Source organism: Thalassophryne amazonica, chromosome 6 (assembly GCF_902500255.1).
Source record: "Thalassophryne amazonica chromosome 6, fThaAma1.1, whole genome shotgun sequence".
NCBI lineage: Eukaryota > Metazoa > Chordata > Actinopteri > Batrachoidiformes > Batrachoididae > Thalassophryne > Thalassophryne amazonica.
In genome coordinates, this window is record NC_047108.1 from 19,022,506 (window position 1) to 19,086,771 (window position 64,266).

At 42.0% G+C, this 64,266-nt stretch overlaps 2 protein-coding genes across 3 annotated transcripts; both read left to right on the plus strand.

Annotated features, from left to right (window-relative positions):
- The first annotated feature begins 3,366 nt into the window (after positions 1 to 3,366).
- Positions 3,367 to 12,152, plus strand: uxt (ubiquitously-expressed, prefoldin-like chaperone). Its single transcript, XM_034171860.1, has 6 exons — positions 3,367 to 3,625; positions 9,836 to 9,917; positions 9,987 to 10,054; positions 10,267 to 10,374; positions 11,549 to 11,612; positions 11,978 to 12,152. The coding sequence occupies exons 1-6, from the start codon at positions 3,546 to 3,548 to the stop codon at positions 12,035 to 12,037; spliced, it is 462 nt and encodes a 153-aa protein (XP_034027751.1). The 5' UTR covers positions 3,367 to 3,545; the 3' UTR covers positions 12,038 to 12,152.
- A 1,824-nt stretch (positions 12,153 to 13,976) lies between these two features.
- On the plus strand, positions 13,977 to 35,095 carry elk1 (ETS transcription factor ELK1). 2 transcript variants are annotated; one of them, XM_034171861.1, is made up of 11 exons: positions 13,977 to 14,846; positions 17,952 to 18,160; positions 25,085 to 25,270; positions 25,459 to 25,635; positions 25,943 to 26,089; positions 26,238 to 26,693; positions 26,864 to 27,014; positions 29,870 to 30,006; positions 30,512 to 30,595; positions 30,681 to 30,782; positions 30,989 to 35,095. In XM_034171861.1, the coding sequence occupies exons 1-11, from the start codon at positions 14,822 to 14,824 to the stop codon at positions 31,085 to 31,087; spliced, it is 1,773 nt and encodes a 590-aa protein (XP_034027752.1). In that variant the 5' UTR covers positions 13,977 to 14,821; the 3' UTR covers positions 31,088 to 35,095. The 2 variants fall into 2 exon arrangements, with proteins under 2 accessions (XP_034027752.1, XP_034027753.1); XM_034171862.1 differs by having other exon boundaries at positions 25,462 to 25,635.
- Positions 35,096 to 64,266: the final 29,171 nt, after the last annotated feature.

Genomic DNA, 64,266 nt, shown 5'->3' on the forward strand with positions numbered 1-64,266 from the left:
TGTGTGGGTGTGCAGTTTATTGTAAGTGTGGCGCACAGCATTGTTCGCAAGCCCCGCCCTTCTTGTTTTTCTGCACCGGAGCAGTGTTGCCAGATATGAAATATGAAACTATCGTACCAAAACCTCACAATTATCGTATTTTGGGAGAAATTATCGTACACAAACAAAACGCATACAACGTAGCTATTTTAGCGTTTTTTTTTTTAATTTACAAAGAATTTGATGTCACATTTTTAAACAGTAATTATAGTAATGGGGAAACTATGGCACAAAAAGAACGCAAATGCACAACCAAATGCACTACCAGACTAGAAAGATTTTTTTTTTCTGTGAAGGGACACAAACGTGTTAATTACCAGACTAGAAAGAGTCGAATTCAACCTCGAGGTCGCTGTCGTCATCCGTTGCCATGGACACTTGTGCAGATTTTGTTGAACACAGAAAAAAATGTTGACACCTCCATAAGGAACTTTAACTTTTTTTATTTTTCTTGTATATCTCTTTGCTCTTGTGTTTTGTTCGTTTGTTATTGCATTTGTTGAAATAAAGTTTCGAAAAAAAAAAAGATGTTGGTTGGGGAATCTTCCTGTCACGGCACAGATTTTATGGGAACTCATTACTTTGTATAGAGAGGGGGCGGGCTTTCAAATGACTGTCCCGGTCGCCCAAAGCCAGCATTTGATGCCGCCTGAGTGCAACATCTGCAAAATGATTCTTGGGTGTCAGAGAGAGATGCGTGTTTGGGCAACCAACTGAAATTATCGTACATATTGGATTTTTCCCCATTATTGATCGTACATTTATTGATCGTACATCGTACAGAGGGCAAAACTATCGTACAAATACGATAATTATCGTACATCTGGCAACACTGCACCGGAGCCACCCATCCTCTGCGCTCCGGGACCTCCCACTTTACAAATGAAGCGCTGCCTGCCACGAGATGCGCTTTGTTTACGTCCATGTGAGAAGAACGTGAGCTAATGAAATTGCAACATGGGTAACCCTGTCACTCTGGCACGTCGAAAACACAAAACGTGACGACTAAAATTATAGTATCGAGTTCGCAAAAAAATAGTGAATGATTTTGTTATATAAACAAAATTCTAAATATTGGTAGGGACTATTTTGCCATCCCAAAATATTGGTTGTGACTTGTCCCTATGGTCCATATGCAAACCTACGCCCCTGCTTGTAATAAAACTTTCTGATGCAGGTATAAAAGGGAGGATGTTGAACTGGATTAAACACTTCTTGAGTGCTACAAGTGTTCAGGTTAAAGTGGTAAATGTTTTTCTGATGCATTTCTTGTTGATAATGGGACCCCTCAGGGCAGTGTTATCAGCCCTGTCCTCTTCAGTCTTATGGTTAATGATATCTTTGTTGCTGTTGATGGTAGTTTTGGCAGATCTTTATTTGTGGATGATGGAGCTCTTTGGAAAAGGAGCAGTAATGTTACACATCTATTCAGTCACATGCAGTGTGTGTTAGATAAGGTACAGGGCTGGGCTGACAGATGGGGATTTCGATTGTCTGTTTCCAAAACTAAGTTTGTGATTTTTGGGAGAAAGAAGAGTGTTGGTGTGCAAACTCTTACTCTGTACGGTGATCGCATTGAAATAATTAAATTGTTTAAGTTCCTTGGAGTTGTGCTGGATGAGCGACTTATATATAAAGATCATATACAGAAAATTGTGGATAAGAGTAATAAAGTGATTAACGTTATGAGGTGTCTGACTGGAACAACATGGGGAGCTGGACGTACTGTAATGTTAACTATTTATAAAGCTTTAATTAGGTCAGTTTGATTATGGCTGTGTGATATTGTGGGTCTGCAGCAAAGTCTTTATTGGGAAAACTTGACACTGTTCAGGCTAAAGTGTTGAGATTGTGTGTTGGAGCTTTTAAAACTACTCCACTTCCTGTACTTTTGGTTGAGTTGGGGGAAACCGCTTTAAGTCTGAGACGTATAAAACTGGGATTAAACTATATAGTGAAATTAAAGGGGGCTGTCGCAGTGCTTTTGTCATCTTCTGTGCTGGATGACAGTTGGGAGTTTGGAGAAGGCACAGATACACACAACGGATGCTGTTTTCTGTTTTCATTGAAAGGTCATTTACAGGGGCTTGATCTTGGAGATAGTAGTGTTGTTCCAACCAGTGGTCTGCCCAGTAATTCCACCTTGGCTGTGGCCTGTGCTGGATATTGATTTGTCATTGAGTGAGTTGAAAAAAGATTTTAACTTATGCAACTTAGATGACTTATACAAATGTCCATTTCAGGCCTGCGTGGAAAGACGTTACCCAGATTTTTACAGATGGTTCGAGAAATCCAGCAAATAGAAGGGTGGGTTTTGGTATTTATGTTCCTCAGTTTGGGTTCAGTCGGTGTCACAGTTTATCTGGTGGCATTTCTGTGTTTACAGCTGAGTTGATTGCGATCCTCTGGGCACTGTGGTGGGCAGAGGTAGCTGGACTTAAAAGTGTGGTACTTTGTTCGGATTCTCTGTCTTCGCTGCTGTCTTTAGTGGGTGGAGGGTGCAAGGCTAGAGCGGATGTAGTTAGTGAAATTTTGATGATGCTTTTTAAACTTGGGGAGTCTGGGTGCCGTGTTGGTTTTCTGTGGGTCCCAGCCCACGTGGGGATTCATGGGAATGAAATGGCTGATTCTGCTGCTAAGGCCGGCCTAAGGACGGACGCAATCATGTTTAATGTTCCTTTTGGTAGAATGGAGTGCCGTAGTTTTGTTAATGTTAGAATAAACCAGCAGTGGCAGCACATTTGGAATACTGAAAACAAGGGAAGACACCTTCACACTATTGTTTCAACAATAGAGCAGGGTAATATGTCACTGGGTGTCTCACGACATGATGATGTGAAGTTGGTAAGGCTTAGGCTGAGTCACTGTGGGTTAAACAGTTAAACAGTATGTGCTTGGCAAACATCCGGACGGTTGCTGTCATTTTTGCGGCGTCTCTGAATCGGTTCTTCATGTGTTATTTCAATGCCCTTTGTATGCAGAGAATAGAAAGGGTCATGTTTAGTGAATTGGCAGATTTGGGTTATAGTACCTTTTCCTTGAGGACAATACTAGGGCATGGAGCTTTCCCAAAGGAGAGAGTGAAGTTGGTGGCCTGTTGTTTAAAAAAATCGTGGATTATATTGGAAGATATAGGAGCGCTATCTCTATCTCATTAAAGTTGAATAGGTGTTATATGTCTTATGACCTGAGGGGGGCAGGAATGCACTGAACTTGCCTAGACTGTCGACAACGAAGAAGAAGAAGAAGAAGACGCCCCCCCCCCCCCCCCCCCCCCTTCAGCCCACCACGCCTGATCCAGTTCAATAGGTGGCGCTAATGCAACCGCCAAGAAGACGGACCAGGTTTTATTTTGAAAGTGCTTCTCGGACTTCTGCTATCGTAGGCTAACACAGTGTGCTATTTATTTATTTCGTTTAATCTTTTGACTCGCTGACGAACAGACGGATGATTGACGGCAGGCCGCCGCTTCATTACGTCATCACCGCAGACTGACGTCCGTCATCATGTCTGCTAATGCTAATTTACAGCAGAAAGTGGTGCAGTATGAAAACTTTATCAACGAAGTTCTCAAGAGAGATTTACAGTAAGACATAGTTAAGTTTTTTTTCTGCTCTCATTGCTTAGTTTGTGACTAAATAGATGTTTTCTGGGTTGTTTTCCCCCCTCTGTGACTTCTTCTTATATCGAGTTTATTGGCGGTTTGCAAACCGACACGGTGCATTACCGCCACCCACTGTTTGGGTGTGGAGCATTGATTAAATTAGATTAGATTAGCACTTTATTGATCTCTTGGGAAGGCTCCCTCTGGGAAATTGAGGTGGATGGAGTCTAACGTATGTTATATTAATAATGAAATGGAGCGATAAGGGAGAGGAGAAGAAAAAAAAGAACGGCCGTAGCTATTCGCATGGCAAGATTCTGGTACAGACCGTTGCCCAGTTCCGGATCACCTTCTTTAAAGTCCCGCTATACCAGGAGTGGGCAATGAGGGCAGAGACACTGCAGGTTTTCAGTCACCTCAGCGAGTGGGTTGCTGATGAGCTTCTCCCTTGAACATAAACACCTGATCATCAAGAAAATCACCTGCGAGACACCTGATCATTAATGAAATCACCTGCTGAGGTGATTGGTAGCAAGGAAAACCTCCAATGTCTCTGCCCTTCATGGCACATAATTGCCCACCCGTGCGCTATACGGAGCCATAATGTAACTGAATGTCCTTTATTGTGTATTGTTGTATTGGATATTTGGATGTCATCTAGCTGAAAAAGTCTGGGTGGAGTAGCCCTTCTACTTAAAGTGTGAAGCCACATTATGTGTGGTGCAAATATTTGCCAGAAATGGATCACTTTGCCCGGTTCTGGATCACAACACTCTGTGTCACTTTGGGGTCATTCCTGGCATCTGGCTGGAGCCCTTCTAATGCAGAATGATACACACTGTGCCCGAGAATGTGTTTTGAACACAAAATGTTCTAAATTATACTTATTAAATGAGAATTTACTTAGTTTCGCAAGGCACAGTTATACATTTTTACGAGCAAAAAAATGAAGTGTGGAGGTGAGATTTCTCCCGAATTAAAAAGTAAAAGCCCCCACATTCATGCCCATTTGTGATGAGATGACCCCCAAAGTACACATGGCTCACAAGCAGTGGTGGGCACACTTCCGATAATCCAGTAACAGATAATTATCAAAGATAATGTTTTCATTCACGGATTATCTTATTAGATAAATTTAAAAACCATCATCGGACTAATTATCTTCCGATGAATTGCCGTCCGATAACTTTTAGACCGATAACATAGTAAACTGAACGTGAAAAACATTTTTAAAACTATTAAAGCAGTTGAGACCTACCTGTTGAAAGTTTACTAATAGGTATGTTGTTTTACCCTCTATAAGCAAAGGAGAACTGAAGACCAACAAAAATCATTTTCTTTAACACCACACGGATATGATCGCAATATCACCAAGTCATCCAGAGACATACATTTTTAACTTGTGGTTCAAATTTTAACCTACTTATTTTGGACAAGTTATATAAAATTACTGTCATGTCTCAAGCTTTATAAAGTGAAAATATCAGATATGTTTTCGTTTTAAAGTAATGTGCTAATTTTTAAGGTTTTGTGAGCACATGCTGTGCCAGGCAGCAATGCATTATGGGTAGCATAGGGTAATCTCAGACGTTCACGACAGGACAAATGCATTTCAGACACTCTGTTCAGGCTCCACGGACAACAGCATTAAACTCTAGTGCATAAAACTCTCGTGAATATATTCTTTGGGTTTATAGACGTTAGTGTATTTGTGTTTGTTAAATTCCACGCATCTTAAAAGTTAAATGTAGCAGACACGGATTATCTGGATTTTGTTTGGCAAGTGTTCAAGGCCACTACTGCCATCTACTGGCCAGTAGTGTTCATGGCAGTATTTGCCCCAAGAAGTACTAAGCGTCTGGGTATCAGTAGATGGCAGTGTTCTATTTATTTTAACCTTGTTATATCAGATGGTGGTCAGATCAACTTTTTGGCTTTTTTTTTTTTTTTTTTTTTCTACAAATTAAGTTTAAAAACAAAACAACAACAAAAACATTACAAGACAGCTCTGCGGTTGGATGCTTTGTAGCTCTTCAGCAGCAGGAGGTGGTCGTGAGATGTTAAAGCTTGTTACTCCACTACACAATGCAGGACGCGCGATTAACCTGAAACCCGGTCCAAAAAATTCTTGCATGAATGAAAAATCATCTGAAAAATGGCCAAAACACGCACAGTGTAAAGCCAACATTTATGTTTTAAGATAAGGCTTTTCAGAACTGACCAATTGTTAACCTTGTCCTTGTCTGTTTTTATTATTTATTATTGCATTTTAATCTGTGAAGTGCTTTGTGACTTATGTCTGTGAAAGGCACTATATAAATAAATTTACTTATTTACTTACTAATACTGAGTGCACATTTTACAACATCATAAAAGTTTTAAAACATGCACACATCATCAAACGTGTGCACGGCATTAATAAAACATGCGCACATTCTCTCCACATGCAAAACATTTTGCGATGACACTTCCAGGGCTCCATAAAGATGCCTGTTTTTACAAATAAAAATGGAATATTTTACAAAAGCACATTTATCTTTAAACCAACACACGTCACATTAACGTGTTGGTTTGCATAATGAATGACTGAACCAATCAGTGTTTAGCAGAGGCACTTTTACCCAGAATGCTTTGCGGTCTGTGTTTGTTACAAAACCTCAGAATTAGTGCCTTATTCAACATTAAAATATATATGTTATATTTTAACTTTGTACAAATGACAGAATTGACATTAATGGAGTTATTCTATCAGTCTTTTCACAAAACCATAAGTTAGTATGACTTTATTTTTCAAGACCTCCGCCTGACCGGAGTGTTGTAATTGATAGAGAGCTGGCTTTATGGCTGCTCTCTGAGTGCTTCTGTGCTGGAAGCGCTGTAATAAACAAGCTTACAGCAGGGGCAGAATGTTGAAAGAAAAATGATGATTATGATTAGTAGAGAGCTGATTTTGTGGGTGCTCTCAGGATTTGTCTGTGTTGTGTTCTACAGGGGGCACCATAATCAAACATTCTGGCTCATTCTTTGGGTCTTCTGTTGCTTTTGATGCTTTCAAAAGCGATCGTGTTAAAATTAATTTCAGCTTCTTAGTAATCGCAAATGTATCAGAGACAACACCGGAATTTATCGGTTATTGATTATCTGGAACTTCCGATACATTTTTGGGTGGTTTATCGGTTTATCTTTATCAAAGATAACTTTTCAGTTATCTTATCTGTTATCGAAGTTAATTTTTTTGTTATCTGTGCTGCTCACAAGTACAGACACGAGGCTGTTGCTTCAGTGATCTGCAACTGGCAAATTTTCACGTCAGAGATAAATGCGTGCAGCAATTAAACGGCAATACATAACACACTGACATTTTCTACCCAAGAAAGTATTTATTTTCCCACTCCACAAACAATGACACTGAATGGCTAACTCACCTTTGCTACTTAATAGAGATCGTCACTCACAGTTGCAGGAATGAGTGAGTCAGAAAACGTGCGCACACCACCAACACCGGAATGTTTTGATTCCTCTGCTGATCACAAAGATGGCTGGATCCGGTCGAGCTTGTGGTCGTTTGTAGACAAAACATCAGTCTTTCCATTGGTACCAAGTATTAGCTTATTCTCGCTGATTACGAGAAACAGCGGCGCAAATACTACAGCAGTGATCCGGAACCGGCAATGATCCGGAACTGGGCAAGTGACTGTACGTATATTCGCACAGCAAGACTCTGGTGGTAAAACTTGGAACTACTTGTATAAACAAACATAACTGCATTCAAGATGTCTTAACTCCTTTAATATTTTTTGATTTTGATGATTTTTTTTTTTCCGGCCGTGTCCATAACTCTCATTTAATGTAGTATGTTTGTTTATACAAGTAGTTCCAAGTTTTACCACCAGAGTTTTGCCGCAAATAGCCAAATGAGAGTTCTGGACACAGTGGCCGTGCAAATAGCCACTTCCAAAACATTAGGTGTGTGTTTGGGGGAGGGGGGGAGGAAGCGGTGGTGATTACACTGTACTATATTCTATTGAACAACTCTGTTTCCTTTAAATATGCCAACACAAGCCTCCAGGATCTTGTGTTGGCACCACACAGCTGCTCACCTCAGGGGTTCCTGGGTTTGTTCAGGTTGGATGTGGGGAACACTGGCAGACATGCTGCTGCTCCCAACGTGTCTGTGTGGAAAATTAGTCATTTTTTGAGCTGGGCATTTTGCTAAACATTTGCTAAACACAACAGTGAAATGTATAAATCCAGACTTTTCTTCAGAAATATGAGCTAACATAGGGAGAAAAGTGTGCTAGCTTAGGGACAAAGGTAGGAACAGACAATAGGCTAACATTCCAGACCTTACCATCACAGGCCCACATTGCCTATGAAAGAACTGGGTGATATACTGTTGACCCTTTGTTTCTTTCTCCTAAGCTTTTTTCTTTTTCGCTCTCTGAGCTGTCCTGCCTCTCCTCCTGCACTCTTCTCTGTGAAAAGTGTCTGCAGCAGTCTGATGGAGCAGGTGGACTGAACCGTTTTACATAAATACGGGGGGTGGGGGTGGGTGGGCGAGCATTGAGAAATGTTTCCAAAACAAATTAACTTAGTGTTACAAATACATTGTAAATAAAATATATGTGTGCTTGTAAGTTTAGAACTGTCATATTATTTTGTCAGTATTATAATTGCATTTGGAGCCTCTCTGGGCCCCTGTCAAAGAATCCTAGAATCCTTCTCCTTATTCTCCCATTTTTGGTGCTCCTACATGCCTCAGAGCTGGTGGTGTAAGTGTAGAAAAATAAAGTAAATCCCTCGAATATTAAACTGTTCTGTCCTAGTGTTTTGACATTGCCTAATAGAATTCTTCTTTGTCTGTCGTATGTTTGTCTCTCCAGTAACAGGAGCTCCATTGTCTCCCTTCTGCTGCGTCTTAAACACTGACCGGTTTCATGTTTTCCATTGATGTTCAGAGTCTAATTTAAACCTGTGTGACCTATATGTAATCATGTGATTACTTCTTCTTCCCTGCATCTCATCCCTCCTGTCTCCTTGAAACCTACTCTTAGATTCCCTAACCCTTTGCTTTTTCCTTGTTTTGTTCATTTCTGTTTTGATGATTGTTTTGATTCAGACTTACTCAGTGGAATGTTGATCTGTGTTTCTGATTTCAGAGCTGCTTTTGCCAGCTGATCTACTGCTTCATTATGCTCAGTTCCAGAATGAGATGGAACCCACATGAGACATACTGCAAAATTCTGTTGTTGTAGTTTAAATAAGCTTTGAAGAATCTCAGTGATCAGGTTTGGCCTGCAAACAGATTTGCCATTTGAAATGCTGATTAATGCTGCCACTGAATCTGAACAGATGACCTGGTGACTGAATTTTACCACCTCTACCCACCACAGTGCAAAATCACTAGCAGCTCCACAGAAAAGACAGCTCAGTGACCTGACAGTGTTTTATGATTGACTTATGAAACAGGGTAATATAAACCACTGCTCTTGTCTTTCCTGTGACTGGATCTTTGGATCCATCTGAAAATATTTGTATCATGTCTGTATATTTCACATTAAGGTACCGCTGAACTAGGCTGTCCATCCTACAGTACTTATTACTTTCCTTCATCTCACAACCTACCTGTGGGGCATATGCACTGATGATATTCATCATCAATCCTTCAATTTCCAACTTCACACTTATTACCCTATCAGGCACTCACTTAACCTCCAACAAACTCTTGAACATACAGTATGTTGACCTTTTCTCCTCGTCGTCATTTACCTTTACCACTCATACTGCCAACATTCAAAGTCCTGACTCTCACCTTGACACTGAGAACTTTCCTCCTCTCCTGCTGCCTCAGGATATGTTCTCTTCTTCTTCTTCTTCTTCACCCAGCCTGTTGGGCAACAGGACCGGTGTCAGTTGTTGTTTAACCAGAGCCTTGACTGATCTGGCATGATTTCTGACCTGTTTGATTATTTTGGCTTTTTTATGCTGGATTCCCTTCCTGTTGCACCGACTTTGTTTCCTGGTTCAGAAAAATCTCTGCCTTATTTCACACCATAAGATGATAACAGACAGTCAGTGTCACTGTGTCATCTGTATGTTGACATGATGCCTTCAAAGACCAGGACTCGTTTCCATCTCTACACACGTCATCTGTCAGTACGTTTTCCTGTTACAACATGTGTTATTTTGCAGAAAGGTTTTGGAGCAGAGAGATGAAGTTTATGAGAAAATTGCTCAGTACCTTCAGCTGAAGAACACCATACAGAGTCTGCAGGTACACAACAGAACACTCACTCACTTCCTGTCAGCTGACTTGTTGTGACGTCGGCGTTCCCTGTGACAGGATTCCGGGTCGGAGCGTCTGAAGGCGGACGTGGATCTGGGCTGTAACTTCTACGTCCAAGCTGAGCTGTGAGCTGAACTCTGACTCTGACAGCAGAGTCTGTTGTTATTTCACTGATTTAGGATGCTTGACTTTGTTGTAGTTATTATGGTAATTTAACGGCTGAAGAATGCAAACATCTTCATAAGTCGGCAAACGCTGCCCTCCAAAATGTGCAGCTGATTCATTCTAAGAAAGACGCTGGCCTGACTCGCTCAGCTACTCGTGTGGTTTATTTCAGGGAGGACGTATCCCGGATTTTCGTGGCGGTGGGCTACGGTTTCTTCGTGGAGATGAACCATGATGAAGCTCTGCACTTCATTGAGAAGAAGACCAACCAGCTGACAGCGTGCGTGTCCAATCAGAACACAGACAGACGCTCACACAAACATCCTAATGACTCACTGCTTCAAAACCAAACAACGGGTGAACTTTAATCCTTTTCAGAGACTCAGGTCAGGGGTCATCCACTGAAATGCAACAGTCAGAATTACATAGAAATTAACAAGCTGCTCTGTGACAGAAATGACACCAGGGGGTGCACTTGAGTCATCGGTGTGAAAACAGAAACACGTTTCATTGACAGTCTGACAGGCCACTTAACCCCCGCCCCTCTGCTCATAGTGATGTAACTGGATGAGTCATCTTTAATCTGTGCAGCTTCACAAAGTGGGCAGGACTATAAGATTAACATGGTGACATAATGTGTGGCAGCTTCAGGCTCTGTGCACATGTTCTGCCCAGGACAGGGAGGTGGACGAAGTCAAGTGTGTCACAAACAGGTCACCACTTCCAGAATGGTACTGTGCACTTCTGGAATCACAGAGGCTCAAATTTGATGTTAGTGTAAATAATTTTTTCTACAAACATTTTGGGTTCTTCTTTAATGCATAATAATAATAATACTAATAATACTAATAATAATAATAATTTTTAATAAATGCTTTCAAAATTTTGCAAAAGCAATTCTGTAAGTCTTGCACAGCATTATAATTGTCTGGGTCTACTTCTGGAAGTGAACAATATTACAAGGAACACATGTATGTACTTCTTAAACTGCTGTTTTCTTTGATTCAGAAATCTGATGCACTTTATTAGCATTAACAGCGGCTTTATCACTGTTAGCATGCAGCGAGTGAGGGCAGTTGATAGCGGTGCTAACATGTTAACTTCTAGCTCGCTGTGACCGTTGGTAGCAGTGCTAATGTGCAGTTTATCGGTAGCAGCGCTAGCGTGCAGTTTGTAGCTAGTTGTGATTGTTGGTAGCAGCGCTAATGTGAAGTTTGTAGGTAGCAGCACCTGCATGCAGTTTGTAGCTAGCTGTGACTGTTGGTAGCAGCGCTAGTGTGTAGTTTGTTGCTGGCTGTGGTAAGGCAAAGTGTGTAGCTAGCTGTGCTAACATGTAGTTTGTAGCTAGCTGTGACTGTTGGTAGCTGTGCTAATGTGTACTTTGTTGCTAGCTGTGCTAATGTGTTGTTTGTAGCTAGCCGGGCTAACACGTAGTTTGTGTTGTTGTGTTTTAGGTTCACTGATCAGCTGACCAAAGACTCGGCTGAGATTAAAGCCAACATCCGCATGGTGCTCGAGGTCAGTGTCATTCTTCAAATGATCCTCGTATGTCAAATAAATAAATCTGAAATTACTGTCAGAAAACTTCACAACATTTCAGTTTAAAGAGATTTGTAACAGAGTCTTCCTGCTTCTTCCTCTGTACCTGATAAACTTGTACGGAGCCTCTCTCATGAAATCATTTTACTTTGTGGTCACATTTTATGAAATGATTCCATCAGTATGTCAGAGTTTTAAATCATTATATGATTTTGTGGTTGAACATTTTAGAGAAACTAGTTTTCAGTCTGACCTTTAATGTGACCTCGTTGCTGCTTTTTGTTGTTTTGTTTGTTTGTTGAGATCTGCGTGCTGATTGGCTGTGGTCTTCTGTCTGTGGTCAGGGTCTGAGGGAGCTGCAGACACTGACGGATGTTCCAGATGGCAGAAGAGACATTTTCTAGTCTGATCCACCATGTGGGATGTTATGAGGACATTCAGACATGACAAAGGTTTTTGTTGGTCTCAAATAATGAACTTTTAATAAATCCTTGTGTTTTGTCTTTGCCAGAGTCAGAAAAAAATATTTTTCTGTGTCTTTAAACCAAACTTGTTTGGGGTCAAAGGGTACAGTGTCCTCCATGATCAAGCCATTTCAGGATTCAGTCATTTGCTGAAGGGCTCAAGACTCAGATCCCAGTCTGAATTGCTGCTTCCCCATCAAAGCTGTTTAGCCTAGCTTAGCACAAAGACATTAAGGAATATATTGCACTAGTTTAGGGCAAAGACCCAAAGGAATCTGTTAGCCTGGTTTAGTGCAACAACTACTCACAAAGCGAAAACTGCTCATCTACTGTAATTAGGGTTGAAGACTTGAAATCGTGGAAAAGGCCTCCATTAGCTTAGTGTAAATGCCATGGATTGTGGTAGAATTATTAGTCTAGCTCATCAGAAAGACTTAGAATAGGGGACTTTTAGCTTAAATATGTCAGTTGAAAGAAAAAACAAACAACGAAATCCACCTCATGGCTAAAAGCTGCCTCGTTTAGAATGAACTGCTGTACTTTAACATTGATGTTTTCAGTGTTTTAGCTGTTAAAAGCATTTTCTCTGTGTTGTGGAAAGTGTGAATGGGATTCTGGACCCTAAATAGGACCCTCTCGCTCACAAAGTGCATGCTGGGAAAGTAAAGGAATGGATGAAAGGAAATGACCAAAAGTTACACCGACCTGACCACATGGGTGTAAATAAACTCACGAAAGTGAAATTCTAGAGATTTAAATTAAAATGCAGTATGATTTTAAAAATAAATAAATCTGAAGACCATCAGCTGCTCAGCCAACACAGCTAGTTGCCATGGAAACCAGGTGCAGTGGAGGTAAAGAAGCTGAGGGATGATTCTTGACATAATGCCACAGCAAGAACATGCAGGATGTTCTTCAGCCACACTGGATCCTATAAAGAGTTCACATTCATCTGACACGTTTAGCGTTCTGAGGAGAACACAAAAAGAACCAAAACTCCTAACAAGAACAGTTCAAATCTAACAAATTACAAACTAAAAAAAATATATCAAAGGCAAATATTTGATTTTGTTCAGGTAAGAGAATTTAAATCAGATTTAATTTAAAAATATAAGTAGTAATATGATGGATTGGGCCGGCGTCTGACATTTTACGGATGTTGTACTGACCCGTTGTGGTGAAGGCGAGACTCTCAATTTACACTCCTGTCCTCAGCTATGGGCACAATCTTTAGGTAATGCCTGAAAGAATAAGATCGCGGATACAAGCGGCAGAAACGAGATTATATTTCCCATCTGGCTTGGGAACGTCTCAGGATCTTTAAGGAAGAGTTACCCAAGGACAGAGAAGTGTGGGATGACCTGCAGCTCTACTGACCTGGTTAAGCATCTGAAAATGAAGTCGTAATATGGACAACCATAGGTAATACGTTTTTTAATCTTAAAGAATTTTCTCCCAGTGATCTTCTGTACAACAACGGCGATCTGACTTGATCTAATATCACTTTGGATGGATGATGAAATTACATACGCAGGTGCCTGAATAGCAGTTTAAACATGATTTAGTTTGAAATCGGTGACTTTTCTTGACTGGAAACTGGTTCCAAACACTTCATTCATTTTCTGCTACTTGTCCTGGTCACTCACCAACACTTAAGTGGTTTATAATTAACCTTTGTTTTAACTTATTTTATAAAAAAGTTTACATTGTGTGTATTTGGGTTCCACTATAAATCGCTTTAAAGTGTAATTATTCTGAAAGTGACATATAAATAATTTATTTTAGGTTATACGGTTTGCTTCAGACTTTTATTTTGAAAATCATTACCTGTAGCTGCTTGTTTTATTGCCGCTAACCTGACTGGTTCAAGTAGTGAGGAGGCGTTATCAAACCAGGAAGAAACAAGTGCGGAAAAACACGACAAAGTGGCGGAGTCCGCTAGATGCCAGGCTCTCTGTATAGTTAATGAAAGCCCAGACGGGTTTGACGGACTAGTTGAGTCCATGTAGCAGGACTTTGGAGGCTTTTGGGGAAGTCCGCAGTGAGCTGTTTGGCGCAGACGGCGGGCGGCTCGTCGACACTCAGCACCAGAGAGCTAGTTAGCACGCTAAACTACCCGATTAACCCCGGAAAATTCAAACATCTTGAATATTATCGGCCTCTGAAAGTGGCAGTTGTGGGTTGAAACAACCAAAAAGACTATCATAAGCGTTTAATTTGTCGCATTAGGCTGTGTTAGTATGGCGGCTAGCAGTGCTAGTTAGCGTCAAAATATTATGCTGAGATGAAGTAAAGAAAAATAAAATCGTATCTGCATAACTTGGATTTATTTGTCCAGACGCGTGTTTTAATGAGTAACATGCGTTTTTAATTTGTTGTGTGGCTGTGCTTCGGGTTTTGTCGCTTGACTCGGGTTTCGGGCTGTGCTTCGGATTTTGTCGCTTGATTCGGGTTTCGGGCTGTGCTTCGGGTTTTGTCGCTTGATTCGGGTTTTTGGCTGTGCTTCGGATTTTGTCGCTTGACTAGGGTTTCGGGCTGTGCTTCGGGTTTTGTCGGTTAACATGGAGGCAGCGCAGCCCGGCTTCGGCAGCTCGGATCGGTTACGTAAGAACGGAAGCGGCTCCACGCGCACTGACAGCCGCAAAGGCAAACAACAATAACAATAACAACAGCATGGAGGAGGTGTGACAGTGCCGAGAAGTCGTACAGAAAATCTAACGGAAGATGGATTCCAGCCCGCTCATTAACGGTAAGAGCTGGCAACAGGTGTGTTCTGAGGGTTCAAACTGAGGCAGGTTTGCAGCGCCTGTATTCAGCTGTCATCTTAAAACAACAAAAAAACGGAGTGAACACGAAGGTTAAAAATGTGCCTGAAAGTGTCTGAACACCAACAGAGATATTTAAAATCAGGCTTAAGTCATCAAACCGGGTGTCATCATCCTGCCTGATTGGAAGAAAGGAGTATTGTCCCTTATACTGATTGTCTGGATTAGGGACACCTACAGGTGTGTTGTCCTGCTGTCTACTGCGAAAGGTGCTTGTAAGGATCGGTAACAGGATTCAGTCAATCAATCAATCAATCAACTTTTTTCTTGTATAGCGCCAAATCACAACAAACAGTTGCCCCAAGGCGCTCCACATTGCAAGGCAAGGCCATACAATAATTATGAAACACAGTCTACGTCTAAAGCAACATAACCAAGGGATGGTCCAGGGTCACCCGATCCAGCCCTAACTATAAGCCTTAGCGAAAAGGAAAGTTTTAAGCCTAATCTTAAAAGTAGAGAGGGTATCTGTCTCCCTGATCTGAATTGGGAGCTGGTTCCACAGGAGAGGAGCCTGAAAGCTGAAGGCTCTGCCTCCCATTCCAGTCACGTGCACTCGATGGGTCTAATCTGTGGCCCTCTGGGACATCCTGAAAATTTGTGGGATGTAGCCAACTCTGGCGATCGTTAATTTAACTGTTGCTATGAGTGCTTTGTGGAGGAGAGGAAGAGTCCTTTTTCTTCCCCTCCTTTCCAGATGTTGGAAGATGGTCCACACTGACTTCTCATGGTCACTAGGACACTTTTTCGCAGTTATTGTCTCGTGCCTCCAGGAAGAAAAAAATTATGAATCAGGAAAAGAGTTGTAGGTGTACTGTTTTTTTTTTTTTTTTTTTTTGTCTATTTGAATAATTGGCCAGTCAAATCATGAAATCTTATTGGCTATATTTTGTGACATCATATTGCAGTGGTGTGGCCAGGTCAGAAGACATGAAGACACTCGACCACGTGGAGAAACTTTGTGAAGATCATCTTTGAGTGTCCGGTTCTCATACATATGTGTTTTTTTCAGTAAACACATCCCTGATGTGATGAGGACTATGCACTGGTTGTCATGACAACAGTGAGGCATTTTCATAAGTGTTAAAAATCTGTATGTGAGATATTACGTGGCTGCAGGTTTGAGTCACGGTGGACCCCGAAAACTGCTGAGAAGTATGAAGAGATGGTAGTACTGTGTAGTAGTACTACTGTTAGTACAAGCCTACAGAATAGTATATTTTACACAACTTACTGATATTTTTAAAAGTATATCTTGAATGTTATGACTCAAAATGACATGTCATCATGTCTGATTAGTGTTTGTGATGCTCTTACTGGCCATTTTCTTAGGTACCACAGGCTACAGACTGAGCAGGTAGATCAGTGGATGAGGATCTGGCCCACCAATATATAGATCTGGGTTTGAATCCTACTTATGCCACCTGTCTGTGTGCTTGGGTAAGACACTTAATCTGGATCGTCTCACTCCACCCAACTGGAAATGAGTACTGGCCTCGATTTGGGGAGTAACCTGTGTCTGACTGGTGTCCCGTCTGGGGGAGTTGTTGTGTTTCACCCTGCTTCATGTGACAGAATTTAAGGACCTGCCTATTATTTTGTTATTATCAAGCATTTATTAGTCAATTAGTTGTCCATAAAATGTAAAAAAAAAAAAGAAAGAAAGAAAAATGTTGATTAGTCTCAGCCTGTAAGGGCCCGTCCACATGGATACGGGTGTAGGTGTATCCACAAAACCTTTGCATTGAAAGAAAGAAAGAAAGAAAGAAAACTGTTTATTTCGAACATTTGATACAACAACAATTACAAGATAGATCAGTAAAGACAACAACAAAAAAGTTCCTACTGTGTACCCAACATGTCCGAAAAGGGGTAGGGTGAAGCATCAGCTTGCATTGTACCGGTGTTTGATAAATGGACTGCATTTATATTGTGCTTTTCTATCTGCATCAGATGCTCAAAGCGCTTTACAATAATGCCTCACATTAACCCCGATGTGAGGCTGCTGCCATGCAAGGTGCTCACTACACACTGTGAGTAACTAGGGGATTAAGGACCTTGCCCAAGGGCCCTTGGTGATTTTCTGGTCAGGCTGGGATTTGAACCAAGGATCCTCTGGTCTCAAGCCTAATGTTTAACCACTAGGCCATCACCTCTCCTGAATCCGCACAGAGCCTGTGTTTTCAGAGCCTGAAAAAACACTACTTTTTGAAAACGGTCCCAGAGTGGATGAATCTCAAAATGTCACCTTTGTGTTTTTGTGTGTGCAGCCACCAATATCAGCTTTTCCCCAAAAAAAGAGAACTGCATGTGATAGTTGTGTCTCTTATCAGTAGAAATAAAAGCTGAAGACGTGGTTCGAGATAAGCTGCTGCGTGTCCGTTATCACGCTGTGGTTGTGTGTTTGTTCCGGTCTGATTCACTGAGGCTCTCTGCCAACAGGAAACAAATACAACAAAACTTCAAACTGTGTTTATATTTTCTGAGTGGATCTGTTCTGAACAAACATCAAACACTGATATTTTCACACATTTAGTGACATTTGGAGTGATCATAAAACAGCATGAAAACCTGTTTTCTTATCAGCTGGTATTGCTGTCAACCTGCAGCGGTTCCTCTCCCCCAACACGCACACACACCTTGTTTTCTTAGGTTATAGGATTTTTTTTATTTTGACTGTCCTTCAGCAGACATCCGTCCCCATGAAGCGTCTTTCATTAAAACTCTGCTTCACCATCCTTTTTCAACTCACTTACAATTGATGAAAGGTCTCTCACCATGGCGATGGTTTCCAAGGTGTTTGATGCATTTATTATGTAACAGGTTGTTCAGTGATAATGAGGCTAATTTACATTCTGAGCTCCCGTTGATTTTTTTTGCATCCTGACCTTCTGCCGCTCGATGGTCGGGGTATCAGCATTGAAGTGTGTTCAGACTGGAAGTGCCACGTCTGTTTGTCCGACTGTTGTTGTTGTGCTTTCTTGGTTTCACACCGTTTGCCAACTTGAATTCTGTTTGTCGTCACCCAGCCATGGATCCGTCCATCACACTGTGGCAGTTCTTGCTCCACTTGTTGGAGGACCAGCGCCAGCGTCACCTGATCTCATGGACAGGTGAGGACGGCGAGTTCAAGCTGTTGGATGCCGAGGAGGTGGCGAGACTGTGGGGGCTCCGCAAGAACAAACACAACATGAATTATGACAAACTGAGCCGTGCACTCCGATACTACTATGACAAGGTACTATTTCATTTACTTCTACACACACACACACACACACACACACACCAAGCTCAAGTCTGATTATCTGAGCCACATGCTTTGATATTGCAAGCAGTGTTGGTGGCCAAGTGGTTAGTGAGCTTGGTTTCAGTATGTAAGTACATTTTGTGGGTTTATTGCCAACATCCATAACAGACGTGCACATAACTGGTGCTTGTGCATGCTAAAAATAAATGTTGTGCTTCAGAAAACACAAGAAGTGACTTCCTCCATGTTTTCTGCTGCACAATATTTATTTTTAGCTCACACAAGCGCCAATTATGTGCACAGCTGCTAATTAACACTGATTACATGCAGAAAACAAATTTTGTTGTATGTAATGTACAATGACAGTTTTTCTGTTCTCCAGTGGTGCTATGACAAGTACTGGAGCTACAGTGATACTTTCTTTGCTGCTTTCAATACAGTAATGTGGTAGTACTGCTAGTGCTGATACTGCCAAGAGTACTGCTGATACTACGGAAGAACATACAACAGCACCATTTACTGAGCAAAGGTCTTTGATCATGTGCCAAAATACCATTTAATAATAGTACAGTTGGTAACTCTACTGCAAATACCAGGACTTTACTATAGTACAAAATAAATGTAAATGTGGTCTGATTCTTCTCTGTAATGGTGCTTCTGCTACCTGTGCTCCTTCCTTTTCTCATAATCATACGAACACAGAGGCGTTACTAAGAGCTACGTTATTAGAACTGGTTTCCAGTAATTTGTCTTGTAATCTTGTAATTACACGAGGCCGTTAAATATGGCCATCGGGTATTGTGAAGATATTGCGTTCATCTGTGCCTATGCTTAGCATAAGTCCAGTCCTGTTACTGGCAGAGTCTTCAAATTCACAGCGGGCATTCTTGGGACACAGACCTTGGACAAGTTCAAAGATGGCTAACCATGACATATTTTAAAGTGTAGGTGACACCAAAAAATGTGCACAAATAATCACTAACAATTATGAAATGTTGATATTTTAAAAAATCCTGAACAGTAAAATTCGATAAGTGCACAGGTGAAGGATAAACTACAGCTGTCTGAAGCCTGCACTCTATTTCAGCCCTCAGCCGCGGCCATATTGCTGCTATGTCAGTCATCACCAGAACGGCACCTGCTGATTCAAGCCCAAATCAGTTGTAAACATGGCGGAGGTCGAGCTGTCTTCGGACGTTTTTTTTTTTTTTTTTAAGTCTAGTCTGAAAGTGTTTCTGAAGCAGCTGTGGGGTGGGGGAGACAATTTTTATGGTTCAGAGCCTTATTTAGTTGACAAATTTTGGAGGAAGTGTGGATTTTTTGTTTTTTCTTGGAAACAATTTTAAATCTGAAAAATGGCATGAGGGACTGAAAATATCAGCTATTTGTAAAATGAATATCGTTTTCCTTCTTGAATATGTTATTAAATATTAAATCCATTCACACAAGAAGTAAATATATAGTCTTCTTTCCTGTCCGTTTCAGTGAGACCATCTTTAAACATATCCACCTTTACAAAGCCACATCTGAAAAATAATTTAATTCCTTCTGTCCTGGTTGAAAAAAAAACTCCATTAGTTGCCACTTTGGTGCCACTTTCCAACGCCATCTGTAATCAGTTATTGCATCTGATCGATCCAGTGTCGTGACATGTCATTAACAGAGTGCCTTTACGCTGCAAGAAAAACAACCCCAGCGCCTCATAACATCTCAGTCTGCATGCGACATTATCCCTTGATCCAGAAAGCGTGCACGCTAACTTCCGCGCTTGCCGAAAGCTCATGTATGGACACACGCACGCCCTCCTGCAGATGCCGTTAAAACAAAAATATTGTTTATGATTGATGGAGGTCTGTTGAACATGCACAGATTGTAAGCAAGACAATAGCGTATAATTATTAATAATTAATGTAAATAACAAATGTATAATCAATTTTATTTTCACACACACACACACACACACACACACACACACATATATATATATATATATATATATATATATATATATATATATATATATATACAGTGAGGAAAATAAGTATTTGAACACCCTGCAATTTTGCAAGTTCTCCCACTTAGAAATCATGGAGGGGTCTGAAATTTTCATCTTAGGTGCATGTCCACTGTGAGAGACATAATCTAAAAAAAAAAAAAAAATCTGGAAATCACAATGTATGATTTTTTAAATAATTTATTTGTATGTTACTGCTGCAAATAAGTATTTGAACACCTGTGAAAATCAATGTTAATATTTGGTACAGTAGCCTTTGTTTGCAGTTACAGAGGTCAAACTTTTCCTGTAGTTTTTCACACACTGCAGCAGGGATTTTGGTCCACCTCCATACAGATCTTCTCTAGATTTTTCAGGTTTGGAGTTTCAGCTCCCTCCAAAGATTTTCTATTGAGTTCAGGTCTGGAGACTGGCCAGGCCACTCCAGGACCTTGAAATGCTTCTTACGGAGCCCCTCCTTAGTTGCCCTGGCTGTGTGTTTGGGGTCATTGTCATGCTGGAAGACCCAGCCATGACCCATCTTCAATGTTCTTATTGAGGAAAGGAGGTTGTTTGCCAAAATCTCGCAATACATGACCCCATCCATCCTCCCTTCAATACGGTGCAGTCGTCCTGTCCCCTTTGCAGAAGAGCATCCCCAGAGTATGATGTTTCCACCCCCATGCTTCACGGTTGGAATGGTTTTCTTGGGGTTGTTCTCATCCTCTAAACATGGTAAGTGGAGTTGATTCCAAAAAGCTCTATTCTGGTCTCATCTGACCACATGACCTTCTCCCATGCTTCCTCTGGATCATCCAGATGGTCACTGAACTTCAAACGGGCCTGGACATGTGCTGGCTTGAGCAGGGGGACCATGACAGCATCATGTTACTAATGTAATCTTTGTGAGTGTGCTTCCAGCTCTCTTCAGGTCATTGACCAGGTCCTCCTGTGTAGTTCTGAGCTTTCTTAGAATCATCCTTACCCCACAAAATGAGATCTTGGATGGAATCCCAGACCGAGGGAGATTGACAGTCATTTTGTGTTTCTTCCACTTTCTAAAAATAATCATAACAGTTGTTGTCTTCTACCAAGCTGCTTGCCTGTTGTCCTGTAGTCCATCCCAGCCTTGTGCAGGTCTACAGTTTTGTCCCTGGTGTCCTTAGACAACTCTTTGGTCTTGGCTATGGTGGACAGGTTGGAGAGTGAATGATTGTGTGTGTGAACAGGTGTCTTTTATACAGGTAACAAGTTCAAACAGGTGCAATTAATACAGGTAAAGAGTGCAGAATAAGAGGGCTTCTTAAAGAAAAATTAATAGGTCTGTGAGAGCCAGAATTCTTGCTGGTTGGTACAGTAGTGTTCAGAATAATAGTCGTCTTATGTGACTAAAAAGATTAATCCAGGTTTTGAGTATATTTCTTATTGTTACATGGGGAAACAAGGTACCAGTAGATTCTCACAAATCCAACAAGACCAAGCATTCATGATATACACACTCTTAAGGCTATGAAATGGTGCTATTAGTAAAAAAAAAAAAAAAAAAAAAAAAGTAGAAAAGGGGGTGTTCACAATAATAGTAGCATCTGCTGTTGACGCTACAAATTCAAAACTATTATGTTCAAACTGCTTTTTAGCAATCCTATGAATCACTAAACTAGTATTTAGTTGTATAACCACAGTTTTTCATGATTTCTTCACATCTGCAAGGCATTAATTTTGTTGGTTTGGAACCAAGATTTTGCTCGTTTACTAGTGTGCTTGGGGTCATTGTCTTGTTGAAACACCCATTTCAAGGGCATGTCCTCTTCAACATAAGGCAGCATGACCTCTTCAAGTATTTTGACATATCCAAACTGATCCATGATACCTGGTATGCGATATATAGGCCCAACGCCATAGTAGGAGAAACATGCCTATATCATGATGCTGGCACCACCATGCTTCACTGTCTTCACTGTGAACTGTGGCTTGAATTCAGAGTTTGGGGGTCGTCTCACAAACTGTCTGCGGCCCTTGGACCCAAAAAGAACAATTTTACTTTCATCAGTCCACAAAATATTCCTCCATTTCTCTTTAGGCCAGTTGATGTGTTCTTTGGCAAATTGTAACCTCTTCTGCACGTCTTTTATTTAACAGAGGGACTTTGCGGGGGATTCTTACAAATAACTTAGCTTCACACAGGCGTCTTCTAACTGTCACAGCACTTACAGGTAACTCCAGACTGTCTTTGATCATCCTGGAGCTGATCAATGGGTGAGACTTTGCCATTCTGGTTATTCTTCTGTCCATTTTGATGGTTGTTTTCTGTTTTCTTCCACACGTCTCTGTTGTTGTTTTGTTTTTTTGTTTTTTTTCTTTTCAATTTAAAGCATTGGAGATCATTGTAGATGAACAGCCTATAATTTTTTGCACCTGCGTATAAGTTTTCCCCTTTCCAATCAACTTTTTAATCAAACTATGCTGTTCTTCTGAACATTGTCTTGAACGTCCCATTTTCCTCAGGCTTTCAAAGAGAAAAGCATGTTCAACAGGTGCTGGCTTCATCCTTAAATAGGGGACACCTGATTAACACCTGTTTGTTCCACAAAATTGATGAACTCACTGACTGAATGCCACACTATTATTGTGAACACCCCCTTTTCTACTTTTTTTTACTAATAGCCCAATTTCATAGCCTTAAGAGTGTGCATATCAGGAATGCTTGGTCTTGTTGGATTTGTGAGAATCTACTGAATCTACTGGTACCTTGTTTCCCATGTAACAATAAGAAATATACTCAAAACCTGGATTAATCTTTTTAGTCACATAGCACTACTATTATTCTGAACACAACTGTCGGTGTTCAAATACTTATTTGCAGCAGTAACATACAACCCCTGGCAAAAATTATGGAATCACCGGCCTTGGAGGATGTTCATTCAGTTGTTTAATTTTGTGGAAAAAAAGCATATCACAGACATGACACAAAACTAAAGTCATTTCAAATGGCAACTTTCTGGCTTTAAGAAACTATAAGAAATCAAGAAAAAAAGATTGTGACAGTCAGTAATGGTTACTTTTTTAGACCAAGCAGAGGAAAAAAATATGGAATCACTCAATTCTGAGGAATAAATTATGGAATCACCCTGTAAATTTCCATCCCCCAAACTAAAACCTGCATCAAATCAGATCTGCTCGTTGACATTGACCCTATGCCATGACATTGATCCTATGTGTCTTTTTGCAAGGAACGTTTTCACAGTTTTTGCTCTATGGCAAGATGCATTATCATCTTGAAAAATGATTTCATCATCCCCAAACATCCTTTCAATTGTCCAAAATATCAACGTAAACTTGTGCATTTATTGATGATGTAATGACAGCCATCTCCCCAGTGCCTTTACCTGACATGCAGCCCCATATCATCAATGAGTGTGGAAATTTAGATGTTCTCTTCAGGCAATCATCTTTATAAATCTCATTGGAACGGCACCAAACAAAAGTTCCAGCATCATCACCTTGCCCAATGCAGATTTGAGATTCATCACTGAATATCACTTTCATCCAGTCATCCACAGTCCACGATTGCTTTTCCTTAGCCCATTGTAACCTTGTTTATTCTGTTTAGGTGTTAATGATGGCTTTCGTTTAGCTTTTCTGTATGTAAATCCCATTTCCTTTAGGCGTTTTTTTACAGTTCAGTCATAGACGTTGACTCCAGTTTCCTCCCATTCGTTCCTCATTTGTTTTGTTGTGCATTTTTGGATTTTTGAGACATATTGCTTTAAGTTTTCTGTCTTGACGCTTTGATGTCTTCCTTGGTCTACCAGTATGTTTGCCTTTAACAACCTTCCCATGTTTTTTGTATTTGGTCCTGAGTTTAGACACAGCTGACTGAACAACCAACATCTTTTGCAACATTGCATGATGATTTACTCTCTTTTAAGAGTTTGATAATCCTCTCCTTTGTTTCAACTGACATCTCTCGTGTTGGAACCATGATTCATGTCAGTCCACTTGGTGCAACAGCTCTCCAAGGTGTGATCACTCCTTTTTAGATGCAGACTAATGAGCAGATCTGATATGACGCAGGTGTTAGTTTTGGGAATGAAAATTTACAGGGTGATTCCATAAATTTTTTCCTCAGAATTGAGTGATTCCATATTTTTTTTTCTCTGCTTGGTCTAAAAAAGTAACCGTTACTGACTGCCACAATCTTTTTTTCTTGAGTTCTTATAGTGTTTCTTAAAGCCAGAAAGTTGCCATTTGAAATGACTTTAGTTTTGTGTCATGTGTGTGATCTGCTTTTTTTCTACAAAATTAAACAACTGAATGAACATCCTCCGAGGCCGGTGATTCCATAATTTTTCCAGGGGTTGTACAAATAAATTATAAAAAAAAATCATACATTGTGATTTCCGGATTTATTTATTTATTTTTTTAAGATTATATCTCACAGTGGACATGCACCTAAGATGAAAATTTCAGACCCCTCCATGATTTCTAAGTGGGAGAACTTGCAAAACCGCAGGGTGTTCAAATACTTATTTTCCTCTCTCTCTCTCTCTCTCTCTCTCTCTCTCTCTCTCTCTCTCTCTCTCTCTCTCTCTCTCTCTCTCTCTCTCTCTCTCTCTCTCTCTCTCTCTCTCTCTCCTCTCTCTCTCTCTCTCTCTCTCTCTCTATATATATATATATATATATATATATATATATATATATATATATATATATATATATATATATATATATATATATATATATATATATATATATATATATATATATATATATATATATATATATATATATAGTTAGTGCTGGGATACCAGTTAAACATCTGCAAATTATAAATAAGACAATACTCGTATGTCTGAGGGTATTTTAGTGCTGCCTTATAGTTTGCAGTCTTGTTTTATTCTTTGTGTTTTCTCGTCACTCAGAACATCATTAAGAAAGTCAGCGGACAGAAGTTTGTTTATAAGTTTGTCAGTTACCCTGACCCCGCCCAGCCTGAAGGAATACGTAATGATGAGGAGGGGCAGAGGCGGGACAGTGTTGACTCCAACACTCAATCCAAAGGCATTGGGGGTGTGCCATCAGTCTGTCAGTCAAAGACCTTAATCCAGGTACTGTACTCTGTACTGCTGCTGTCAGGTGAAAGCCCAAAAATAACTGGATGTTGTAGGTTAGTTTTTATGTGGTAGAGTTTAAAAAAAAAAAAAAAAAAAAAAAAAAGTAGTAATACAAAAACTTTGGTCATTATGTTAATGTGACATCTAGTACTAACTGAATGACTGGTTGTTTGATTGGTTAGCAGCGCTCACCACCTAGCAGCTCGCAGAAAAGCTCCCGTAATGACTACATGAAATCCGGCCTCTACTCCACCTTCACCATCCAATCACTGCAAGCTTCACCCAACACACGGCACATCAAGGCAGAGCTCCAGCTCGTGCATGACCTCCCACCCAAAGTTGACCGGATGGCCAGAGAGGTAGTGCAAAATAATATATTCACTCATTCATTGATTTGTTTTCTTCTGCTTTGCTGGGTCACAGTGGCTGTAGACAAAGCAGCTCATCCCACCTTTCCCAGGGGATCCCAAGGCATTCCCATGCCAGCTGGGAAGTAAAATTCCTCCAGCATCTTCTGGGTCTTCCCTGGGGCTTGTTTGGGACATCAGGAGAAAAAGGATTTGAGCCACAAAAAAAAAAGGGTGGGGGGGTGGGGGGGGCATATGATGTCTCAAAAAAGTGTCCGGCCCCTAACAATACCTCTTTCTTGTTTTGTCTCGACCTCAGGTATGTGTGGTGTCAGAGTCCAAGTCCTCCCAGTCAGTAGGTGGCGCTGTAGACACTGCACTCCAGGTGGTTGCCACTCAGCCTTCACCGTGTCCGACTCCAGCCCTCAGTCCCCAGGTACCGCCCACCAACACCAGCCAATCACAGGTCAGTATCTGCTTGCAGCTGATGACTGTATTTGATTTTCTTCAATGTAATGTCTGACTTTGGTGACTGCATTTTATCAAATCATTTAAACTTTGTGTCTCCTGTTACACACGTTTGATTTTTTTTTTTTTTTCTTCTTCTTTCCCAGAATCCTCCTGCTCCTCCTTTGAGTGAGCCTCCACAGATTTATCTCACCAGCACCGGAGATTCGGCCTCCATCAGTCCTCTCATCCCTTTGGGTCCCGTTGGTGGCCCGGTTGGTCCTGTCCCACCCCATCATGTCCCAGTGGGTGCTCAGGCTTCTCAGCAGGATGACTGTGGCATGGTCGCCAACCCCTCCGCTTTCCCTCCGTACTCGCATGCTGCTCCCCTGTCAACTCACCCGCCGCCTGTCTTTGTCATCATTAACCCGTCTCCCCAGCAGGAGCTGTGCCAGCAACCTGACGTGGCTGCTGCGCCTCCTCCTGACCCTCATCCTCCTGGTCCAGCTGCTGCTGTGGCTGCACCTCCTCCTCTTCCTCCCATCATCATCAAGGAGGAGAACTTACCATCAGAAGAAGAGCTGCTGGAGATGGTTTCACTGGAGGAGAAGCAGGTGGAGGAGGTAATAATCGGTTTATAAAATCATTTTGACCCTCACCCCTGCTGTGGGAAACTGTAGTTCCTGCTCAGTTTAGGTACTAGTTCCTGAAAGACTGTGGTGAATCCTGTTTTCTGTTTACATGTGGCCTTAAACCAATTTGGTTCAGACCTTGTTTTTGATCTTTCCCCCAGGTTCCTCAGCTCATCTGCGGCTCAGGGGAGTTAGAGTCCTCCCTGACTATAGTGGAGGCTCCGCCCTCTTCGTGCATGGAGTCCAGGGTTGGAGGTCAGTCGCCTGTAGCAGAGGGAGGAGTGGACGCCGAGGGAAGAGATGCGCTTACAGGTAAAGAGCGGGGCTAAGAGTTTCTCAACTAAATTGCTGCATATTTGCAAATTAAGCAAAAGATTCTGTGGTTTGGTGTTGTGTTGAGATTGCTGTGCTTGTTGCCCCGTGTATGCTGGGATCGAGTCCAACTCATCTGCAGCAGCTGGTCTTCTGAAAACAGTGTTGGCTCGCTGTGGTGGTGTGTGGAGGCAAAATTACAGAAAATAAAATCAGTCCAAGTACTTTGTCACCAGACTGTAGTTTATGGGAAGTCCGGGAAGTCACTGAAAGCCTGGATCTTAGTCTTGGTCCAGAACACTCACAAACCCAGACACCGATTCCTCACTCAGCTACTAAAATCCTGCAATCAGAGTGTTCGATCGCAGCAGCATCCACGAAGTCAAGGTCTGTAAACCTTTTCTTGCCAACATGGACACCTGAGTCACTGGTTCCCACAACCCGGCCAATACCCAGTCCAACACTTGGTACATGTAAGAACTGAACATGGTGAGAGCTGGAACACACCCCCTACAAATAGAAGAATTCACCAGGAAGAAGTCAGAAACACCATCTCCCCTTTACGCAGCTGTCACAGTTCATCTGTCTCAGGATGTCCTAACAAAAAAAAGCCTAGGTTCAAAGCTGAGGTGGCTCAGGCGAGGGGGGCGTCAGCATCATCGTTTCTCACAGCAGGAGTGACAGTCTTCCACACAATCAGATGCCTGTGTTTTGTAGGTGGGAAGCAGCTGGCACTGTATGTTGAGAATGACCCTTACAAAGCACCTTTCCTGGCACAGAGAGCAGGGCAGCACCTGCAGGCAGTCACCCTTTCCACAGTGGGTCAACAAGTCCTTTCTTTAAGTCCAGTAGGATATCAGTCACCCAAACGGAAACAAAGATTGCTTGTGGTGGGACATCGTTATCTTTACTCTGAAGTTCAGCTCAGATACTGCAGGTCACTGCAGCTTTACCCGCCTTTGTCCACTTCACCACCTTTGCAGCAGAATGACAGATCATGTGGAGGGATTGGGTGGATATTTTTGTTGCATTTAACTACAGTTTCCATATTTTCTGTAGTATAAGTTTCACCTGTTAAAAAAGAAATCTCTGGAAGAGGCAAAATTCATATGAGTCACAGTCAAGTATAAGTCACAGCTTTTTTCTGTTTTACAAGCTCTTTAATTTGGGATTTTTATGCATTGCTGTAGTGTACTCTCTATTATTGGCATTTACAGTTTATCTGGAAAGTTTTGTCTGTCATGTTTGGAGGAAACCAGGCACCATCCCTACAGTGAAATATGGTGGTGGCAGCATCATGCTGTGGGGATGTTTTTCAGCTGCAGGAACTGGGAGACTAGTCAGGATTGAAGGAAAGATGAATGCAGCAATGTACAGAGACATCCTGGATGAAAACCGGCTCCAGAGTGCTCTTGACCTCAGACTGGGGTGACTGTTCATCGTTCAGCAGGACAATGACCCTAAGCACACAGCCAAGATATCAAAGGAGTGGCTTCAGGACAACTCTGTGAATGTCCTTGAGTGGCCCAGACAGAGCCCAGACCTGAATCCAACTGAACATCTCTGGAGAGATGTGAAAATGGCTGTGCACCGATGCTCCCCATCCAACCTGATGGAGCTTGAGAGGTACAGCAATGAGGAATGGACCAAACTGCTCAAAGATAGGTGCACCAAGCTTGTGGCATCATATTCAAGATGACTTGAGGCTGTAATTGCTGCCAAAAGTGCATCAACAAAGTATTGAACAAAGGCTGTGAATACTTATCGACATGTGATTTATTAGTTTTTCATTTTTAATAAATTTGCTAGAATATCTAAAACCTTTCATGTTGTCATTATGAGGTCTTGTGTGCAGAATTTTGTGAGGAAAAATGAATTTCATCCATTTTGGAATAAGGCTGTAAAATGTGGAGAAAGTGAAGCTTTGTGAATACTGAGATTGCATTTTTAGTTTCTCGTGTGACCTCGATTTAAAATCTACATGACTGTAGACACATTAAGGGGTGGACTTTCCCTTTGAGAGGGGTGCCCCTTTGAGTCTGGTCTGCATAAGATTTCTTCCTCAGAGGGAGTTTTTCTTTACCACTGTTGCTCCGGAGGTTAGTAAGGTTAGACCTTACTTGTGTGAAGTGCCTTGAGGCAACTCTGTTGTGATTTGGTGCTATATAAATGAAAATAAATTGAAATTGACTTGGTGTCATTGGTGTTTTTTTTTGGCACCTTGGCAACTGAACAATCCTCAGTTAACATTTTAATTGTGATTCTGGGTGGATGCTGTTTGGTTTTAAGGTCTGTGAGGTGTTTTTGACAGACGGGATTTCTTGGGCATTTCTAGGATGTTCCACGAGTCCATGGGGTGTTCTTAGTGGTTCACCTCTGGATGGTTCCAGAACATTTTCCTGTTATTGGCTGGGGTCCCTCCCCCCTCTTTTTCTCAGATGTTTGTGTTGGGAGTACTGGGAGTATTTGCTGCTCGGAGCTGTTGAGTTTGAAGTATTCAGAAAAGTCACTCCCTGACAAACTATACAAAATCCATGCCTTGGGAAGACTCCCTCAGGGAAACACGATATCTGGTTCAAAACCTGTTTACTCTGGATATAGAATGATTTCAAACCAATATAATTTAAATAACACTGTCGCCATTCTCAGAGATGTTTTCATGTTGTGTCAGCATTAACTATTTCACAGTAAATCTGAACAGTTTAATGATTAAAGTATTAAATCCTCAGAGTGGGGAAGCTGCTGGAACCACTCAGGACTCAGTTTGTCATTTGTTTGGTGGTTTTGATTCCGGCCTGTGGTTTGTTGTTCAGATTTCTGCTCTTTGTGTTTTTTTTTTCCTGGTTCTTGCACAGACACAGCGACCACGTCCTCTGTGGCGACGCCGACAGTCATCTCCACGTCCGACGCTGTTCCTCCCAAACCAAAGAAGCCTCGAGGCTTGGAGCTGCCCTCCTCGCCCTCCCTCCCCCCCGGCCTTTCTCTGGACAAGGTCAGTAACCTCTGACCCGGAAAAGCACTGCTTCGTCCAGATTTTATACAATATCATCAAAATGTTCTGTCACCTCCACCTCAGTATATTTGGACTGTTAGGGATGTGGAATTTTTTTTTAATGCACTATTTCCTTATTTGTATTTATTTGTAATGTCTGTATTTGAACACCAGCTGTCAGTGTTGTTGTTGAACATGTCTGAATTTCTTTTTTTTTTTTTTATTCTTTATTTTGGCAGGTAGGTGCTACTCTAACAGGAAGTTGTTTCCTCATGTCACATGTGCTGATTTTTTTTTTTCTCAGGGTTTCATAGAGCTTCTTCGTGGACTTGAGCAGAGATCTGATTTGTTTTTTTGTTTTTTTCTGCTGCTTGTCCTCTGACCTTGTGGTGTTGAACTGCTTGGCCTGTATGTGTCAAAGAATCTACAAAGATGGTCCAAATGGACCCTGGGCTCTGTTTTTAGATGGTTTGGGGTTTGATGACATCATCTTTTTTGTCTGCAGGTTAACGCAGCTGTTAACAACTTATTGGCGCCTGGATCGGCAACCAACACACTCACGCCGACGGTCATCACCTCCCACGCTCTGGTAAGCACCGCTTCCTAACGGAGAAGTGCACACAGAACCTGTTGTCTGTGTTTGCTGCTGTGCTGAAGTCTTGACTCTGTTCCAGACTCCGGTCCTGCTGACTCCCAGTCCTCTTCCCTCCACCATCCACTTCTGGAGCACGCTCAGTCCCATTGCGCCGCGCTCCCCGGCCAAGCTCTCCTTCCAGGTAAAAACCGCAGGTGTATCAGAATAAACTGAACGTCATCATCATTAATAACAATAATAAAAAATGGTAAATGGACCGTTTGTTCCTTTTGATGATATAATTGTCATTTACAGAATTATTTTGTGGCTTTGAGTAAAATCTGCTGTTTTGACAGGAAGACAAAAATGAAATGAACTTCTCTCCCCCCACTTTATTAATTTCTTTAGTTCCCGTCCAACGGCAATAATCACATCCACATCCAGGCCTTGAGTGTGGATGGACTCTCGACCCCTGTGGTTCTTTCTCCTGGACCCCAGAAACCGTGATGGCTCCACCCGCCTCATAGAGCTGGTTTGTGTGACGGCAGCCTGACCTCTGCAGGGTCAGAGAGCGTCGGTCTGACCCAACAGGAGCTTTGTCTCCAGTGAGTTCTTTTTTTAATGGTTCCAGAAACATTGAGACCCCAACATCTGGGCTGATGGAGAATCCAGATACTGGAGCCTTCGATCCCTTTACCTTCCAGGGTCCAGAAAGCAAGCAGGCGTCCGGGCTTTGTCCCAGGTCCTTTGTTTTTCTTCACCACCGCGCTCAGTTTTTGATGTGGTTTTCTTCGTAAAGGAGGGTTTATGGGATGGGGCTCTTGACTTGGGACGACTGGAAAGCCACGCTGATGAGGTGAAGGTGTTTCTTCTTCTGGTGCAACAACAAAAGCTGAACTTGAGAGAATAAAATGCTGACTGTGGTTCTTCAGCTGTAAACTGATGAGCAGTGAGGTCAGAAAGTGGAGGCGGAGCCAGAGTGGTTCCATTTACTCATCTTTGCTGTGATGAGGAACACTGGAGGTTTTTTGGTTGAATACGTTACGGCTCTATGGGTCGTGCACTTAGTTTTCTGTTCGTCAGAGGAGTTTAACTTCAACCATTGTGTTTGACAAAGATCTTTTTAAAGGACTTTTGGATCCACTGAGGAGCTCTGGTTTGCTCCCACAGGCCATGCCTTTATTCACTTATGCACCGCCTCCTCTGGATTAATTAAAGTCATTCCGAATGGGCCAATCATAGCAGAGGATTGACAACTTGAGCAGTGGGTGTTCAGTTGGTGGGCAGGCATTGTATTTTTTTTTTTTTTGCAGCCAAGTTATTTCTATATAAAAGTCTGAATATATTCATCAGTGTATATTTTTTCTAAAGACGTCTGTGTTGACTTTAAGAGCTGAATTTAAGTGTGACAAAGAAAGAACTCTATTTTTAAGGTTTTATTGTGGACCTGAATGCATTCCTGACTTCAGATGGTGGAGGAACAAACAAAATACAGACAAATGTAATTTTAATGCTGACATTTGTTCCAGGTGTTGAGTAGTTGTTGAGCTTCAGCCTCGCTTTGGTAAATCTTCTGATTTACAAACTGCACAATGTTTCTGCTGCAGCTTCGTACACTCCAAACCGTAAACCCGTCTCTCCAGAGTCCAGCAAGTGTCACAGAGCTGCTAAACAAACACAGGCCATCTATAAAAACTTTTTTTGTAAAAAAAAGAAAAAAAAAGAAAATGGTTTTTAGCTCAAAGAATGCCTGATTGTGGGGCACCAGTAATTTTTTTTTTTTTACATCAGACACTTTTTGTTGTGGGGTTTTTTTTGTGTTTGTTTAATTTGCCGATTTTCATAGTGAAGCTCAGACACTTTGTTGTGATGCTTTTTGTGTGTGTGTGTGTTTTTTTAATTTTTCACTTTTCATTAGTGAAGCTCAAATACTTTTTGTTGTGGGTTTTTTGTTGTTGTTTGTTTGTTTTAATTTTCCACTTTTCATTAGTGAAGCTCGGACGCTTTTTGTTGTTGCTTTTTGTTTTCATTTTCCACTTTTCATCAGTGAAGCTTGGACACTCTTGTTTTCTTTTCCCAGTTTTGTTGTTGGATGGACCAAACAAATAAGTAATTGGACTCTTTGCTGGTGCTTTATTGTCTGCATGATGTGTGTTTGTGTGAATGGGTAAATGTGAGGCATAATTGTAAAGCGCTTTGAGCATCTGATGCAGGTGGAAAAGTGCTATATAAATGCAGTCCATTTACCATGATGAGAGCCTGTTTGTTTGTTTGAGGTCATTTCAAAAAATGAAACTGGTACATGCAAATTTACAGCACAAAATATTATTTTAATGGCACAATTAAGGTCTTTTTGGCCAAAATATTTTTGGCAGTTTTTGCCTGTGACATTGTGTTGTTCTCTACAGTAAAATGTAATTGTAAAAAACAAGAGAAAAAAAATGCATTAAGTTTACAAAAACTTTGATGTAGACCTGTGACAACGTCAGAAACTGCAAAAAAGCTAAAAGTTTTTCTTATTTCACTCTGATTCGTATTTCCAGCAAATCCCTGATGACACTGACGTGTTGCCGTCTTACGAAGACTGTTGTTATTTGCTTTGAGCTTGTCGCTGTGGTTGCCATGGTGATTTGACCTGACTGTTGTTGCCCTGGCTGTTGCTGGTTGCCTATTTTTTGTGGACAGTGTTGTAAATGATTCTTAAATGCTTTTATGTGACAAACGCCATCAGGAATTGATCGAAGCCGATCACAAATGTTTGTGTTTTACTTTCGGCTTTATTCCCGCGTGGCTGTGAACTAGCCTAGCAGCTGAACTCCGAGGCATCTACACAGCGGATGTTCTGCTTTCATGACAGTGCAGAGCTTAAAATACAAAGACTGCCTGCTGTGATTATTAATGTGACTCATCATGCAACAAGCTCATCAAAACGGTCAGTGAGCTGCTGTGTTTGAGCTAGGCTAGCTAGCCTCTGACCTAGGACTGTCGCTGCCTGGATAAGGCCTAAATTTTATAACAGCAATTTGTGTAGCGGGTTTAGCTAAAATGATAGTTGTCATGGTTTTGGACACTTTAGGAGCATCGCGGTGACTAACTAGGCGTTGTCAAATTAGCCTGTTGTATTTGAGCGCTACACAAAATATCTAAATTATTTTAATAATAATTTAATAATATTTTTATGTTCTTGAAGATGAATTGAAATAAACTTTCTCATAATTTGGAAAGGTTTTATTTTCTGTTGCTAATTGGGGTTCCGTTAGTTCCTGAGGGCGTGGTTTCCCAGCAGCTTTAGCTTTGACGTGAACGTAGCATTTAGCCATCGTCTTTCGACTGTTCTTCAAATGGCATGATTCTATTTTTCTATATGAGACAAATGTTTCTAATGTTTACTGAGTGACGAAGCCTTAAAAAGATTTTAAAGCTGGAGCACAGAAACTATGCGTGTGTTTTTTTTTTTTTTGTTTGTTTTTTTTTTATGCTTTAAGTGCGTGAGACAAAAAAGCCATTTGTTGTGAAAATTCAGACTTCAACGCTTTGGATGAAGGTTTGAGTCCGACGTTTAATGTTGAGCTGAAGTTTCTCACCAGCAAAAACATGATTGTCAACACTGAAGAATGTTTTTATTTTTATCACTGGGTAGTTCCAGCATTGCATGTTTTAAATGAATCATTCACTTTGAAAGATGCACTGTTGAAAAAAGGAAGTCTTTTAAAAGTGGAGTCAGGTGTCCTGCAGACACTGCCTTGCTCAGTGGCAGTCAGCAGCATTTTATCCAATACGTGTTGAGATGGCGGGATGAAAATCTCGCTGTCGTGAGGAGAAACCTTCTGTTTCACTGGGATTTTAAAAAGAAATTTGCTGGGAAAGTGCTATATAAATAAAAGTATTAAAACTTTGTTTAAAAAAAAAAAAGCATTTTTCTGAGTGTATAAAAACCAACCTGCTGTCGAGTTTAAATGGCAACTTGTTTGTGTGTATGTGATGTTGAGGTGGCTCCCTGTTCCCTCCCTGCAGATGGCAGCCTCGCCCTCAGTTTTAGATTTCAGAGTGTACTTTTAGCCCCGCTTTAGGGTTTTGGAGGGTACCGGGTGATGGTTGTATATTTTTTTTGTGGTGACCTCACTCCTCTCGCTCCTCGTTGATCTGCAGCTCAAACTCAATCACTTTAATGGAAGCCTGACTGAATGTGTCCTCTGGGCCACCTTTTACTAACCCTCATTCATATGCTGCACAGCAGCAGAGTTTTCCCACAAACCATCATACAAACGCAAGGAATCCCAAAGTTATGTTTTTTTTTTCATGACACATTAGCTTCAGCAGCACAGCTGTCTGGTGTGAAACAGGAGTTAAAGAACCACACAAATGGTGACAGCATGTCATAAAGACCAAAACGTGTTTTGGTTTGACAAATGTTCCATTGAATGTCCTTCCCGCCTCATTTATCCGGGACCAGCACTTGGAACGTCTTGGCTCTGTATCCCGTGTGGTTTGAGTTTTTCTGAAAGTTTCTTCTTTAAGAAATTTTGCTCCTCAAAATGTTACAAAATGGTTGCAAAGTTGTTGTGAAATACTTTACATTAAAAAGAGAGAGGGAAAAAAAACTGTTAATCTTCTTGTAAAATAAGTAAATTTTTGGGGGGGCTCTAAAATTTATCTTGTCTAATGCACAAGTTTAAAAAGTTGGTTTTTCCAACACTGCAGTTAAAAAAAAAATGTTCCTGTTTACAAAAGTTGAATTACACTTACACAAACCATTTGCACAAATTACTGCAGTTTAAGATTTTAACTTTTTATTGTTACAAATTATGCTCTGTTTTACCTCCATGTAACGATCTGTGCTAAGTTTTTGCTAGCAGCAATTTTGATGAGTTTTACTGCTGATGTCTGACTTACGGAAGCCGGTGACACATAGAGGAACGCTCATTTCTTGCAGTACTCGTGAGCGAGCAGCTAGCTGTTGCCATGGAGTGTCAAAGTGAACTGCATAGCAACACTGACTGAGCAGGGATTGGCCTGTTGCTATCACACTCTGCTGCTTGGGTTTACGTCTGTCATAGTTAGCTTGCCGTCATATTTTAAGGTCGCCATGTGCTTTGAGTTTGTCCCAGAATGCTTTGCCGCACAAGCAGAAGGCTGTGGAACAGCGCCGTGTTTACTTGATTTTGCTCTTTGTTGGGGGATGTTCTCACCTCTTAGTCTACGACCCGGCTCAGACGTGTACACACATCATTTAGGAGAGGACAACTCCACTGTTCTGGACTAATATGACCCCATTGAACAACTTAGGATGTGTGCCAAACTTTCTGTCTGGAACCAAAAGCTTGAAAATGACCACGCCCTTTTAAAAAATTACTATGTCCTTTTTTTTTTTTTTGTCCCGAGTGTTACTTTAATTACAGCTGTATTTTCTAAACTGCAGCAGCTACAGAGTTTCCAAAATGCTCAATATGTTCAGAATGACCATTATGTGTTTGGGAGGGTCATAGAAGTGTGTATAATTTCTAATTTTGATATTTTCTTAAAACTGTTAGAAAACATTGATGTCAAATGACCTACATACAATCTGGAGTCGCCACATAGTAACTTAAATTTTCTGGGCTCTTGACTGTTGGGAATTTTCCCTGATAATCTTTTAAACTTTTAAGATCTCTAGTTACTGCTGTCTGCTAAAGAAACAAGTTTTGTATTTTAAATCAATGTTCCACTGATAACAGTATTACTGAAAATAAAATTTCATATTTGGCAGATGTTTTTCTTTCAATGTACAGTAATACGTTGACCCACTTATTTTAGACTTTTTCTCTTAAAATATCAAAATAGAAATTTTACACTTTTCTATGACCCTCACAAACATGTTCTGGTCATTCTGAACATTTTGAATACTTTGGAAAATCTGTAGCTGCTGCAGTTTAGAAAATACTGCTATACTTGAAGTAACACTCGGGGTGACAAAGAACGTGGTCATTTTCGGGCTGGTGGTCGCCAACCAAACAGTCCCCCCTAAAAATCGGTCCGGCCTGCCTTCACTGCACATGCGTCATCAGCCGCGGTCCACCGACTATCACCTTGTTTCTGCTTCAAACTGCCTCCAGTCATCATCTGTCTCAGCCACAGCTATCTGAAGCTTTTCTACAACAATCATTCCCAAATAAATTCATCATAAAAGACAGAGGAAGCGATCAGAGCACCGCAGGTACACAAGCTGCTAGCTGATGCGTTCACTGTGTGGCCGTCATTGCTGCTTCAAACTGACTTTAAAATGATTTAAGAGGTTCTACTTTGTCATCTGATGGTTAATAATCACATTAATTCATTTGATCGCTTTGGGTGAAGAAACTGTCTGACGAGCTGCTGAGGTCCGAAATGACGCATGCGCAGTGAAGGCAGGATGGACCAATTTTAGGAGTGGTCCATTTGGGCGGAAACACTGGATACAGGTTTTGGCACATATTCCAAGTTGTTCACTGGGGTCATATTAGTCGAGAACAGTTGAGGTATCCTCTCCTAAATGATGTGCACATGTCTCAACCAGGTCCTCTACTATCTAAGAGCTATCTTTAAATTGTAAAGAGGACTTTATTAATCAGGCAGATTGTTTTTGGAAATATTTTCTGTGTATGTGTATATATCTATGAATATCTATACTTTAGTAAACGTCTGGTCTTGTGCGTGCTCAGCGGATGAGATTTTGATGTTGGCGTCTTGTGTCTGTGACCTACCATCGCTGCCAGATAACACACAGCCCCGCCTCTGCCTGGCAGCTGTTGGCTGACTGGGGTTTATTGATGTAAAGGGGCGGGGCCAGCTTTATTTTTCTGAGACGATGTTCCAAGTTATTCATATACAAATGTACTGGAAAAAAGGACAAACCTATTTTTATGGACTTTGTGGATATGTTCTACAGATGATGATTCTTGTTTTCTACCACATGAACTTGCCAACACATGGAGTACGCTAATAAAACTGTTTTCAAACGTCTCATCATTGGACTGTCAGGGATGGCTATGTCCACTCCCATGTTTAATCACATATGTTTAAGTCTCTTGAACCAGCTGCTGATTGGTTTTTCTTGTCAATTGAAATGGGAGATGATGATGATCGTCGTCACTTTGAGGTTTAGATTGAAATCTTGAGTAATCTTACAGATGTCAGTGATCACATGATGCTCTTCTTCAACCCAGGAAGTGCAGTGGGTTAATTAATCATCGGCACGTGTTGGAGACGTGACCCGCTGCCCTCCACAACGGCTCTTCCTGGTTTTGTTCTTGACTGAAACTGTCATCTGGATTTCTTCATCCTGTTTAATTAAAATCACTCTGACACAGCTCACAGGTGCCTCAGAGTCTGAGAACTCGCACCCATGTCACCTGGTGACATTTAGGGAGTGTGGCAGTGCGTCCCCTGTGTGCTTAGGGAATAACCCTGTTGTGTCTGATGATTTGCAGATGTTAATGCTGGATTTTACCTTCGTGAAAAGGAGTTTTGCACCTTTGCAGTGAATTAAATTCTCCCAGTGAACTTGTACCTGGTATTTTTTAGGGGACTGTGTGTTTGTTTTAATTTGATTTATTTTTTTTCCTCTTTTTTTTTTTTTCTTCCAACAGGGGATCAACAAATACCTTGGTCTCCTGTGGGGGAAACACGCACTCTCACTGGCTCTGATGCAGCCACATGAAATTGGATGATTTGTTACCTCCGCCAAGGAGGTTATGTTTTCGGTCGCGTGTGTTTGTCTGTCTGTCTGTCAGCAGGATAACTCAAAAAGTTTTGAACGGATTTTGATGAAATTTTGTGGAGTGGTTGGAAATGACAAAAGGAACGAGTGATTAAATTTTAGTGGTGATCTGGATCACGATCCGGATCCAGGAATTTTTTAAAGGATTCTTCACCATTGTGGGATAGGGAGAATTTTGACATTCAAGTTTCTAACTCCACAAAAACAAGGCAGAAAGGCTTGAAAAAAAATTAGGGTGTAACATAGTCAAATGTTACGTCAAACAACAAAGTTTGGTGATGATCGGTTCCGGATCTGGTGATCCAGAATATGCAAAAATATAGGGAAAATAGAAAATGTGTCAGTGTGAGGTGACAAATGAAGCTAGAGATGCACAACTAACACCAAATTGTAGCTGAATCTGTACTGATTCAGTAAGGTGTCATCAGATTTGATGAATGTTATGGAGCTAGATCTAAAAGAAAACCGCCATTACCGAAAAATTGTTTTTATACAATAACTTTTGAACTAATAAAGACATAAAAGTGATTCCAAGTTCTAGTGGTATGTTTTCATGGTCAAGGATGTCAAATATAAAGGAAAGAAAAGTGTATCATAGTTTTGGTTGTAACACTGAATTGTTGAATAGATCACTGTGCCAAGGAGGGAATCTCTTTAGGGTCAGTGACCCTATGGCCTTGTTTAGAGAAGTGTTTCATAAATGTTAAAAAAAATTCATATATTTGCAGTTTAGCTGAATAATAAATTGAATTTTGTCTCTTATTTGTTTTTGTCTATAAGCACATGTAATATCAATATCAGTGCTCAGATGACAGTAGCTTCTGGGAAAGGTGCAATAAACTGGTGCCAAGCGCTAAGGATACATGCTATCCAGTCACAGCAGATGAAACTTTTTTTACTACTGAGCAAACATCACTGTTAGACTTTTTTAGGTTCAATGATTCCACAGCGTGTAGATGTTATGGTGTCAGTGACCCCATGACCTTGGCGGAGGTTTGCACTCTCTGAGTGCTTCTAGTTTTGTTTTTAATTTCAGGAATGAATGGAGGAGAACCAGTGTGTGGACCAGGGCCTGACTGAGACGTGGAATTTTTGATCCTTTCTGAAGAGTATACTGAAAAACATTAGCCAGGATCTTGGAGTATTATTATTTTAAAATTATAATTACCTTCACATTGCTGTGTCGTAGTAATAAGACACTAGCACGATGGTAAATTTAGTTGCCTTGGAACATGCTGCCAATTTTTGTGATCACCATCACACCAACAAAATTACTAATTAGTGAATTTAATTCTATCCCCTGCAGTATTTTCCGATTATGATGAAAATACAATTAATAATTTTTTTTTTTTTTTTGGGATTTGATGGTTATTTATTCATTTATTAAATTAATAATCCATCAAAGTGGAATTATGTAGAATATAATATATATATATATATTGTCCTGTGTATAAGACATTTGTCTTTCAAATGCATCGTCACTGCCTTAGACACCAAGTTAGGGGTACTGTCACCCTATCAAATGTTACAGCCCTCTTAAAGCGATACCCATAATTTCCCCTCCTCAGGTGACAGACCTGGAAGAAGACGAGAAACAAGACCGATGTGTTCTGATTGCCTAATTAAAATGTTGTACTGCTAAGTGTTAACACATATAGGCCACAATTCTTTTTTGGAGATAAAGTCTGTGTTTTATTTTTCCTTTTATCTATCAAATTTATTTATTTTTTTTTTTTGAGTCACTGATACGGTGTCTATATTTTTTTCATGATACACTGGCCAGTGATGAATCCTTCCTGCTCAATCTGGTAATGAAGTCCTGCGTACATCTTTTTTGTTATTGATATCGGTATTGCGGTCCCCATAATTTGATTTACCTGTACATGGGGAGACTGTGACATCACACACTTGTAATAAACTTTTGCTGTATTATAACATGTTGCAATTGACAACGAAGATGTTAAGAGCGATTGATGACCACTCCATCAGCAGGGATAACAATAGTTGTTATGGTTGTTCAGTTTCATGATGAACGTTGAGTTTCCTGCGACACTTGATGAGCTCCCTATTTTCATTGTTATTATTGCCTTTATAACCTTTATATCTGATCATTTCCTTATTTTAATTGATATGGAAATGTAATAATCATTTGTTGTTGGTTGAGTCCAGAATTATCCAACAGGTTAATCTTTTGGAAAATGATGGGGAGATAATTCAATTCAGATTCAGTGATTCTATTAATTTAAAGATCAGTGACAATTTGGATGTGACACCTTGAATGGTAGTTCCCTCTCACACCTTGGTGCCCCTGCCTTGTTGGCATGTTGCATCAGATGAGTATGGAAGGCTGGATAGCTCATGATGGGTAAGATCCCACCTTATGACTCAGGACAACCTAAGCGGCACCACCACGATTACTCTGATGTCTCAGTGAGACCCTATCTCACTTGTGGGCACCGTAAGGGAGCATCAGGATGGGGTCAATTGATGGTTGCCTATGTACCTACCTGTTTGGCAGAAAATTGAATTGTTTGGAATATTGGATCATACATGAGAATTGAATTATGCCAAAATGATCTTTATTGTTGACATGATAAACTCATGTCAAGAGGGGGAGTTGTTAGATAATATCTGTGTCAGGTTTTGGATGCGTTTAGGTTGTGTTCTGTTTTACTGTCTTGTTTGGTTTGCCTTTGTGATCTGTGTTTCTCTTGCTCTGTCTTTCTGCTTGGGTTTTCTCTGTCCTGCTTTCTTTTCTCTCTCTTGGCTCTTGGTGGTGGGCGTTCCTCTCTGTTTGGCCACACCCTGGTTCTCGGAGCTTCTCTGCACACCTGTTCCTGATTTGCAGTTAATCACTTGGGTGCTTTATAAGCCTCACAGTTTGCCTTTGTCTCTCTATAGATGGATGTGCCTTGTGCCTCTTTCCAGCTCAGTTCCTTGTGTTTTTTTTTGTTTGTTTTTTTTTTTGCCTTGCCTTGCCTTGCCTTGCCTTGTCTTGCCTTGCCTTGATTTGATTGCTTCATCATGTTTCTGATTACGTGCCTGTGTACCTCGACCACACCTAAGCCTGATGATTTTGTTTACTTCTTTTTGACTGCCCATCTGTGTACTGACCCCAGCTGACAAACCAAGTAAAAGCTCTTTAACTCCACTGAGCTGTGTACCTGCGTCCTGCATTTGTGTTCAGCCTGCTTTACCAGCCAACCCTGATAATCTGTGCTATAATTCCTTATTTTAAGTTAGTAATCAATTATTTGCCTTTGTTATTTGTTTGGAAGTCTCCGAAATCTGGTTTAAATATAAGAGTTAAGTTTCACTTTCATCACGCGTGTGCAAGTTTCAGATAAAGGGAGGGCTCCCGCTATCTGTGAGAGCCAGTAATATACAGATTAAGCCACACCTACTGTAACGCACATTTTGTATAAAAGTATTGTGCAAGGTATCTTTGTGGTCTTTCACAAGATGGATGCCATCTGTGAAAACCCGGCCTGGATTTCAACGTGACCTTCAATAAATTCAAAATGAGGAATATACTGATTTGGTTCTTTGTAAGGGGCAGTAAATTGCATAAAGAACAGGGAGAAATTGCAGCTTTCGTATGTACAAAGAAGATGCACTGGAGATCATTACTTTGCTTGAGCCTAGACTTTCCTCTACATCTCAAACAGGAAGGCCTGTACCCAGTTCCCTCCATGTTCTGATTGCTTTGAGATTCTTGGCATCTGGTGAAACTGGTGATTTGTGTGGTGTCAGTGAAGTAACAGTGTGTAGAAAAGTTCAGTGTCTGCAGTGCCATGTGTGAACTGAGAAATCTGTACATTAAGTTCCCTGATGCTGCAAGTCAACTATAAAGTGCGATTCTACGACTATGGAAAGGTCCCAGGAGTGATTGGCTGTATCAGTGGATGTCATGTTGAAATCAAGTGTCCATCAATTCCTGATGCTGGGGAGTACAGGATCATAAGAGCAGGTTTTTCATCAATGTTCAGGCTGTATGCACTCCCAATTCAGAGTTTTCAAACATTGTTGGAAAGGAGGATTGTGTAATATTTTGTTAAAAGAAAGGTATGCTAATGAAGAACTTATATGAATTGTCAGGAAAGGATTATATAGTGTACTTCTGATGACATTGAACAGATGTTTAACAGAAAATATGTTTGTGCAAAATGTGTGTGTGTTTTTTTTAAGGAAACTATAAGACCAGAATTTGGAATTAAAAGTACAGTTTGAGTGAAAACACTTAATCTGTAAAGAAAATGAATATTGGATGAAAAATGTGAGAGTCACTGAGGGGTAAATATTTGATTCAGGGCCTAGTGAGGCCAACACAAAGGCCCTGACCTGGTAAAATTCCATGATACTGCCTGCTTGTTGACCGAGATGGGTGAAATTTCATGGAATTCCATGAAATGAGCTTATTTGCATCTTTGCACAATGAAGTCATAAACATCTGTTTTGATTGGTGTAAAAATTACTGAGTTGCAAGGACCACTAATTTTGGGTGGAGTCACTGACCCCTGAAGTGTACAAAATGCATTGTCCAGTGTAAATTCTTTGAAGCGGTCGTGGTAATTTTTGTGACATGGATTCTGTGTACTGCTTCCTTTTGCCGGCAAAATAAAAACTGCTTGCTTTGGGACTTCAATTCTCTCTGATTTTTTTGGGACATCGTTAAGGAATAGATTCTATGATTGAGCAGCCGGAAAACTTAGACTCATGTCTGGTGAGTAAGAACTTTGTTCTAAAAAAAAAAAAACTCCACCACAGGAGTAGCACATGATTCAAGGATTTTTCACACCTGTTCATTGTGTGCTCAGTTTGACACACAACACAGTGGACTACTACAACCCCAATTCCCATGAAGTTGGGACGTTGTGTGAAATGTAAATAAAAACAATACAATATCTGCAAATCCTCTTCAACCTATATTCAACTGAATACACCACAAAGACAAGATATTTAATGTTCAAACTGATAAACTTTATTGTTTTTGTGCACATATTTGCTCATTTTGAAATGGATGCCTGCAACATGTTTCAAAAAAGTTGGGACAGTGGTATGTTTACCACTGTGTTACATCACCTTTCCTTCTAACAACACTCAATAAGCATTTGGGAACTGAGGACACTAATTGTGTGTTATGATTGGGTATAAAAGGAGCATTCCCAAAAGTCTCAGCTGTTCACAAGCAAGGATAGGGTGAGGATCACCACTTTGTGAACAACTGTGTGAAAAAAATAGTCCAACAGTTTAAGAACAATGTTTCTCAACATTCAATTGCAAGGAATTTAAGGATTCCATCATTGACAGTCTATAATATAATCATAAGATTCAGAAAATCTGGAGAACTTTGTACACATAAGCGGCAAGGTGAAAGCAAACATTTAATGCCCGTGAACTTCAATCCCTCAGGCAGCACTGCATTTAAAACCAACATCATTGTAAAGGATCTTACCGCGTGGGCTCAGGAACACTTCAGAAAACCATTGTCAGTAGTCGCTACATCTAGAAGTGCAAGTTAAAACTCTACCATGCAACGTGAAAGCCATACATCAACAACATCCAGAAATGCCGGCGCCTTCTCGGGACCCAATCTCATTTGAAATGGCCAAACGCAAAGTGGAAAAGTGTGCTGTGGTCTGATGAGTCCACATTTCAAATTGTTTTTGGAAATCATGGACGTCGTGTCCTCTGGACAAAAGAGGAAAAAGACCATCCAGATTGTATTCAATTGAATATAGGTTGAAGAGGATTTGCAAATCATTGTATTCTGTTTTACATTTTACACAACGTCCCAACTTCATTGGAATTGGGGTTGTACTTGGTGACAGTGGATAGGCTCAGAGTTCCTATTTATTCACACCTTAGCCACATCCCACAACAATTGAGCAGCAAAGATATAACAGAGCTCATATTGGCATTAAAGCGATAGTTGAGCGTATGCTTGGAGTGTGGAAAAATTTATTCCAGTGTTTACGCAGTACACTTCGTTTTGAGCCAAGTAGGTGCTGCAAGGTGATCATTGCTACAGCTGTGCAGCTGTATCTGAAGCAGCATCATTGTCCCGACTCTCCAATGGAAGACCAGATGATCCAGATGTTCCCATGCCAGTGGCAGAAAATAACCAAGGAGGACTTGCGCTCAGAGCTGCTTTCACACTGCAGCACTTCAGTTAGAAAAACATACATTAAACCATGGAATGTACTGATTATGACTTGTTTTTGCCTTAATAGTGTTTGTTGTGTACAAAATATACAGTGTGCTGAAAAATTAAATGAGAAACTCAACCAAGGCTGTTCTAAAATGTAGGTTGTGGTGACTGCAATACTCGCCAAGTGAGAAAAATTTTATTTTCACAACGTCTTTCATTTCATTACATAGCTGTCTCATGCATCTTTCTTTGAACAGCTCTCTCTTCCAATTTCATATCCAATTCAACCTGTAGAATTCTCATTTTCATGTCATGCTCTTCTTTCAGATATTTCATTTTCTGCTCATGAAATTGTAAGGCTAACTTTTCACACATGGACATCCATTTTTGGTCTCTGCTGGAAGGTAGCACCATCTTTTCTCTGGGATGTCATACCAGATGTAGAGGGGTGCACAGTCACTGTGCACTGCCTCTTCCACCAGGGTTAGAATAATTCCCTCTGGGAAAAGAACACTTGGATATAAAAGCTCACATGGTCCTTATAATGAAATAAAAATAACGAAAGACATAGACAGTGGAATAATAGAAAGGTAAGTAATTTACTTTCAATGGTATATTACCATTTGTGCTCCGTTCTTCATGTCCACTGTCCAAATGGTCATCATCTGGTAGACCACTCAGAGGTTGCTGGTCCTCTATCATTTCAGTCAACAAGTCAGCCAATTGATCGGTCTTGACTTTACTTGGTGGGGCCACCACCACAGAGTCTATGAAGGCAGATATCATCTAATATAAACAATATCACAAAACTCTATGACATCTGTGATATACTCGTACAGATCATAACAGACATCTCACCTGCAGTTGCTGTACCACTCTAGTGGTTACATTCTCATTTGCATTGAATTCACTGCAAATGGCCGCCCAGGCACTCCTCTTCTTATGTTCAATAGCAGCAGGATGGCCTTTACTTTCAATAACAGCATCATTTCCCAGAATTTGTTTAAGTAGAGTTTTTTTTTCATACTCAGTATAGTTCTTTGAGCATGTTCTTTTAGCTTCAGCCATTGTTTGTGTCAAAATTCCCTTCAGCAAAGCTGTCCTCAGTTCCATTCCAGGTTTTTATAAGCACCATTAGGCAAACAGGCTGTGCTCCAACTTAGGCTAATGAGGCTTGACCCAGGTGTTTTCATTTGAACTTACGCCGGGACTCCACAGTATAGGACTAACTAAGACAAATGTAAGCCACGCTCATGCAAGCCCCTTAAATGACCTAGCTTTACTAGTCTGATGTAGGCCTACTCCTGGCTTGATATAAGCCTTGTCTGTGAAACAGGGCCAGAGTGTCCCAGACGTGTGGCAAAAGGCATAATAGGCAAAGCAAGTTTGATTTAAAAACCAAACTAATTCCGGCCATTTTATTGATTTTAATGTCAACTCTGTCATTTTTACAAATTGAAAAGATCACAAATATCTTTTAGTTTTAAATTAATGTACTAATTCTGAAGGTTTGAACATTAAAACTCACAGATGCCAAAAGGCATTATGGGAAAATGAGCCTCCTCATCACTGACTGGCTGTTTGTTTAGTTACACACATTACTGTAACATGTGTGTTGATTTGTACAAGTAAATATGGTTTTGTAAATATGTCATTTGTTTTTCATTTGTTTAAAAAAAGGCATTTACAAAACTGGAAATTCTGTTTAATGTGATTCAGCACCCCGAACGGCAACCATGTGACAGTTGGATGCTATTTACACACCTATCCAGTAGATGCCAGTGTTCTATGGATTTTGACCCAAAATTCATGGAACACCACCATGAATCACACTGAACAAACATATCATATCTGTGTGTGGAATTAGCAAATTGATGCTCTCTGTAGCTACAGCAGGTGCTAATGCTTGCTGAGGTGTACAGAACAGAAGCAGTGTGTGAGAGGTTCGAAGGTTGTCTCCTGGGTTGTCCCCGGGGACAGGCACTCTGCTCCCTATACGCTCTGCTCCGCTTTGGCTCTGGATGCTCCTGTTGATGTCAGTTTCAGTTACAATTTCAGGGGCACTTCTAAATTATTAAAAATAATAATAAAAATGGCTGTTTGTGCAAAATCTTGTGATTTTATTTTTTTGGACGGGGTCTTGCCTGAAGATTAATTCAGTGTAGAACCGTCACTGATTCTGAACAAAAACCAGCGTGGGGACATTTGGATTCAAATGTTTTGTTGTTGTTGTTGTTATTATATATATATATATATATATATATATATATATATATATATATATATATATATATATGTAAGGATTAAACAATGTCGTGGTGTTTTAGACTTCACATCATGCATTCAAACCGTATAATGCACGGCTTCGAGTTGTTTAATCCGCTTATATCATGGTCCCACACAGTGAGCTAATACACAAATATTTAAGTTAACTTTTTCGTGTTCTCTTCTTCTTTCCTGTCTTCAATGTTGTCCAGTATTTCACACATTTTAATTTGTTTCTTCCATTTCAAATACATTTTTTTCTAAAAGTATGTTCCTTAACTCAAACTGAAAGCAAATCTCTACAATTTGATATAAATTAATTAAAAATATAAAATCCAGCTTCCTGATGAAGTGGTGTAGAGGAGGATTTTCCTGAAAGTTCAACTACAATTTGACAGAAAGTACATTTGAGATGAAAGCCTAGATTTGATGTTTTGGTCAAAGAAACTTTTGTATTTCTTCATAATTGATGTAAATAAAGTGTCCAAGACATATTCAGTTTGAGGAAGATAATTTTAGAAATTTTAATTGTTTATTTTTTATTTTATTTATTTAAAATGGCATAAACAAATTATTAAATTGGGAGTGTTCCAGTACTTTTGGAGGCCACAGTGTCCTAACCTTATGATGAGTGCAAAATGAGTGTGGTATTATTACCTTTTTGTTTAAGAATGTTTAATTTTCACTGTTACTGCACTTTGTGTCAAATCATAGTCATATCATATATCATACTGATATGAAAATTCCCTAAGGTATATCTTCTATTATACATTCCAAATCTAAGGTGGAACTCTACTAGTGTTTACTAAGGTACACCGAAATATCTTAAAAAGAGAGAGTAGAGCCACTTAGGTGCCTGGTCTTGAGAACCAGGGATGGTCGGTTGAAAAGCTTTTTTTTATCCCATGGGAACTCTCCCTACCCACCTAAACTGTTCAAGAATATGGACAGCATGTATATAAGTGACATTTACATGGCAATTTATATGACAATACTGAGATATGATAAATTGGCCATATTGTACAGCTCTACTGTCAACTAGCTGAAAACTTTGAATATTAATTTACATCTGCATTTAAAAAAATGCTTAAAGTGGCAGGGGGTTAAGAGGGCTGTAATGAGGGGGGTCAGCTGAAAAGCAAAAAAAGAAAAATGCTTAAAAAGGCGGGGAGTATGGGGGGCAGAGCCCCTCCAGAAGCTGAAAGGTTTTAGTCGTGCTCATGCTCCCAAGAACCATTTTACTGAAAAAAGTCTGAAGGACCTAAAGGACATGGTTAGATGGCGAGGAGCTTTTCCAATTATGTGAGAGGCAAATAAAGAAAAATGCTTAAAAAGGCAGGGGGTCTGGGGGGGGGCTCCACCCCCCAGAAGCTGAAAGGTTTTTGCCATGCTAATGCTTCCCTGAAGCATTTACTCAAAATAATGTCTGAAGAACCTAAATGACATGGTGAGATGCTGACGAGCTTCGCTCATTCATGTCCGTGACATATGCATGTTAATCGATCACGAAAAACATAGAGATCAGTTGTACAAAACAGTTTGACTGTTTGCTGATGATGTATCTGTCACAAAGTAGACAGTTGGGTCCCAAACCTTACAGGTTATTTTAGAGTTTAAAAATTAAAGTCAGGCAGTGGAGCGGGCGCGTTCAGCGTCACACTTCAAACCGTTCAGGTTCAGCAGAACCGTTCTGGTACCGTCTGCCTGCTACAGCCTGGTGTTACACTTGCAGCCTCTTGGTCCAGTCTAAGCTCTGGAATCCTCTGCAGTCAAGCATCTGTAAGTGAATTCAAGTGGGTCCGAATCCCATCCTGAGTCAGGGATCCAGGTCCTGAGGCCATGTGTGGCTCCTGTGTCAGGTTATACAGGTTAATGTCCCTGACCTGGTTAGTCCCAGCACTCAAAGATCTCATACTGCTGGGATTTAAAAAACTAAAGGATTTTTAACACTCAGCACGTCTTTATGACATCATAAGACAAGCTGAAGGTAAAGTCAGACTTTTTCCTGGATAAACAGTATGCAGGTTTTTATGATGTCATTAAGGCTGACTGATGAAAAGAGATCTTGCTGATGGGACCCCCGGTGTTTGCACGCAAATCAATAACAGTGTTTGAGGTCTGATATCATCATCCTCAGACAGGAAACGCGGTGACTCACTCCTTCCTGTCAGTGACGTCATCACGTGCTCACTCACTATGAACAGAGCGTCTCTTTGTCTCGTGTACTCTTGGACCTGATCACAGTGATTGATTTGTTTTTTTTTGTTTGTTTGTTTGTTTGCTTGTTTTTTCCACACAAACGGATCCTTTTCTTTGAATCTGTCACTAATCGTTTGATTTGATAAGGATCAGACTATTACCTGGATTCTGACACCTGCTTCGTGCGCTCAGTAGAGTTCTGCTGTAGTCTGCGCGCGCACCTGTCACCGGGAGAATCTGGAGCATTACGTCATGGTTAACGCCCCCATCACCTCCGTGCAGCATCCGACCTCTGATTGGCTCCTCCCTGCGGTGGCCTGCAATCTGATTGGCTGCCTGTGAGTCAGCTGCTGCGGACCTGAGAGAGAGAAGCTGCTCCGGATAAAAGCGGTACCGCTCATTCCGCCTCTATCTGGATCCGGACCAGCCCGGATAAAGTACAAAATCCTTCAGCGTCTGTCCGGATCTGCTGGACTGTGTTCGGCCCGTCGGCCCGCTGCTGAGGAGCCAAGGTGAGGACACGTTTCCTTCACGACACCTACAGGAATACTTACTGTAGGAATATTGAAAGATTGTGGAGGAATGAAAAGTGCTCATATTTAAAATATTGATGACAAATCAAACTGAATTCATGCTCTGTTGAAACATGTTGATATGTAGTAAAATACTGCTGCTGCAGAATACTTTGGAGTACTTCGAATGTGTAAACGTGTGTAGGGGAGACCGGGGCTGGTTGTTCAATGTATGAGAGGACCTGCATTTTATATACATATATATATATATATATATATATATATATGTATATATGTATATGTATATATGTATATATATATATATATATATATATATATATATATATATATATATATATATATATATGCACATTTTTCAAGGGTGGTAATAAATTAAGCAAAGTTTCTATAATGACTTGGAATGTTGTGTGCGTTCAGAATGTTTTTAGAACCTTAGACCTCAACTATAGGAGTAGAACTCAACCCTTTTATTTCCTGTTAATTATGTAATTTTTAATGTTAATGTATTTATAAATTGAGGTTGTTGTTATGACATACACACTCTATTATTACCATTATTGTTATTTTGTTATTACTTCTATTTTGTCATTTGATTTTTAAATGGGCCACAATGGAAATAAGTGTTTTCACTTTCTTGTTTCAACCATGTATTTTTTTTTTTTTTTTTTACAATTCTATGCACTTACACACACGCTTTTAATCTAAACACGATTTACTGCCCCCTGCTGGAAAGGCCTGTGAGTCCAAAATGTAATTAGCAGTGTTAGCTAATATGCATAGCTTCTCCAAAACGATTGGTCCTATCAGTATTCCGTTTTGGCGCCGTTCATCCTTGATCCAAAATGCATCAAACAGCAAATGTCAATTGTGTTCTGTTTGTCCATGATTGAAGTTTCACCCATGCATGTATACGCACGAATGCACAGCCATTATAAGCAGGTGTTTTTAATTTGACAAACAAAGACAGTGGCTGAAGACATTAAAACCACTAAACATTTCACTCATGGTACCAACATCAAATGTAAGTCACTCATGGTAATAGCAACATGAGACTTATATAAACTGACAAAATCAATAACACGAACAACACTTTTGAACTAACATGAACCACAATAACAACATTTAAAACTTCAAAACCCCCCAAACAGCTTGTGTTTTGCATCCTGCTATGTGCTGGACTGTCTCTGGGGCACATTTGCACAAACTGCCTCTGTAGATCTGGTGCTCAGGGCTTGTTTCATGTCAGTTGGACCTTTAGAAATATATTTACTGAGAAAAATGGTGATGTGTTCAAGACTTACTTTACCCGCTGTGTGTGTGTGTGTGCATATATATATATATATATATATATATATATATATATATATATATATATATATATATATATATATATATATATATATATATATATATATATATATATATAATAGCCAAGTGGCCTCTGTATGCGTGTGTGGCTTCGATCATGGACAAACTGTGGAGAGCTGACATTTGTTGTTTGGTATGTCCAGTCAGAATGGAAAAAAGTTCAGGACATTAGTGTACATTTTCCCCTCAGTAGCCTTGATAACATACAGAAAGTCCCTGTGTATCCTCACTGAGCTTTCACTGTTATGGTGTCATGATGTCATAACTTATATTTATGTGAGAAATGGCCTCCTCCGGATATATAATTTGGTATACAGGTGTATGTTTTTGATTATGTTTTTATTAAACAGCCATATGATGATTTGGAACACTGACGTAAACGAAAATAAACAAAAGAGCATGAGATCATATTGTCATGACCTCATTTATGATGTCATAATTTGATGTCATCATGTTGAATTACCTCATAGTTGGTTATTACAAGTATAGGGATTTTCACTGGAATGTTGAAGAACCACAGAATACTCTTAAAAAGAGGATGTTATACAGTCCAGGACAGGTGTTCTATGGAATTTTTCAAACTTGGGGACTTTGGTTTACAGTATAGTGTTACAGTTCGAGTCAGACTGTGCTGACATGAAAGGTTATTAAGGGGGTTTTAGTTTTTGTGGATAAAAGTCAGGGATGAAGTCACATTCATTAAAACGATCCTCATCAGCCATCTGGAAATCAAATGTTTCATTTTTGAGTATCAGTGAATTGGAACTGAACTCATCTGTGCTCTCTTTTCCATCAAAGTCGTGCTCTTCGTCTGTGCCTGATACACAAAAAAACTGATTCTCTGACAGATTTTTAAAATCAGCAACTTTAAAAAGGAGATACATAATGATGTCATGATGTCACAATAACATCATGGTGTCAACTTGATATGACAACATAATATCTGTTTTGAAGCAGTTTTGTCTATCAAACAATAAAGATGCATACACGAGGTCTGTTAGAAAAGTATCCGACCTTATTATTTTTTTCAAAAACCATATGGATTTGAATCACGTGTGATTGTGTCAGACAAGCTTGAACCCTCGTGCGCATGCGTGAGTTTTTCCACGCCTGTCGGTTGCGTCATTCGCCTGTGAGCAGGCTTTGAGTGAGGAGTGGTCCACCCCCTCGTCGGATTTTCATTGTCAGGAAATGGCGGAATGATTTGGGCTTTTTTCCATCAGAATTTTTTCAGAAACTGTTAGAGACTGGCAGCTGGAAACCATTAGAAAAATTTATCTGGCTTTTGTTGAAAATGTTACGGGCTTGGTAGAGAATAAGGAGTGTTACTGTCACTTTAAGGACGGCCCCCAGCGCTCCGAAGCTGCCATCGACAGGCTGAACGACCATGTCATTTCTAAACGGATGGCTGTCTGGATCCGTGACCATCGTGTGCCATTTCTCTGGTTATCACAAGAGCTGGACGTCAACCATTTTCCGGCAGATTTCACTTTTAACAAGAGATTTTGTCATGGAAAGCCGAGCGGAGGCTTCGCGCGTCACGATGGATTCGCTACTGGAGCGAGACAAAACCACCTCCGTTTTGGTCTCACAGGACGGCTTTGAGATGGCGTTCAGACAGCTGTCGGTGGTTTTTCCATCGAGTGATTATCCGAGAAATTGTGGATGTGCCTGGACATGCCAGAACATGTCCCGTGAGGCTTCATCACGGCGTTGCTGTGCGCCATGCGGCACCGCCGCGACGCACGAATCCTCCGCTCCTCTTTCCATGACAAAAACTCCTGTAACAGTGGAATGTGCCGTTCATTTCCAAACTGGACGCTGTGTTTTATCCGGGACGTCGTCTGACTAGCACAGGAATTGTGAAAACACATGGACATCAGCACTTTTTCGCTACATTGAGACAGACGTGCGGAGGAATTCTGCGCGTCGCAGCGGTGCCGCATGGCGCACAGCAACGCCGTGATGAAGCCTCACGGGACATGTTCTGGCATCCATTCTTTATCTGGAATCCAATCCAATGAATTTACCCCAGGTGGACTCCAATTAAGCTGGAGAAACATCTCAAGGATGATCAGTGGAAACAGGAGGCACCTGAGCTCAATTTTGAGCTTCATGGCAAAGGCTGTGAATACTTACAGACATGTGATTTCTTAGTTTTTTTTTTTAAATAAATCTGCAAAAAAAAAACTTTTTCACTTTGACATTATGGGGTATTGTGTGTGGGGGTGATCACTGCCGTTTTGGGGATGTCTTATGGGTGGACTGGCACTTAGTGGTATCCACAGATGACGTCCACTTTTGAGAAGATGATCATGCCCACCAGGTGTGGTGAAAAGTCCTGGATGTGGGGCACGGGGTAGCGGACCGGTGTTTTGGCATCGTTGAGTCGTCACCGCATGTGCTCCACCCACCACTGGGCTTGGGCACCATGTGGTGGGTGGCGCCCACAGGCTGTCGGAGCAGCGGATAATGCCATGGTGTTCCAAGCTGTTGAACTCCGCTTTGGTGATGCTAAACATGGCTGGGTTGAGACGTCTCGCTCAGGCGTACACCAGCAGGTCCAGAGTGGTGATATGGTGCTCCAGTCTGTGCTTGGCATCGGAGACTGAGAAAGTTGGTTATGTGAGTGCGGGGAATTCCCCAAGCAGCTGATGGAACATGTCTACCTGAAACAACACACTGGACAGCCTGATGGAGTCTCACCACTGAGGGTGCAGCTGTCAGTGGAAAAGGTCCAGGAGGGAGACGGCGACCTTAGCCATGATAAAGTCCCAGCTAAAGCTCTGTCCCCCGAAGCACAAGTCAGTGTGTTGGGTGCCGTATGGGCGTAAAAAAATTTTTTTCTTTTTTTTTTACTGTGAAAACTGCAAACTTGTTTAACAAACCATTTTCATAACTTAGAATGTAAATATAAATTTTAAATTTCAACAACATATGTACAAATGTAGCAAAAAAACAAAGTTAAATACAACTATTTACATAAATCCAGGAAATGCTTCAGGCGTTTTTTTTGTACAATTATTTACAAAACCGTCAAATTTCACAATAAGATTTAGAATTTCAAAAACATATGTACAAATATAGTGCAGGAATTGCTAATGCTAAACTATTTAGAAAACAATCAGATGTCAAAATAAGATGCAACACAAATGTTTGTGCCACTCACAAAAACAATTCCTGTCCAACACAACACAGACAGGCACATCATAGGCCTGACACTTCCACGGTGTGTCACTACTCTTGTTGCCCACGTGAAGACACCGTTGGCACCTCAATCTGCCTTTTGTGGCCTTTTGGCGAGGATCTGACAGGCACAGGAATGTGGTTCTGGCTCCTGTTCTGTGGGACGCCTGTTTTGTTTGTGCCACACAGTTGACACACCAGCTCCACCATAAAGTCCTTGTGTGTCATGGGCTGCACTTGCTTGACACTGCTGATCTCACAATGCAAGATGAATGCATTTGTGGTTGCAGTGTCAAGGAAGTGCAGCAACACTGTCCTGTACCAGTGTGCAGTTTTCCGATGGGTGGAGTAGTACTGGATGAGCTGGTCAGATAGGTCAACTCTACCCATGTTTTTATTATAAGCCAACACTGGGGTAGGACAGGGAATGTCTTTCACCGTCCAGCGTCCATCCTTCACATCCTTCACCCTTCTCCGCACTGTCTCACCTGAAAACGCATGATGGATGGTGGAGCACACAGACACCTCCCATGTGTCCATCCACTTTACAAACACCAGAGGCCCCTCTCTTATCCATCTTATAGATCCTCTTTCAGATTTTTTGTGAGAGCATTTGACCTCCCTCTGGGGCATCGTCGTCTGTTCTTCCTGTATGTGCCACATGTCCCAAACTTCATGTTAGCCAGGTTCATGAAGAGTTTGGGACTCGTGTAAAAATTGTCCATGTAAATGTGGTACCCAGTACCAAGCGAGGATGGCTGGATCAGGTTCATGACCACATCGTATGACAACCCATGCTCACTTGTGGTCACAGTCTTGCCAGTATAAGGGTGATTCTTAGACTACGGGCACTTATTATGTCCTTTGATCATATTGTATGAAAAACAGAAAAAAGGGGAAATTTCACACTTTTATAGTTATCTTTACAATGAAAGTGTGTTAAGAACTTTGTTCTAGTAGTCTATGATGACTTTTTCACCTTTTTTCAGCATCATTATATGCAAATATTGCCATTTTGTGCTTGTCCCACACCCACACTTGTGATCTTCAGTGATAAAAATGAATGGTAAAGAAACGTTTTTTCTAATGTTTTAAATTATCTCTGAATAAAATATCAGTAAAATAATCAAAACATAATTGGGGTATTCAATGTCATACAACTGTTGTGATTTTTTAAACAAAATGTAGTTGTCCCACACTATTGCCGTAATTTCCACCACAACACTGTAATGTCCCTTTAAACCGTTTGTATGAAAGATTGTTTGGGTAGTTTCTATGGAGATAAACAGTGACATCAGAGCACATGTATATAGCGCCAAATCACAACAAACAGTTGCCCCAAGGCGCTTTATATTGTAAGGCAATGGTGTGGTGGAAATTACATTTACAAGGCCAGTAGTGCCCGTAGTTAAAGAATCACCCATAAAGTGTGTAGTGAGGGGTGTTACAGCCTTAAAACATCTATAATAATTGCAAAAAAAAGCACTGACTACTTTGCGGATTTCGCTTATCACGGGTTATTTTTAGAACATAACTCCCGCGAAAAACGAGGGACCACTGTATATCAGAAGTCCAAAAAAAATTTGTACAGATCTTCCATTTCAATGTCTGTCCAGTTGTATTTTTTCCCTAATGCCTTGTTTTTTGCAGTAATTTTTTTGGTGTTGGTTCAGATTTACTAATTGTGTCAATTGCATAAAACAAAAGAAAAAGGTATTTTGGACTTTCGGTGGAAAGTGTATCAACCGGGACTCCGAGGCTGAAATCTGTTTACTGCTGGAGCGGTGTCTGCGTCCTCCTCCGTGTTCCAGCAGTCAGCATTGGGGCGTGTCTCTGCTGTGTGTCCGAGTGGAGATCTGGATCTGGAAACAGAAGCGAGTGCTCTGACCCTCTGTTCAGATCTCCGTGCGCACATTGGTGGATCCACCAGCTTTGTTTTTTTTTTACAAAAAAAAAAACCCACACAACAACAAAACTATCAGGAGTTGGACTTTGTGTGGTATGTGTTTGGTTTACTTTTGTTATCCGTCTGTCTCTTGCTCTGCCTTTCTGCTTGGGTTTTCTCTGTCCTGCTCTTTCTTGTCTCTCTCTCTCTCTCTCCTGGTTCTTCATGGTGGGCATTTCCCTGGTTCTGGAAGTTTCCTCACCCCTGTTCTTTATTTGTTGCTCATCACCTGGGTGCTTTATAAGCCTCACTGTTTGCCTTTGTCCCTCCCCTGATCGATGTGCCTTGTGCCACTTTCTAGCGCTGTTCTTCGTGTTTATTACCTTGCCTTGACTGCCTTCTCGTGTTTTTCGACATCCTGCCTGTGTACCTGGACCACGCCTTTGCCTGATGATTGTGTTACTGTTGCTCTTTTTGGACTGCTTTTCTGTGTACCAACCCTTGCATTCATACCAAGTAAACATCTTAATTCTACACAGCTGTTTCCCTGCATCTCGCAATTGTGTCCAGCCTGCTCTGCCAGTAGTCTCCGATTAAAAACACTAACCACACACGTTTTCCACCAGTAATAAAGAGAAAGTGGCCACACAATCAGACCCACGTGGGGTGGGTGGGCTATGATCAAACACACGTGGGGTTAATGAACACATGTGGGGTTAGTGACTTCTGATTGGTGGAAAATTCACAAGCCAGCCAACCGGTGAGGAAGAAGGAGTCATATTTCTTCCCACTGATGTCGCTGCTGCAGTAGAGAAGGAAATGATCCTTTTGGCTGCGTGTGTGTACATAAACACGCAGTGAAAAATTCTAATATTCATGAAAATGCATGGCGTAAAAAATAGTCATAAGTTATACTCCGCCTATTAACAAAATTTAAAAAGTGCTATAAAGGTTGAAGTCTCCACGTTCAACATGCATTTAAAGGGAGCCTCAGAGTGCAGCAGATTGTTACGTCCGCTTAATTAGGTCATGTGACTTTTTATGCGAGGGCGCATCATTCGACTCCACAGGGTTAAAGAAAAACTAACAGGTCTGTAAGAGACAGAATTCTTGCTTGTGATGCCAAAATGGGTGTCATGTGGTCAAATTTTCTACTTCGTGTCAAAAGTCTGGCAGCAGCATTTTGAACCAACTGGAGACCCCTAATACTGGACTGTGGTAAACCAGAAAATAGAACACTGCAGTAGTCTAATTTAGAAGAAACAAATGCATGAATCAGGGTGTCAGCATCAGCCATAGATAGGATGGGACGAATCTTCGCTATATTTCGCAGGTGGAAGAAAGCAGTCCTCATAATATCTCTAATGTGGTCAAAGGGAAATGTAGGATCAAAAATTACCCCAAGGTTCCTCACTTTGTCAGTGTGATGTATGACACATGAGCCTAGGCTAAGAGTTAGCTGGTCAAACTGATGCTGATGGCTCACTGGACCAAGAACCATCATTTCAGTCTTATCAGAGTTTAAAAGTTGGAGGTTACTAGACATCCAGCTTCTCACTGCTAGAACAGAATCTTTATTGTCATTATAACATGTATAACAAAATTAAAAATTATAGACCAGTCAGTGGAACATGCAACAACATTCAGATCATATAAAACTACAAGACTCCAAAACTAAAACTATAAATGTTGGGGAAAGTGTAGTGACACGGACCCACAACAGGGGGCGCAAATGAACGGTCAATAGATGAGCCAAAAGGTAACAATTTAATGTTGTGAATGTGCACAACGAATATACAGACAATCTCAGAATCTGATAGCAGTCAATACACAAAGGTGACGTGTGGGCAGGCTCGAGGATAGAAGACGTCTGTCCTGAGAAGAGCCGGAACCACACGATTTCCGCCGCCACCGAACCTGGTGAATACTGGAGCCGCCAAGTCCCGAATTCCCAGGTGATCACCGTTCCCGACTGTTGGATCTGGTACCGCTGGCGAGGAGCACAAACAGTGAGATGTGGGTGTGTGCACACCCAGTAACAAAAACAGTCAGAAGGTAGGAAGTCACCTCCACCTCTAATCACACACTCGTGCAGCTCCTGTTAACCACTTATCTGGTTTGGGTGTGAAGCGAAGCCGTCGCTGTTCACACCAAACGCCAATCCAGCAGATGAGGCACACAACAGGAAAGCGGCTGCAAAAAGAGTTCAGACTATGACACAGTTTCAGTACAGCAGAGAATTACCTTCACAGGTAGATGATATCTCGGCAGCGAGGTGGAGATGACATCCGGCTTTTATGGAGTGATGAAATGATGGGTGACAGCTGTCATGAGTTGATGTGTGACAGCTGTCACTCCCGGTTGTGTCCGTGGCGGCAGCGCCCTCTCGTGCCTGAAGCCCGCACTTCAGGCAGGGCGCCCTCTGGTGGTGGGCCAGCAGTACCTCCTCTTCTGGCGGCCCACACAACAATAAAAACATAAAATATATGGAAATATATCTAAATAAATAATTATAATACAAACCAGCAAACACTCCACCGATCATTCAACATTAATTGTGCAATCCCTTAGTTGGACTAGCCACAGTATTACATTTTGGCTTTATTGTGTGGTTATTGCTGTGGGGTAAAAGCTGTCTCTGAATCTGTTTGTCCTTGTTTTGATTGATCTGTACTGTCTGCCTGATGGTAACAGCTCAAACAGGGAGTGACCAAGGTGTGAGGTGTCCTTTATAATTTCTTGGCTTTTCTGAGGCAGCGGGAACGGTGCAGTTCTTCCAGAGTGAGGAGAGGGCAGCCAATGATCTTCTGGGCCGTGTTGATGACCCTCTGGAGCATTTTCCTCTGAACCACTGTGCAGCTGGTGTACCACACACATATACAATATGTCAGTATGCTCTCTATGGATCACTGGTAAAAGGACACCAGCAGTCTCTGTGTGATGTTGTTCTTTCTGAGCACCCTCAGGAAGTGCAGTCTCTGCTGGGCATTTTTCAGCAGCTCAGAGGTGTTCATGCTCCAGGACACATTCTGGGCTGAAACGATTACTCGAATAATTTGATTACAAAAAATGATCAAGGCAAATTCTGTGCCTCGAAGCTTCATTTAAACATTGTAGTACATATGCCAGGCCTGTGTGTGGCGCTGTAATGTCCCCAGAAAAACAACAGAAGAAGACTAGAGCATACGCTCAGGCTGTGTAACAGCTAATAGTTTAGCCCTTAAAGCTACTGCTTTCCAATGTGACACAGAGTAAAATAAAGCCTTTTAAGAGAAAGAGGGTCCACACTGATCATCTGAAATAGACACTGCGCATTTAAAGCGAAGCAGTGTGTTTGTCTATTATTAAAAAACACACGGTCTGCTCGACGTGGTGAGTGACGGCCAGGTACCCACAGTCCAAGCCGGCTGCTGTTCAGACTCGCACTAAGTGTTTCGCTTTTTCTGGGCAAGACACAATCCTTCACAAACACAGTAACTTAAAAAAATAAAATAACTGCGAGTCTTTGCATGTTCAACCTCCTGCTGAAATGCATATGCTGAATCGCAGAGAAACAGGGATAAAAAAATAAAAAAAAATCACATAGGGATCCAGTCCACCAACCTTAAAAAACAAACAAACAACAACAAAAAAAACAACTCAAAATGGTTACATTTTACAAGTTGGGAAAAAAAAACAGAACAGAATGCCACATCCCATCGCCATTTCAGCAAAATGTCAAGACTTTGGCACAGGGACATTGTGTTGTGTGGGCCGCTGAAGAGGAGGTACTGCTGGCCCACCACCAGAGGGCGCCCTGCCTGAAGTGCGGGCTTCAGGCACGAGAGGGAGCAACTGGGAGTGACAGCTGTCACTCATCATCAACGCCAGCTGTCACTCATCAACCACCACCATAAAAGCCGGGCAGCATCTCCACCTCGCTGCCGAGATATCGTCTACCAAACAGGTAAACTCTCAGCTGTTTTCTGGTGCCAAACGCACACAGTTGTCTGGATTCTTTGCAGGCGTACCTGAGTATTATCTGCAGCTGGAGGCTGGGGTTTGGGGATCGTGAGGGAGACGACGGACTTCGCTCCTCACACCAAACTAGGATAAGTCATCAGGCGCTGCACGTTGTTGTACTGTGTTTGAGGTGGAGGTGTTATTCCCACCTGAAGAACGTGTTTGCTGACTGTTCACTGGGTGTGTACACACACCCACTATTAACTGTTTCTGCTTCCTGCCAGCAGTACCAGGTCTGACAGCTGGAGACAGTGGGCACCTGGGGACTCAGGACTTGGCGGCTCCGGTGTGCTTCAGACCCGTTGGCAGTGGAAATCGTGTGGGGCCCGGCTCTTCTCTGGACAGACGTCTTCTATCCTCCAGCCTACCCACACGTCATTTGTATATTGATTGCATACAAATTCTGTGATTGTCTGTATTTCATTGTGCACATTCACAACAGTAAAGTGTTATACTTTTGGCTCATCCATTGTCCATTCATTTACGCCCCCTGTTGTGGGTCCGTGTCACTACACTTTCCCAACAGGATATCTCGGCCAGCGTCATGGATTCCGAGGGGCGTCAACCATCTGTTGAACAACCAATGGAAGAGCAGGGTGCACAGGCGCCAGCGGGAGGCGTGGTAGGTGAGTTGCAGCAAATCCTCACTGCCTTCACTGCTCGGTTGGATTTAATGACCGAGCAGAACGTCATTCTCAATCGCAGGATGGAGGCTCTCACCGCACAGGTGGAAGCGTGCACACAGGGCGCTGCTGCAGCTCCTCCTCCTGCTGTCCTGGTGCCACATATAGACGTTCCAATGGTCATTCAACGACCCCCCCCCCACCATACCCTGAAGCATACATAAGTCCCCCGGAGCCGTACGGAGGCTGTGTGGAGACGTGCGCAGACTTCTTGATGCAGTGTTCGCTCGTCTTTGCACAGCGTCCCGTGATGTACGCGTCAGACTCCATTCGGGTGGCTTATGTAATTAATTTGCTTTGAGGTGAGGCACGCGACTGGGCTACGGTGCTTTGGGAGCAGAATTCATGGCTCCTAACAACATATACTGGGTTTGTGAGGGAGTTCAGAACAGTCTTTGATCACCCAAATAGAGGCGAGACCGCTTCAACAGTGCTGCTGTCTATGAGACAGGGGCGTTGGAGCGCAGCTGAGTATGCAGTCGACTTCCGCATCGCGGCTGCGATGTCCGGCTGGAATACGACTGCGCTCTGCGCTGCCTTCGTAAACGGACTGTCGTCGGTCCTGAAGGAGCACCTGGTGGCTAAGGATGAGCCGCGGGATTTGGACGGGCTTATTGATCTAGTTATACGATTAGACAATCGGTTAGAAGAACGCCGTCGGGAGCGAGATGAAGGACGTGGCCGGGCACGCGCCGTCCCTCTCCCTTCCGGGTCCAAAAAGGTTCCGCCCTCCCCACGCTCCACAGCCTCAGCGCTCCGTGTGGCAACAGCTCCCCCTGCTGATGATGCTATGGACATGAGCAGGGCAAAATTAAGAGCTTCTAACAGACAGAGGAGACTGGCCCGCGGGGAGTGCTTTATCTGCGGCTCAAGCGAGCATCAGCAGAGAGACTGCCCCAAGCGGTTAAACATCAATGCCCGCCCTTAGAAACTGGGCTAAGGGTGGGCCAAGAAATTCACGTGGGACACACATGTATTTCTGCACGTCTCCCAGTTACGATCCTGAGTGGGGATCTAACCCTTCAAGCTCCAGCACTGGTGGACACAGGGTCAGAAGGGAATCTGCTGGACAGCAGATGGGCAAGGGAAGTAGGGCTCCCTCTAGTGATGCTCCTTTCACCATTGAAGGTGCGGCCGCTAGATGGCACCCTTCTCTCTTTAATCACACACAAGGCACTACCTGTAACTCTGGTAGTGTCTGGGAATCATCGGGAGGAGATTGAGTTTTATGTGACTCCTTCTACCTCCCGCGTAATTTTGGGCTTCCCATGGATGATTAAACACAATCCCCGGATTGATTGGCCATCTGGGGTTGTGGCTCAGTGGAGCGAAACCTGCCACCGGGAGTGTTTAGGATCCTCGGTTCCCCCCGGTTTGACTGCCTGAGGAGTACCATGATCTTGCTGACGTTTTCAGCAAAGATCTGGCACTCACTCTTCCCCCGCACCGGCCGTACGATTGCGCCATTGATCTGATCCCGGGCGTTGAGTACCCGTCCAGTAGACTGTACAACCTCTCACATCCAGAACGCAAATCAATGGAAACCTACATCCGGGACTCGTTAGCTGCCAGGCTGATCCAGAACTCCACCTCCCCGATGGGTGCTGGTTTCTTTTTTGTGGGCAAGAAAGACGGCGGACTCCGTCCATGCATTGATTACAGAGGGCTGAACGAGATTACGGTTCGCAACCGATACCCTTTGCCCCTGTTAGATTCAGTGTTCATGCCCCTGCATGGAGACAAAATCTTTACGAAACTGGATCTTAGGAACGCTTATCACCTGGTTCGGATCCGGAAGGGAGATGAATGGAAGACGGCATTTAACACCCCGTTAGGTCACTTTGAGTACCTGGTCATGCCGTTCGGCCTCACTAACGCCCCCGCGACGTTCCAAGCCTTGGTAAACGACGTCTTGCGGGACTTCCTGCACCGATTCGTCTTCGTATACCTGGACGATATCCTCATCTTTTCCCCGGATCCTGAGACTCATGTTAAGCATGTACGTCAGGTCCTGCAGCGGTTGTTGGAGAACCGGCTGTTTGTCAAGGGCGAGAAGTGCGAGTTCCACTGCACTTCTTTGTCCTTCCTGGGGTTCATAATCTCCTCCAACTCCGTCTCCCCTGATCCGGCCAAGGTTGCAGCGGTGAGAGATTGGCCCCAACCAACAAGCCGTAGGAAGCTGCAGCAGTTCCTCGGCTTTGCAAATTTCTACAGGAGGTTCATTAAGGGCTACAGTCAGGTGGTTAGTCCCCTGACAGCCCTGACCTTCTCTAAGGTCTCCTTCACCTGGTCGGATCGGTGCGAGGCCGCGTTTAGGGAGTTGAAACGCCGGTTTTCGACTGCACCAGTTCTGGTGCAGCCCTGATCCTAGCCGCCAGTTTATAGTTGAAGTGGATGCCTCTGACTCAGGGATAGGAGCTGTGCTGTCCCAGAGCAGGGAGTCCGATAAGGTCCTCCACCCCTGTGCCTACTTCTCCCGCAGGTTGACCCCGGCAGAGAGGAACTATGACGTCGGCAATCGGGAACTCCTAGCGGTGAAAGAGGCTCTTGAGGAGTGGAGACACCTGTTGGAGGATGCTGCGGTACCATTTACGGTTTTCACGGACCATCGGAACCTGGAGTACATCCGGACCGCCAAGCGGCTGAACCCCAGGCAAGCCCGCTGGTCACTGTTCTTCAGGCGTTTTGACTTCCAGATCACCTACCGCCCCGGGACCAAGAATCAACGATCTGACACCTTGTCCCGGGTACACGAAGAGGAAGTCAAAACCAAGCTGTCAGATCCACCGGAAACCATCATCCCCGAGTCCACTGTCGTGGCCACCCTCACCTGGGATGTGGAGAAGACCGTCCGGGAGGCCCTGGCACGGAACCCGGACCCGGGGACCGGCCCTAAGAACAAACTCTATGTCCCACCAGAGGCCAGGGCCGCAGTCCTGGACTTCTGTCACGGTTCCAAGCTCTCCTGTCACCCAGGGGTGCGAAGAACCGTGGCAGTGGTCCGGCAGCACTTCTGGTGGGCGTCCATGGAGGCCGACGTCCGGGAATACGTCCAGGCCTGTACCACCTGCGCCAGGGGCAAGGTGGATCACCAGAAGATACAAGGACTCCTCCAGCCGCTACTGGTGCCTCATCGCCCCTGGTCTCACATCGGCCTGGACTTCGTCACGGGCCTCCCGCCGTCCCAGGGCATGACTACCATCCTCACAATAGTGGACAGGTTCTCCAAGGCGGCCCACTTCGTTGCCCTCCCGAAGCTTCCAATGGCCCAGGAGACAGCAGACCTCCTGGTCCACCATGTTGTACGTCTGCATGGGATTCCTTCAGACATCGTCTCCGACCGTGGTCCCCAGTTCTCCTCGCAAGTCTGGAGGAGTTTCTGTAGGGAACTGGGGGCCACCGTAAGCCTCTCGTCCGAGTACCATCCCCAGACGAATAGACAGGCAGAGCGGGCGAACCAGGAGCTGGAGCAGGCCATCCGCTGCGTGACCTCCGCGCACCCGATGGCCTGGAGCAACCATCTGGCCTGGATCGAGTACACTTACAACAGCCAAATCTCATCTGCCACCGGCCTCTCCCCGTTTGAGGTATGTTTGGGGTATCAGCCCCCATTGTTTCCGCTCACGGAGGGAGAGGTCGGTGTGCCCTCGGTCCAGGCCCACCTGAGGAGGTGCCGTCG

What these genes read in the sequence shown, in the direction of transcription:
- uxt (XM_034171860.1), top strand. Translation starts at nt 3,546, where the DNA reads ATGTCTGCTAATGCTAATTTACAGCAGAAAGTGGTGCAGTATGAAAAC. An exon ending in ACACCATACAGAGTCTGCAG is followed by an intron (nt 9,918 to 9,986) that starts GTACACAACAGA and finishes TCCCTGTGACAG; the next exon opens with GATTCCGGGTCGGAGCGTCT. An exon ending in AAGACCAACCAGCTGACAGC is followed by an intron (nt 10,375 to 11,548) that starts GTGCGTGTCCAA and finishes GTTGTGTTTTAG; the next exon opens with GTTCACTGATCAGCTGACCA.
- elk1 (XM_034171861.1), top strand. Translation starts at nt 14,822, where the DNA reads ATGGATTCCAGCCCGCTCATTAACG. An exon ending in TTCCAGCCCGCTCATTAACG is followed by an intron (nt 14,847 to 17,951) that starts GTAAGAGCTGGC and finishes GTCGTCACCCAG; the next exon opens with CCATGGATCCGTCCATCACA. An exon ending in CGGCCAAGCTCTCCTTCCAG is followed by an intron (nt 30,783 to 30,988) that starts GTAAAAACCGCA and finishes TAATTTCTTTAG; the next exon opens with TTCCCGTCCAACGGCAATAA.